The sequence below is a fragment of the Magnolia sinica genome, chromosome 12 (genome assembly GCF_029962835.1).
Source record: "Magnolia sinica isolate HGM2019 chromosome 12, MsV1, whole genome shotgun sequence".
NCBI classification, from domain to species: Eukaryota; Viridiplantae; Streptophyta; class Magnoliopsida; order Magnoliales; family Magnoliaceae; genus Magnolia; species Magnolia sinica.
The window spans coordinates 14,467,120-14,539,208 of record NC_080584.1 but is presented as its reverse complement, the minus strand read 5'-3'; the positions used below and the strand labels follow the sequence as shown (position 1 = coordinate 14,539,208).

At 38.9% G+C, this 72,089-nt stretch overlaps 2 protein-coding genes across 2 annotated transcripts; both read right to left on the bottom strand.

The window, feature by feature from the left end:
- Window positions 1-22,301: 22,301 nt before the first annotated feature.
- On the bottom strand, window positions 22,302-37,018 carry LOC131220968 (SWR1 complex subunit 6). Its single transcript, XM_058216001.1, has 4 exons — window positions 36,775-37,018; window positions 35,792-35,891; window positions 22,783-22,892; window positions 22,302-22,690 (listed from the first exon to the last, which is right to left on the bottom strand). The coding sequence occupies exons 1-4, from the start codon at window positions 36,877-36,879 to the stop codon at window positions 22,487-22,489; spliced, it is 519 nt and encodes a 172-aa protein (XP_058071984.1). The 5' UTR covers window positions 36,880-37,018; the 3' UTR covers window positions 22,302-22,486.
- An 18,740-nt stretch (window positions 37,019-55,758) lies between these two features.
- On the bottom strand, window positions 55,759-58,733 carry LOC131220379 (uncharacterized). The gene is made up of 2 exons (XM_058215317.1): window positions 58,643-58,733; window positions 55,759-56,422 (listed from the first exon to the last, which is right to left on the bottom strand). Exon 2 carries the CDS (start codon window positions 56,415-56,417, stop codon window positions 55,830-55,832), a length of 588 nt encoding a protein of 195 aa, XP_058071300.1. The 5' UTR covers window positions 56,418-56,422; window positions 58,643-58,733; the 3' UTR covers window positions 55,759-55,829.
- Window positions 58,734-72,089: the final 13,356 nt, after the last annotated feature.

Below are 72,089 nucleotides of genomic sequence, written 5' to 3'. Positions count from 1 at the left end.
GTCATTATCAACACCAGAAATAAGCATCAACATCATCAAATATCTGTTTTGTTTCTTCAATAGATGTTCATAATTCAATTAACTTGTGCATCCAAATGATGCCAGAATTTTTTTGTTTCTAAGATCAATCAAACCATCTGATTTGATAATCTTAACCATCTGATTTTACCTAACTGTTAGAATAAGGGATCAGCCACTATTTTTATAGTTTAGTCCTAAAATTCACAAAGATTGGAGCAGGTATAAATGAGCAAAGACTAGAAACATATGCATAAGTATATATAACCAACTACTTACTGGGCGAGCTGCGGCAGGGACAAGGGCACGCGGCAGGGCAGGGATGAGCTGCAGTAGGGATAGGGGCACTGGGCAGGGCAGGGACGCTAGACAGGGCGAGGTGGCCACTGGACAGGGCAATGTGAGCGCGAGAGAAAGAGAGAGACAGAAGAAGAAGGGTGAGGAAAATCGCGACCAGGCAGGGCAGGGACTGCCGGATGGTCGCTATGGCCACCAGAAAGGTCGCCGGACAGGTGAGGGAAGAAGAAGGATAGGGTAATCGAGTGGCTAAGACTTGAGAGAGAGAGAGAGAGAGAGAGAAGAAGGGTAATGGCCGATGGGAGATGGGGGAATGAGCACCTGAGGGCTGAGAGAGGGTTTTTTTTTTTTTTGAAGGGGACCAAACGAGCGCTGGATGGCTGATGGGAGTTAGGGTTTTGTTTTTTTAAGGGTATATATACCCTGCACCGAGTCGAGTCGAGTTGAGTTCAAGTATTATTCGAGTGGAGCCGAGTCGAGCTGGGGGAAGATCGAACTCAGCTCGAACTCATTTCGAGCTCTAAAAATCAGCTCGACTCGGTTAGAACTCAGCTTCGATCCGAGTCGAGTCGAGCAAGTTCGTGTACAGCTTTAGCTATGAATATGTTTACCGTACATATGGCACACTGATGATACTCCAAAACAATTCAATTATTGGCTTGTAAACACCCCCACCTAAATGGTAAAGACACCACTTTTAAATCAACTGACTATGTTTTGATAAAACTGCACTTAGAATTTTCAACGGTTGTTGAATAACCTAGAAATTTAGAGGTAGAACCATTGATTCAACCCACACAAGGCTACCAGACCTGATCCATAGATCTCCAGCTTCTGATCCCATAATAGGAGCCCTTAGGCAACCCTTGCCAAAATCTACTATTCTGGTAAACTTTGATAAAACATCACATATCTGCAAAAGGAACCCCTGAAAGCCAGCCAAAAAAAGGGACATTAGAGTCAAACCTACTCCCAAAGAAGATAAATGGCTTGGATCTCCTGATCCCTAGCCACTCAAAGTTAAAACGATCATAAAATAATAAAGAAAGGGGAAAGGAATACTACTACTAGTTCAAAATTGAGAAAATGAGATCATTGGCCCCTCGTGGTCGAATGGACACCTATCACTATTTCTTACTAACCCTTGATGTAGATACCCTCTAACAGATCTTACGTGGCAAAATTTCACCAAGTGTCTACAGTCGGCCCACCATGAGCTAACGGTCTAAATCTATAGATTCGACCCCCCAACACTCAGATTAAGGGGGTTAGAGAAGTGTTAAGAGAGGTCGAGAAGTAGTAGAACTAAAAACCTAAATTTAGAAAGTAAGTTAGTTTCTAAAAACATAGAAATAGAAAGTTTGTAAAGATTAGAAAATAAGACTAAATCCTAAAATTAGAAAGGAAGAAAAATTAGAAAGAAATTACCAATTTAGAAAGCCTGTATCAAGGTCCTACAAAACAGAAAAATTAGGTTAGTTTCTGGTGCTTCCTTTGGCTAACCCATCACTCTAACTTCTTTGTAAGTGGTTTGTTTTCATTTTTCTTCTAAATTTAAGTTCTTAGTCACATTTTATTTGTGTATAGGGTTGTGATGTAGTAATAATCTCGGTAAGACCGAGGTCGAATCCACAGGGACTAAACCTTGTACGTAATCTAAAAGTAACTTGAACTAGAACTAGGCGAAGATGTAATCTAAATCAGGGAGAATTAAGAGAACAATGTTGAATTAATTAACTAAAATGTGTAAATTCAGATGTGGGAAACTAAGGATTCCAAGGATCCACTTGTAGAGATCAGGGAGATCTATGCTTGATTCACGAACACAACTATAATCACAATTCTATCTTCATCTAGTTGAAAGATATTTCATTAAAAACCAATTTAAACTTCCTTTGATCTAGTTTTCAAGAGGTGAGAGGTATGAGAATTAGACTTGATTCCATTACAAGGCCATGCCCATGAGACAAACCAAACAACAAAATTTAACTAATCCACAACCAATCTGAGAGAGTTATGAATGTTAGGAAGGATTCCATCATCCAACCATGCCCATGAGACGATGGTGAACAACAGGGCTTCCTAACTTCATAAACACAATAATGAAAATAATATGCTTAAAGCTATTACAGATCCATTATAATTTAAGTCACAACAAACTATTAAAAACTAAAAGCATTCCTTATAATAAAACTAGAATCAAAATCAATTCAACTTAAACCTAAATCAAAAGGCATAAAGAAAAGTCTTCCATCATACTACAAGCTTCACCTCTTAGCCCTAGCTAAGAGGCTTAGCCTATCATAGACATGATGGACTAATTCTCAAAGGAAAACATAAAAGAAAGAAGAAAATAAAGAAAAAAGGGAAGAAGAAAACTCTCTCTCTCTCTCTCTCTCTCTCTCTCTCTCTCTCTCTCTCTCTTCTCTTCCACGTCCCAGGATCTGCCTCCACGACTGCCCACGTCCAAGATCACTTGCTCCACGTTCTCTCTCTCTTTTATAAGGGTCTGGAGGGAGTCGGTGTTGCTGGATTGCATGGTCGGTTGAGCTTACATAGCTATGTTTCTTGCGTAGCGAAATAGAGAGAGCATCGGTCACGGATGGATTGCGTAATCGGTGGGGTCCACAATCATCATCGCTTGGGAAAATCCACTCCCTGCATTAGCATGAAGTTGTGTTGGGACATGGGCCAAAAGTTGGAGTGAATCTATTGATCAGGTGGCCCATAAACAAAGTATGAAGGCGCAGTGAAACCTACTCAGTTTGGTCGCTGTGCGGAAAGTTTACATAAAGTTTGTGGACTTTAGTTTATTAGTTGGTTTAGGTGGGGTCCACTTGTGATGGTCTCTTTGGGAATCCATGCCCTTCACCACTTTCATAGGGTCATTTTAGGCCATGTCCCAAAAGATGGGGCAGATCTTAGTTATAGGTGGGCCACAATCCATGTGATAAGTAGACATTTCCCAACAACCGTTATACATTCCTGAAGCCACGTAACTTTACGTAATTAGCTGTGGTATCATGTGAGCCCATGTATATGTTTATTTTGAAGATCTATTCTGTCTATCCAGTTTTTCATGCCATTTTAGGAAACTCTGTCAAAAATGAAGTGGTTTAGTTAATCAGGTGGACCGCACGGTCCCACCAAGTAGCGAGAATACTCACCATTAAAACTTCCATTGAAATCGTCCAATAGTGCCATGCACTTGGCATCCCCCTTAATTACAATTCTATCCATTCTTTTGTCAAATCTTTTGTCGTCCATATCTCCTAACTGCACCGTGCAAATAAGACGAAATTTCACCAGTACTTATTATTTTTCACACTCTTTCTAATGCCTAAGTTTGAGCCTTGATCACTCATAGATGACTCAGATGTCTTTTTAACGAATAATACCACTCCGAAGTCTAAAAATAATGTTTTATACACCTGATAGGGAAGTTAGCCGGTAGTCTTAGAATATACCCAAGATCTTTGAAATGATCGATTTATTATGATATTTGGGTGGCCCATTTGGGGGATCCACATACGATGGAGGGTCAGATGACATGCTAAAAATAGGAAGACTTGATGGTTGGTATTCTAGTCATGTATTTAGGTGATTGTACTATCAGTTTTGTAAATGGACGAACACAATGTGGTTTTCGGTAATGATTAGGAGTATAATATGTATATCGTTAGATTCGAGTGACTTTTTCATATGTATAAGTTCCTCAGATTGTAATTCTAATGGTAGGTTAAGCATATTCATAAGGTGTGAACAAGATGGACCGGTCAAAATCTCGATCTGATAAGTGTATGAACGGATATAGAGGTAAAGTGACTAATTTACTACGATCTAAAAACTGAAATTCGACGTGTATGGTTAATTTATGATAATTAGGGTTGGTATAAAATTTCACATTAAACGGATAGTGGGAACCCTATGATCTTGCATTCTGGACGACTTTCAGGCCTCTTTATCATCGATCTCTTGATTTTCTCAAATCTCTAGCATGTAAATTCTTCGATCCTGGTCCCCTGGGGTCTGCCCCTTTCCTTGGTGATTTTAAAACATTAAATCTAAGCTTTTAATACCCTTTTCAATCCAAGCTCTTTAAATTCACCTTGCAACAAAAACACGATTAAAATAGGACGTTAAGCATTATCATGTACGTAAAATCAGGTAATAATTGGGGTCTAATATGCAATATTTAACCCTCTACACAATCAATCAAACAATTACAAACAATTTATTTTAATTCCAATGAATCATGAGACACATTGGATTACTCGCTTGAGTCTGATAATGTAAGTTTTTTTTAAAGCAATCTAGATCATAGAATTTCAAGATACATCAATGTTGGGCATTACCTTCTCTTAAACTCAAGCGCAGGGTATAGAAACCTAAATTTAGAAAGTAATAATCTCGATAGGGTCAACAAGAACATTGAGAAACCCAAATCAGTCCAAATGTCTATCAAAAGGGACACTCTGCTAAATAGGAAGCTTAAAAAATTGTCATACACATGCCTAGATTCTACTCAAACTAGCAATTAACAAAAAATCAATTTTTCAAACAAGTCAGCCAGTTCAAGAGTAGGGTCGGATTTAGGGACGTCCGGCCATCCTTTTAATTATAAAAGGGTGTCTAACTGCCCTTTCTCTTTCTCACATCTCTATTAAGCTTAGAACGCAATCCATTCCACACATCCCAGCATATCATATGCCATTTCATTTTTAATGATTTGGTTTTGCTTATTTGTTTATTTACTTTGCTTGTCTGCCCAGAGTTGCTTAACTGTGCATAGTAATGCTAGGAGATTTTATTTTATTTTATTTTGCTTGCCAGTCCCTTATGGGGCTATGCGAAGCATGGCTAGACATACATTATCATTATAGGTTTGAAATTTCATTCAAAGTTACATATCCCTTAAAGTAGAGACCGTATGAAGTACAGGCAAGAGAGAGTGTCTAACATCTTCCTCCCCTGTAACCAAGACCCTTACTTAGACCTCTACGACCGTAGGGCAATCACAAGTGTTTTTTCGAGTTAGCAGATTTTACAAAATCCCAACCCCAAAGTAATTTTGTGGACCCTAGTCGATCGAGAATGAGAACGAGCCTAATTGGCTAATGGTGACTGAATATTCAAACATATCATTTTCGATCATCTTTGAAAAGAATTGCACAACCAAGAAAATGAGGTAAAATAAATTCAATCATAACCATCATCTCGCTTTGTAACCAAAGAGTGGCGAGCGCACAACACTCATCACTCTCTCCTCGTGATGGGCAGCGTTAGGACGAACAAAAATAGGACGTCAAACCTAGTGGGTGGCATTCACACGGCTACATTATTGAAATCATACCAATAGAATTAACCAAACTGTCCAAAGGTTGGCCATCTGAATGGACAGTTACAAAATATTGGCAAGTTGCTTGTTTATGGCCCACTCAAGGCTCGAAATTTCCCCAATTTTGGATAAACTATATATTTCCATGGACTTATTACAATCATTCTGCTAAATATCACATGTTGCGGTGAATATATTGAAAAATTCTTTCTAATTTCACATATTTACTCCCATCCAAATAGAATATTTAGATTTCGAATGCATTTCATATGCTCCCATCCAAACACAACTGAGTAAGTCATTAACTCTCAATTCATTTACCTCCAATTCCATTTCCCATCTACCTCCATTACAAGCTCCCAAACAAGCCTTAAAGCCTGTTGCCAATTGAATAATATTTCAAATTTTGTTGTTGTTCATGGATTTTAACTCATCTTTCATTTGCATCAAATCATCTATCAAAATCCTTATCATTCGTGCCCTATGAAAATATTATTAGATTATTTGTGACTCTATATCAAATTATAATCCTTGAAGATAAAGATTTAATTATTTAAAATTACAAATCTCCTCTATACTTTTGGTTAAGGCCCTTCATTTATCAGTTCTTGAGCGATATTTCTTTATTGAGTGGTTCATTTTTTATGAGCTACTATTCCTTATGGTTATAAACGATGTCCTGTAAAATAAGGGTACTTTCATAAGGGTTGGGTAACAGGATTGATACCCATTTTTCTTCTAATACCACATTGCATGGTTCATCACTTTCACCTTCATCATTATTTTTCAAGAATCTAGTTGTTCAAGTTTCAATGATTATAATGTTGTGATTAGAACAATAAAACATATAGCACTTTGATCTTTTACAGTATATGATAAAAAAAAAAAAAAAATGTTTTTGAGATCAATTTTTTTCTTATGAATTATACAATTTAGCATCTCTAAAATAACCCCAACACACACAACACACACACCATAAGTGTCTTAAACTAAATTTCTTTTTTGTCCATAACACAAAAGGAGTCTTAAGGACTGCCTTGCGCTAGGAACTTGATTTGTGTAATGAGAAATTACCGATAATGCGATGCACTATATACATAAGGATCCAATTACACTTCTCAACAATACTATTTTGTTGAGTCGTTCTCAATCATATATTAGAAAGCCATTCCTTTTGATTTTAGAAAACCAACAAATGAATTTTTACTTTGACCCAAGTCAATATATTTGCAGTAGTGTTACTCTCATTTCAGTCAATCAAGGCAACTCATGTGACCGAGGGCCTATATCAGAAGTACATGTGTGTGTATGATTATGTGGGCATGCTAGAATCTGTTAGACTCAAGGATATTAACTGAATTAACTGGTACCCCTATGCCAAGATGGAAAGATTGGAGACTAGATCTGGACCTAGAGTCCTCTAGACCACTAACTAATTGATTTAATGTGTGTCGTACTTTCACGATTTGAGCAAGGGTAGGGATTAGCCCTTATAAATGAGTTCTTTTTACCTTGTACCAGTGACTACGGAATTAGCTAGTTTAAGGACTTCTATTTCACAAGTGCTTTAACACAATAATATTCCTCAATCAAAATAGAAGATTTGCACATAAAAGAATACATGCTAGCATAAATAGAATCGATCTTTATTAATATATCGGCCCTGTTACAACCATTATTTTTTATACTCTTATTAAAGTGAGAAGTAAGATAAATAGCTTGTGTGCCTATCGGAATAGACGATCAAGGCAGATGGTCAGTAGGATATGACCAGAGTATGAACAATTGAATCAAAACTCAAATGAATATGAGAATCTGGCAACTTAAGGTTACAAATATTTAATATATTCTTAAGATAAATGTACTATTGTGGAAGCCGCTGGGCAGTAGTGAACTAGGCTAAGAAAAGTAAAATAGGCATGAATGTAAAGTATACATATAGATAGATGAGTTTGGCATGGGGCCATAAACTCTTCTCTGGGTGTTCCTTTTATAGCTTTCTCGAAGTGGTGAGAGTCCCTTGTTGGACTTGTAAGTCCTTTGGAATTTTTCATGTGGGATTACCGAATACGTAATTTCTTCCTTAGCAAACCAGGACTTGCCTTAGAAAGAAATGACTCTAAGCTCATTGCTTTTTCAGGTCTTCTTCTCGTAGATGATCCTTTGTGGAGATCTTCATAGCCCACTAAAGATTTGGCCTAGTGCCCTTAGGGCTAACCTTGGATCGATCACAAGTAGTCAACATCTTTGTTAATGGCCCACCTTATTAACCTCGAGGTGTTGGTCGTTTTAGATTAAACCATCTTTTAATCTTAACCATTCCCGAGGTAATGGTTTAGAGTGAAATGGTATTTGATACCCGATACCAATTTGTTACTGAACCAAGTTGGATCTAGTTTTCTTATTCTCTTGATTCTAGACGGGTCATGCTTGCGAACCCGAACTAGATAATGTTTCTGTTCCTTTTGATCATGGCTCAATCCAAGGTTGGATTCGTTTGGAGATTGGTTTAATATGCGGCTCTTCAAAATCTTTTGTATCACTACTGGTTCTCCGAACGTCTCTGGAAAAAATTTTCATTTTGAAGTACTGTAAGAGATGGCCTTACGAATGAGATCATATCTAGTTGTGGGATAATATATGCTCGCCTGAAAGGCCTTTCATAGACATACAAAGCACGTCCCTCATTTAATGAGTATGTTAGCATGGCCGTTTGGTATGCGATGATTCATCCCCTTAAAGGGCTTAATAAGAGTTTATATCATCACAATAATGATAGAATACGTAATGTCAAAGGAAGTTCAAATGCAGATCTTCTTCAGGTGAGAGTACGATTATATTGGTCTACATTAGGGTGCCGAAAATGAGTGTAAATAAGTAATATACACTGCAATCTATTTAGTCTTATGACCTTTATATTTTTGTCTAGTTGATTTGTCTCTTTGACCCAAAAACCTGCAAAAGCATTTACAACATCTAACTTTCCATTTTATAAATAGACATAGCAATATCTTAAGTAGTCATAGATAAAAGTGATAAAGTAGTTTTCTCTAATAATACAAGGTGAAAATTGTTTATAAATAATAGTGTGTATCAATTTTAAGAGTTCTTTACTATGTATGCCACCATTCTTGTTAGTTGTAAGTTGCTTTTCTTTTATATAATTTACATAAATATCATAATCAGTGAAATCAAAAGTGGTTAGTAATGTTTCACTCACTAACCTTATAATTATGTTTTAAAATATGTGACTCAAATGTCGATGTCACAACATCAAGTAATTTTCTTTAGGCAAGATATGTTTCGATCTAATATTTACATGCAAAAGTAAGAAGAGATTACTCAAATATAAAATTCAAATTTAACTAAGACGGACCATCACTTTGATATCTAATACCAAGTAAAATATTATCTTTATATAAACTAAAATGATTATTTACAAAATAAAAGTTAAAGTATTTTTTGTCAAATCTAAATAAGAAAATTAAATTTCTATAGATTGAAGGTGTGAACAAACTATTGTTTGGGTTTAATTAGAAATTAGTTGTCAAAATGAATTTACATATGTCGATTGCTCGTACTTCAGACTCTAACTAATTTTCCATATAAAATTTTTTATCTCCATCACTTGAATTTTAGGCTTAAAAGGAATTCTTGTATTAAATTTGAAATGTGAACAGTTACACTAGAGTCAATACATCATCTGTTTAAAGGAACATCAATAAAATTAGTTTAAAAACATACAAAAATTATATTATTACTCCTTAATTTGAACTAACTCTTTCACTTTTAATAATCTTGTATTAAATTTGAAATGTGAACAGTTACACCCGAGTCAATACATCAACTATTTAAAGGAACATCAACAAAATTAATTTGAAAATATAAAAAAAATATATCATTACCCCTTAATTTGAACTAACCTTTCACTTTTAATAGTCTTTCTACAAGTGTATCTTCATTTCACGCGCACGCACACACACACATATAAAACTTTACCAGGGTCATTGTTATTCTTATTTACATCACATGCAGAGTCTTTCATCTTCTTTAATGGACTCCTCTTACCTTTTTTCAGACTTTTCTCTTTTTATTTTATTCTCCTGCTATATTAGATGAACAATATAAACAATGTGACATCTTTCCTATTTAAGTTGTGATTCATTTTATACACGTTGTTTTGCAGTTCGTTAAGATTTCATTTTTCTTTGTCGATATTTTAATGGATCTTAAATAGTCTGAACGGCTAAGGAAGCGAGTTTTACAATAAATTGTATAAGGAAAGCCAGTTTACCAATTTACTTCCATGTTTACAACACCAACTTGTTCTACCATGTATGCCTTTTTCATGAATGTGCTCTTGCACATCGTTTACTCCATTGTACTTTATAATTGTTAGTTTCACCATGAGAGTTCCTACCAACGATTTTTTCAGAGACAACGTTTCTGCACAAATGCAAGATATTCTTGTGCCTTTGTGAATATTGGTGTGGATATACAATGTATTTGGCAAACGACATCTTTATATATGAGATTTAATCGGTTCGATCATTATTACTTTTCATATAGAATTTTAGTTTATGAGAACTATCATTTGTGTGCTAAGTTGGCTTATTAATACGCAGAACCAAGTCCAAATTCATAAAGCCTAGTGTAAATAGAACTTGCTCATGCTAATCTAAATAATTAGGTCTAAATAACAAGGGAACATTATACGAAACTAGTGTTGGTATATGGCCTACCGAAAAATATTAACATATTTACTAATTACCAAAAATTAGTTTGAGATTCACATTAATTCATTAATTAAAAGTAATTCTAAAAGTTATTCATATATTTACTCTAGTAAGCAACCTATTGCATAGTTGCAATCTCTCCTTTATGTTGAGACCACAACTTGCTATTTGTCCACTTAATGGAGGAACAACATCATTCATAGGGCTAACTGATTGATCATACCGCAATTGAGAAGAGTTTACACCTTTGAATACTCCTACTCAACTCAATTACAATGTTATTTTTTTTATTACCCTACTCCAATATCTTGTAATTGTTTAAAAGACAATCTTACCTTTGATCCATTGATATTTGATTTTTTAATTAAAATATTAAAATATTGATAATAGTACTTTTCGAGTTCTATTATGATTCAAATGATTAATAATTTTATTTTGATATTTATAGATCATCATAATTTGGTCACTTTAATGACTACTGAATTGTTCTAATTTATGAATTTCTAATCAAAGTTAATACTCTCTACACAAATGGCCTAGGAAAATCATAAGTGATTGCTTTAGATTGATTATTATATCACTAGTAGCCCACTCAATTCATTTTGGTCAAAAAATTTGACGATTTGACCATACTACTATATTTTAGCTCATGGACCAAAACATATATGATAAGCTCAATAAGGTGATAATCATAATTCAAGCAAGACACTTTTGCATGCATAAGGTTAAACTAATCATTACATGTGTGAACATAACAATTATTTTGTATATGTATACTCATATCAAGAGTGCAGAATTATGTCATCTGATGTAAGCCCATTGATCCATATTTGATTGTTGAATCACCGTATATGAGCCCATCGAATACATCATATTATTTATTGATGATCCCAACAACATTATCTTTTCTATGGAAGAATTCCAGTAAACTACATAATTATATAGAACTTGAAACTATCATTAGAGTCCATGAGCGTATGGACTTAAATCCAACAATAAATTTGATATGTGTATAGAAGATCATATGTTGAGTTAACGATCAAATCATCACATGGAGGTATTGCATAAATAGTTTTTAAAATGCATTGTCAGAACCTATGCTCTAATACCATATGTTAACAATTATATAATTTTATGAAAAATATATATTGATAGGATCTTTACTTGATACATTTAACAAAACCAAATGCCGCACGAAGTAGGAGGGCTTACCTTGCACCATTGAATTAGACGATGAAGCTTGATGGTGATGAATCATTGCTTAAACACTTTCAATTGTCTAGATCTTTACTATGCAACACCTCTAGCCTGATCGATAACTGAGATCAACTAGGTTTAATCTTCTCTCTCCTTAACTCGCTATGATGCATAAATGGAGATGAGTACATTCCACTGCAATATTAAGCTGGAGAGAGGAACTAAGAGCAATGTATTTATAGATGATTTAATTCTAACCCATAAAAAGAATCAAGGGGGCATTTGACGTATGGGTTTAAAGGGAATTAGGTGGGAGTGAGTTTTAAGATCCCATGGGATAAGTGGGACTCACATCGGGCATGGGTTGTGAAGCCCCTTCTTGGAATCTGGGTCGGAGCAAGGGATTTCTATAATTCAGCTTTGGATTTCGTGTGCCTAGTGGTCAGTGCTATGTGGGGCCCACCATGATGTATGTGTTTTATCCATGTCGTCCATCCATTTTGAAATATAATTTTAGGGCTTGATCACAAAATTGAGGTAGATATAAATCTCAGGTGGACCACGCCATGGGAAAATAGTAGTGATTGAATTACACCATAAAAATCTCCTAAGGCCAACTGTAATGGTTATTTGACATCGAACCTGTTGATTAGGTCATAAAGACTTGGATGAAGGGAAAAAATAGTTATCAACTTGATCCAAAACTTTCGTGGCTCCCAAAACATTTTTAATGGTGGGTGTTCAATCAACACTGTGCGGTCAACTGGAGATTTGGATCAAATTCATTTTTGGGCTCATACCATAAAATGATCTGGAAGAATGGGTGGACGGCATGGATGAAACACATACATCATGGTGGGGCCCACAGAGCACCAATCGGTAGTGGCAAGGTGAGTAGCCAATCCATTTCCATTCCAGACGTCTTCTCTTCCAAACACGAAGTGGGATGGCCTCCAAGCCATGGTATTACACGATGTAATTATTACATTTTGCTAATCCCATCCAACTTAAACCCATCTAATCCCATGATCCAAACCCCCCCCCCCCCCCCCCCCCAATTGATTGTGTGACTCTTTGTCATCTCAAATTAATTATAAAATATTCAATTCGACAATGGAATTCCAAGAGTTTTTTTTATACAAAAATGAAATCTTTTAGAAATAAAAAGTGTTGAGAATGGAAAAAAGACATTCTTAGAATGCGAAGAGGCATTCTAAAAATATAAAGAGTCTTAGAATGTGTAAGGACATTCTTTGAAATATGAAGAGTTTCGAGTATGTGAAAAATAAAAATCTAAAAGAATGCCCATAGAAGATGAAACACGTGATCATATAGGCCACTCATATTATATATATATATGGGAAATGCTCACCTAAGCACCAGTTCGCACGGAACTGGTGCGAACTTTTTTGAGAACCCATCATACGTGATGTGGATCCAAAATCTGAACCGTTCATGTGAAGCAGCACCTCATGAAACCCCCCTGGCCCAAGTTTTACTTTGATCTAAAACTTTGATGGGCCATGAAAAATGAAAACAGTTTCCTCCCTTGATTTGCATTTCTCTTTGCTATGGCCCACCAGAAGTTTAGATAAGGGTGAAAATTTGTCACATGGGGTTTCATGGGATTCTGCATCACATGGACCGTTCAAATTAGACACCCATAACACATGTGCAAAGGTGCGCATATGCGTAGGTGCATAGGTGAGCATGACTCTCTCTCTCTCTCTCTCTCTCTCTCTCTCTCTCTCTCTTTATATATATATATATATATATATTCCAACAAGCCCAATTGGCCACACCTTGCTTACAATAGTAGATCCTATTGTCGATCATGTTTGTATGCATTTTTTTTCATATTTTGGTAACACATCATTTCTCTAAGTGTTTGAAATATATAAACATGAACAGTTTCAAAAGAGAGGATTATAAAATATTAACGCATGAGCACATGTATAGTGTGTTAATGCACCAGCTAATATAAGTGAGGCCCATAGCTTAGTGATGAAATGATAAAAACCATTGATCTGATGGAAGTGGGACCCATGTATAGGTGATCATGACCACTGACCTGATAGAACACTGAATATGATGGAAGCATGCAGCATGCTAGCTTTTTTGAATGGATAGACATATTCAGTAATTGGGTCGCAACTTTCCTTTTTTCTTTTTTTTCTTTCTTTTTTAAGAATTAAAGGAGTACTATATGTTATGTTGAATATGTAATAATAAAAGAAATTAACACAAATTAGATTATCCAACCAACCAAAATATATGGTTGAGTGCATTCAATGGGAAAAGATCCATTGAATGGTTAGATCATCAAATTAGGTGGAGATCCACGTTTTAAGTAATTCCAATCGTATGCCTTAGATATTATTCCAATAATGATCTATACAATATATAATAAGTAAAGCATTTGGCCAATGGCTTTTTACTTAAATACACCTAAGGCTTCATAAGAGTGCAGAAATAGCATCACTTTTCAAATCATTATTTTTCTACATGTCTTACAATCTTTTCAATTTTTATTGGATGAAACTACCATGCATTGAGCATTGTATCAATAAAGGCTCGTGTACCTTGTTTTCTACACTAAACCTTCTTTTACGACTACATTTTGGCAAATTCTTCTTTTACCCTTGCACTCCAGTGATCTTTTGTGCTTTTTACTATTCCCCGACAATCTTTCATGCTTTTTGAGCATTCTCTCTGACAGAACTACCACTCAGAAAATTAGACTCTAAGATTGTTTAGAAAGAAAATAACATGAAAAGAATATCGTAAAAATTTCACTTTAAAAGATGGATTTTTCTTCTTTCCTTAAAAAATGTTCACGAGCTTGGATTTAATCCCAATTTTAAAGGTCAAATAGTGTACCTTCGTTTATCACTACTCTTTGACTAACTCTTCTTTTATATTGTAATCTAGTGATCTTTCATGCTTTTTTACCATTCTCCAACAACTTTTGTACTTTTCGACTACTCTCTTGAGCAGAACTACCACCTCTGAAAAATGAGCTCTAAGCTTGTTTGGGAAGAAAATGAGAGGAGATGAAATGAGAAAAATATAGTAAAATTATCACTTTTAGAAGAAAAGTTCTCCTTTCTTTTTAAAAAAATGTTCATAAGCTTGACTTTGAGCCCAATTTTAAAAGGTGAAATGGTGTTTAAATGAGATAATTCATGTCCCATTTCAATACTTACTAAGTTACCTTTCCAATGAGCCAAAGATTACCCCTTATTCAACCAATAATAAGGGAATTATGATGTTTGGGTTCTAATCCTTGGAATTATGATGTTTGGGTTCCAATCCTTGCTCAAGTGGTAGAATCTGAGGAGTTTCAACACGAGGTCTTGGGTTTGAAACCCATTGGGGTGAAATCCCACTACGACGTGCGTGGCTGTGTGGCGGGTGCGTGTGTAGAAAAAGAAGAAGGAATTATGATGTTTTGTGGAATTGAGCAATGCGAAAACGAACTCAAGCACCATAATGAGCTTTGGGCCCATTTTTGAAACGTCAAACGGTATTTAAATAAGGTGATTTCAGTCCCATGTGAAAGCTCGTCAACTTATGCTTCTAACGAGCATAAGATCGCACCATTCTAATCTGTAATTAGGGAATTCTGACCTTTTTTTTTTGGGATCATGTGATCTGATAGCGAGAGTGAACATGAGTGAGTGTCATTATGGACTTTAGGCCCACTTTTGATAGAAAAATGACATCAAAATAAGATGCTTCCAAAGCTATTTGAAAGTTTATTGAATTACTTTCCAATAAGCATAATATCACCCTGATCCAACCTGTAACGAGGGAGTTATGACCATTTTCATAAGATCGCGCAATGTTAGAAATGAGAGCATACACAACCAAATGCAATCATGGACCCTGGGCCCACTTTTGAATGGTTAAATAATGTCCAATTGAGAAGATTTCAAAGTTATTTAAAAGATCATCAAAGTATCTTTTCAACGAGAACAAGATCACCTCGATCTGACTTGCAATGAGGGTATTATTACTATTTTCATGTGATCACACGATACTAAAAATGAGATTGAACGCAACCGAACACTAGTATGAACTTTCGGACAACTTTTGGATGGTCAAATGGTGTCCAAATAAAACGATTCCAAAGTGAGACCATTTGGACACCATTTAACTTTAGAATCATCTCATTTGGACACCATTTGACTTTTCAAAAGTGGGACCAAAGCCCATGATGACGTTTGGTCGTGTTTGCTCTCATTTTCAACATCATGCAGTCTTACAAAAACAATTATAATTCTCTCGTTACAGATCAGATCGTGGTGATTTCATGTCCGTTGGAAAGGTAATTCAATGAACTTTCAAATGGCTTTAGAATCATCTCATTTTGATAACATTTTATTATTCAAAAGTGGGCCAAAAAATCTATGATGACGTTTGGGTGCGGTCACTCTCGTTTTCAGCATCGCATGATCCCACGAAAATGGACATAATTCCCTTCTTACAAGTTAGATCAATGTGATATTATGCTCATTGAAAAGATAATTTAATAATCTTTCAAATAGTTTGGAATCATCTTATTTGGACACTGTTTGACCATTTAAAAGTGGGCCCAAACTTTATGTTGGTGTTTAGTCACATCCTCTTTCATTTCTTACATTGTGTGGTCCTATGAAAACGGTCTTGACTCCCTCATAACAGGTCAAATCAGGGTGATCTTATGCTAGTTGGAAAGATAATTGGATGAATTTTTAAATGGTTTAGAGTCATCTTATTTGGACACCATTCGATCGTTCAAAAGTAGGCTTAAAGTCCATTATAGTGTTCGGTTGTGTTCGCTCTCATTTTCAGCATCATGCAATCCCACGAAAACAATAATAACTCCCTTGTTACAGGTTAGAGTGGGGTGATCTTATGTTTATTGGAAATATAATTTGATAAAATTTTTAAAAAATTTAAAATCATCTCATTTGGAGATCATTTGATCATTCAAAAGTGGGCCCAAAGTCCATGATCACATTCGTTCATATTCACTCTCGTTTCAAGCATCACGTGTCTAATGAAAATGATCATAACTCACTCACTATATGTCAAATCGAGGCAATCCTATGCTCATTGGAAGGATAATTCGATGAAACATCAAATGACTTTATAATCATATCATTTGGAGAGCATTTGACCTTTCAAAAGTAGACTAAAAGTCCAGCTCCTGTTCTTTCTCTTTTCCAAAATGTGTGATCCTACAAAAATGGTCATTAACTACATTATAGGTCGATCAGGGTGATCTTATGCTTGTTGGAAAGATAATTCGATGAAATTTTAAATGACTTTATAATTATCTCATTGGAAGATTGTTTGATCTTTTAAAAGTGAACTCAAAGTTCAGCTCTTATTCGCTCTCATTTCTAGCCTCACATGATCACATAAAAATAGTCATAACTCTCTCGTTACAAGTAAAATTAGGTTGGTCTTATGCTTGTTAGAAAGATAACACGATAAACTTTCAAATGGCTTTATAATTATCTCGTTTGCAGACCATTTAATCCTCCAAAATTTGACCCAAATTTCAATTTATGTTTACTCTTGTTTCCAGCATCCCGCAATCCCACAAAAATGGTAATACCTCCCTCATTACAGGTTAGATTGGGACGATCTTGGGCTTTTTGAAAGGATAATTAAATAAACTTTGAAATGGATTTCGTATCATCTCATTTAGGCATCGTTTAACCTTTCAAAAGTGAGCCTTAAGTCCATCTATTGACAAAAGACCAATCTAAGCATAATTTTGTGAAGAAAGAATAAGAACTCATCTTCTAAAATTGAAGGTTTTAAAATTTCTTCTCTCCTTATATCAGTTTCTTTCTAAAAAGACATATCTGAGTAGAATCTTTACAAAAACATGAAAAACTCATCTTCTAAAAGTCAAGTTTTTTATATTTCTTCTCTCCTTATATCAGTTTCTTTCTAAGAAGACCCATCTGAGTAGAATCTTTACAAAAATATGAAAAACCCATCTTCTAAAAGTCAAGTTTTTATTATCTCTTTTCTTTCATTTCTTTGTTTCTTAGCAAAAGATCCATTAAGCATAATATTTTATAGAAAGAAAAAGAACCTATCTTTTAAAAGTAAAATATTTGTAATAATTTTTTATCTCATTTTCTATCATTTTCTTTCCAAACAAGTCAATTTCAATACAATAGGTAAGAAGAATAAAAGCTTATTTTTCTTAGGTGAAACTTTTACTGTGGCGAGTAGTCAAAACGCCTAAAAGATTGTTGAAGAGTAGTCAGAAAGCACAAAAGATCGTCAGAATACAGTGGTAAAAGAAGAGTTAGGCGTAGAGTTATAATAAATGAAGGTACATGATAGAGAATTGAAAAGGGTATTTACAAGCATTTTCAACCCGAAAATTCGAAAAATGTGTTTTAGGTATAATAATAATAATAATAATAATAATAATGATTTGAAAAATGGTGTTATTTTTGCGTTCCCATGAAACCTTGTGTGTATTGATATAAAAAGCCATTTGACCGATTTACACCCACATTCAGTTTTCTTAAGGCCAAGAATTTTGAATATTCAAAAGACATGGGACAATATTTTAAATGAAAGTAGGGTATATTAGGAAGTAGAAATTCAACTAATGTCCAACATATAGTTCAGAGTTCACCTAAGTTATTAAACAGTTTAGATTTTAGCTGAGAGAAGCGTTTGGTCAATTTTTACATATACTTTTCTCCGTGGTCATTTTTGTCATTTTAATTTCTTCCTGTGAATATTCAACACCCACTTGCCTCTTTTTGCATGTAGCTAGCATGAAACAAGCCCATATGAAAAGGTTTTGTACCTACCGTGATAACTGTGTGACATTCACTTTATACATTTGTTGTATCGGCTTAAAAATGAGGCACGCTAAGACTTGAGTGGGCTACAATACAAGAAAGAGTAAAGATGGATCATTCACTGCTAAAACCATTCTATGCTTCTCTCTCTCTCTCTCTCTCTCTCTCTCTATGTGTGTGTGTGTGTGTGTGCGGGCGCGCATCTGTGCATGTAGCATGCATGTATGTATAGCCCACACCTTTCCCTCCTCTCTCCACATACATATACCCTAGAGGCAACAATAGCAACAGTAACAACAACTATAGAGAAAATCCTTGACTAAGATCAAATGCCAAATAATTTTTCTTGCTTGATAGCCAAGTTTTGTGTGTGCATGCAATGTCAAGGTAATCATGCATTGTGTATAGCTTCAGGGCCACAAACACTACTTAAGATGGGTCTTTAGCCACCATTAGTTGTTAAGCATCATGCAAATCTCTCTAGCTTTCTATCTTAGCCTCAAAGTGCATCTTTTATATGTTGGATGTCAAGATATCTTTATAGCTTTAAGGCATCACATGACAGGGAGCAAAAGATGTCCTCTAATAAAGACAATCAATCCATGCTTTAAAAGTCATATATCTTAGACTACTTATCCACAAGTGCCTAAGTTCCGTGCACAAAATGATTGACAAACTATAACAAGTACTTTTATCGCAACAACTTACCAACGAGACAACTAAAAAAAGGTATTGTTTGTCACCCGTTTAGCTGGGATTCTGCAATCCATAATAATATGTGTCACCTAGGACGTTACATTAGATCCTACAAGTGTAGACTAAGATTATAAGAATAAAGGTCCTTCAAGCAAACATTCCACTGGAAAAGGCAAGGTGAGAGGCTTTTAGACTAGGAATTGATGACTCATCCAAGTAGAATATGACTTACCCAAGTTAACTCGAACTTGGTCAAGTCCAAACTGAGTCAGGTTGAGGATTAGGGAGTTAACTCAGTTCAACTAGGCCAAGTTGCCTTGACTCGCTGAGTTGCGACTCGAACTTGGGACTAAACAAGTCAGTCCGAGTCACCGAGTCTGGAAAACTTATTCAGACCCATGTAGAGATTTTATTTATTTATTATTTTATTTTATTTTTATGTTATTGCCCTCATTAGTCGCAGATGAGACCAAACAAGTCAGTCCAAATCACTGAGTCTGGAAAACTTATTCAAACCCATGTAGAGATTTTGTTTTTTTTTTTTTTTTAATTTTTAATTTTTAATTTTTTTGGCCACTGTTAGTTACAAAAGAGCTTGGGGGACTCTGTACAAAGGTTGCCTTGTAAAACTGGTAGGTCCCAGCATGTTGGAGGGATGTGCAGTCGATAAGCTGCCGTGTTGGTTACGATCCTGGCGTGTTGGAGGTGTAATTGACTATCTATTTCAAGGAGAAATAAATCCCAAGAGGGGTCGTTGGGCTCCATGGAATCTTTAAAGGGTCATGAAACAGATTCCCAACGAAAGAGATTTTGTATATTGTGTTTGGACAGTTAGAAATCCAGCTTTTGTGTTTAGATGATGGGATGTGAGGTGATTGAGAGGAGAGGAGATGTCTTTTTCCCTTCTCAAAAATATGACTGTTAGGTGGGAATTCATTGATTGTAACCCAACTTAAAGATGGACGCGGATTACCTGCCGACGTTGCCAGCAGTGAAGTGGCTATTAGACAGTGCTCCGTGGGCCCCACCATAATATATGTATTTTATCCACGCCGTCCATCTATTTTTCCAGATCATTTTAGGACATGAGGACAAGAATGAGACAGATCTAAGTCTCAAGTGGACCACACCACAAGAAAATAGTAGTAATTGAATGCCCACCATTAAAAACTTCCTAGGCCCCACCGTAATGTTTATTTTCCATCCAACCTGTTGATTAGGTCACACAAACCTTGATGAAGGCAAAACAAAAATATCAGCTTCATCCAAAACTTTTGTGGCCCCCAAGAAGCTTTTAATGGTGGGCGTTCAATCACCACTGTTTCCTATGGTGTGGTCCACAAGAGATTTGGATCTGATCTGAAAAAATGGATAGACAACATGGATAAAACAAGTACATCATGGTGGGGGCCACAGAGCACCGTCCAGTAGCTACTGGGCAATCCGCATCCGGGCAAATTTTGGGAAGACCCAATGCTGAAAGCAACGAACCGATTGGCCAGTGGGCCCATAACCCTCCCTTGGGAGAGGAAATAACCGATTCGATGACTTTTGGGGATGGGCCATCCCCCAAAATACATTAGTTCGGATGATCCTAACCACTGATTAGATGAGTTTTGAGGATTGCATCTGGTAATTAGAAGATAGTCCAACCAAAGATCACCTAGGATAATCTGAGTGGTTACTGATGTACACCCCGACCCCATAAGAGCCCAATAGATAAACATGGAATGATCACATGCGTTTGAACATATGGTAATTACCACACGTTTGTGGAGCCCACTATGATCTGTACCGTAGAATACAAACTGTGAAAATAGTGAGACTGGTGGACACAAGACATGCCGAGAATCATCCCTATCAAAGATTTGAGGTAGGACACATCACAGAGAGCAATGTACAATCATGCCCGGCCTATAGACTCACTTGTTGCAGCCCACCTAAATGTTGGGACGTCTGGATTTTTGGTCCCTCTGATGGTGGGGCACACCTGATGACTGGCTTGGATGCCATCAATATAAACAACAGTGGACCCCACATTCCATCTGGAAGTTTCTTCGGTAAGTCGTCTCCCTCCCAACTTCTTCCCATCTTTCCCCTTAGGCTGGATTTTGGGATCTAGGCCTAACATTGGGGGCACATCTTATAGGCCAATTGGATCGGCAGACTCCACACTATGGCTGAAAGTCAGGCGCATGACTGACCCGACATTGGGTTGGGCTCATGCAGGATGAATCGGGTTCGGCCTCGGGCTGGGGCTATACAAACACCAACCCGATAAAACTTAGTTGAGGTCTCAGGTTGCCTGACCCAACTTGAACCTGATCGATAAATAAATTACTTATAAATTATTACCGAGTGTAGATCATCTGTGTTGAAGGCACAGGAAGTTCCAGTGACATTGGGTCTCATTGGTCCCATCGGTCCACATCATTTCTGATGACCCAAGCTAACAAGATGTGCCGGATTTCCTCTAGTTGTCCTATATTTTAGCTTGTTTGTTTAGAAAAAATGAATTTCTTTATGTTAAATGACTACATATATAATTAACAAAATCGTAGATACAAAAAATAGGCCGTGTATTGAAATATAATAGACTAATGTAATAATGAAAATATTAGCATGTATCCACCCGCCTAACCTGACCAACCAGACCGAGCCCGCTTGCCGTTGGGCTTGGGTTGAGAATTCCCAACCTGAGGTTGGGTTTGGTTGGATTAGGGTGGAGGCATAGGAACCTTGGGTTGGGCTAGGGTTGGGCACCAATCCGACCCAACCCCGCCCAACTGTCAGCCCTACCCCACACAGCTTGAAGTTTGGTAGTTACCGTGCACTAGCATGCATGTGATCATTCCCTACATAAACAGTGCAGATCCTTTCACAATACCTATTTGGAGAGATGCAAATGCAAATAATTACCAGATGAAGGACCTTGAAGTCAGTCCTTGGGAGCATAGATTGGCCATCAAAACATTACAGACCGTTGAAACAAATACAGGGAAGGGAATCTTGATTGAAATTAGCATAACTGGGCTGGATCTCCCAATCAGTACAAATGTGGGCCATGGCTCGGTGATCCAAAAACATCGATCTGATGGACCCAACTGTCACTGGCCCATGCACAAAGAATCTCCCTGAGGTAAATCCTCACCATTCAATTGGGGCCAACAAATAAACAGAAGAGAACCCAAGGAAAGGCCAAACATTCAGTTCTGGAATCTTCCAATCTGGGGTCAGGGAATCGACAGTGGGCCCATGATATCGGTGGTTTGGAGCACTGGATGATGCTGCAACTGTACAAACCGGAAAACCCAAGCGAACAGTAGATACTCAGGGTTGAGCATTGTTATACTACAAACCATGACGGAAGCACCAGGTCATGCGACAAATTTCAAACATCGAGTGTCTGTGTGTATGACCTGGCAACGGCACGAGCAGAACCGCATCCCACACCTCACACATGTGTAGTTGGCAGTGAACCCGCAGACAGTGCAGAAATGGCGACGTGATGTTGAGCTTGGGGGGCCCACAGCAGCCCTCAGATAGGATGGCACGTGTGGAGGCAAGGCTTCGAGATTTGCCTGTTTGCAGAGATTTAGGGGATTGGAACATGTATTAGCAAAGCCAAGCTCTAACAGGGGGATTCAAAACCAAAGCAAATGACTTCTCTTACTTCTTGTAACAGCTCCATGAACGTTCTTGGGGCCTTCCTTGCGTTCTCAAGTGCTTTTGCCTGCCTGGTTTTCCGCTTTGTATTCTTGGACTGTTTTTTCTGCATGTACCCTACATTAGAAAGTAAAAAAGGGTCAGCAGAAGCAGGCATCCAGTCAAAAAGACAACACATCTAATATCTATGAGAAATGCGCACCCACGGTCACATGTGCTGATGTGGCCAGTGTTCAAGATCCAAGCTGCTCACAAGCAGGTCCCTCCCTATACATTCCTGGGCAAAACAATCAGATAAGCTTGGCCAAGTCAACTCAACTCAGCAAGAGTTCAAGCGGAGTAACCAGGAAACTCAGTCCTGGGTCCAACTCAATCCCAATTCAACGAGACTCAAACTTGTCATCTTTTTATTTTTTTTGAAAGATGACGATTTATTGAAAGGAGCCAAAAGCCAAAGAATTACACCACAACCCAGGATATACAAGAAAGATCACACTCACCTAGGCTGGACTGAGATCGAATCCCATTCCATTACATCCACCTTGAACCTCCTAAAAAACTCCCAGAACATTTGAGCAAAGATTGCAAAAGCATCAGTTGTTCATTTTCCCCCGTAAAGCCCACAAACCAGCCGGGAGGGATGTCCTCCACAACCTCTTTCCTCTCTTACCAACCCCGCCCCTGTGCTATGACCAAAGGGGATCCTCAAAAGACTCAGGTAGCACCCAGGCCACCCCAATACTCCTTCCCACACCTCCCTCACAAAAGCGCAATGACTGAATAGATGGTCTACCGATTCCTCATCCTGCCAACAAAGTGAAAAAATGTTAATCATAGCCATTCCCCTCTTCCTTGGGCTATCGACCATTAGCACCTTATTCCAGAGATGAATTATGTGAACCATCCCCACTTGCCCCAGGCCCAATGAGCATCCTGTAAAAGGGTCGGACAGAAAATTTCCCAAATTTATCTTTAAGCCACACTAATGAATCCAACTCCACCAATAGCAAAATACCAGCAAGCCTCCTGGATAAAGTGATGAACTCTTCCTCTTCCTCCAGCGAATTTCTCCAACATGGAGGGGTCCAAGACACCTCGGTTCTGCCAACTGAATAGCACTAATCAATGGGCACGTCCAAGTTCGAGGTCAAGTTCGCCAACCTCGTCACGGCCCCAATGAACATGTTGTAAAAGGATCGGATGGAAATTTTCCCAAATTTATCTTTAAGCCACACCAACGATTCTAACTCCACCAATAGCAAAATAACGCAAACCTCCTGGATAAAGTGATGAACTCTTCCTCTTCCTCAGCAAATTCCTCCAGCACAATGGCCGAATAGCACTAGTCAATGGAGACGTTCAAGTCCCAGGCCAAGTTTGCCAACATCAGGAACTCATTGCATAGCCTCCTCTTTCTCAGCCAAACATCCTACCAGAACCTCACCCTTCTCCCCTCCATGAGAGTTCAAGTCCCAGGCCAAGTTTGCCAACATCAGGAACTCATTGCATAGCCTCCTCTTTCTCAGCCAAACATCGTATCAGAACCTCACCCTTCTCCCCTCCATGAGAGTACCGCACCCCCTTATAGTATGAACATTAATAAAATGAAATGAGGGAGGGAATCGAACCCACAACCTCTGCCAGAGTGAAAGATGGTCTTAATCAACCACCATTGAGTGGTTTGATGACAGCATTTCTATTGCATATTACTTATACTATCTTATCTAATTCCTATCCCTAATTTTTATACTTCCAATTATAAAATATTGAGTCAAGTCGGGTCAAGTCTTTGAGTCAACCTGATCTGACTGAACATTAAGTCGAGTTTTCAGGTTTTTGGACTATCATGTGTGGTCCACCTGCCAAGCAGATTGACCTGATATTTGAGCCAGGGCATTTGCATGATGAGGCACACCTGATGGGGAGCTTGAATCTTGAACAGAACGACATATTGGCAAATTGGCATGTGTGGATATGGGTCAGAAATACAATTCTCATTATGAATGGGTCATGTCTAATCCAATCCAGCTCTGAGCCAACTCTTTAAATGGGACAGATTTGGAACACAAAAGTGGACCTGACCTAGACTCTGCCCAAGCCCGATTTGGAATCAACTTGTAGAATTTCTTCGATTAAGGTAATAAGTAAAACCCAACTTCCTGAAGAAAATATGAAGCATGATTGTTAACAGGAAATCCATCTTAAGTAGGGAATTACAATCAGACCAAAACAAGTTAGACCCATCCCATAGGAAAGTGTTTTGGGATTGGATCCTCTTAGTCTTGACTCGAGCCAGACCTGACGCAACCCTTGCTTACTTCGAGCTAGGCCCAACCCATGTACTGATGGATTGGGTCTGGGGCTGAAATCCAGACCTAGTTATTAAACAGGTCGGATGTGGAATTCCCCTCAAACCCGACCTGAACCAGCACATTTGCACCCCTACACCAAGCAACTCCATCACAATAACTTAACCAGCTCTATTTTCTAAATAAAGAACTCTAGATACGATCAAACTCTTGTTTCTCAGACCTTAACTTCTTTACAGGTGAAATTTGCCACAACTGATCCTAGTGGGGCCTAATAAGGGCCACCCCCAAAATAGCATACATTCAAGAAAAAAAAAAGGCCTCCTATGCATACTAATGTGGAAATAAATGTAATTTTGTTTGTGTGTGTATGTATGCCGTGTACTCCTGTGGAGCATTGTATCTTTCTTTCAAAGTTTGTGTGTGTGTGTGTGAGTTAGTCATCTTTGACTAACAACATATACAACACAAGTTGTTGCCTTAGTCTCTCTCCCCTTTCTCTCTTACACTCCTACAGATTTCTTCTATAGCAGACTTCTACCACTAATGCCCAATTTAATGGTTGATAGTAAAAAAGAATGTTTCGATGCTAAGGATTTAATAGCCTAACTTTACACGTTCCATCAGTCTTAGGGCTTTTGGCGCATTGGTTAGGTTCTTAACAATTGGTATCAAAGCTAACACCACATCCTGTGTTCGAGTCATAGAAAGAGCGACCTATGGAAAGGGCTACCTGGACTTAGAGTGAAAGCCGCCACGATGTGGAGAGGGCTACCTGGAAAAGAGGCCAGAGTAAGAGCTGCCACAGCATGAGCCGCTGCGGACGTCGGCTGCGGAGCGTAGTGGAATGTTACGATCCCAACAGTTTAATAGCCTAACTTTACTTGTTCCATCAGTCTTGGAGCTTTTGGCGCATTGGTTAGGTTCTTAACAGTAGGAGAGGAAGGTTGTTCGACAGTAGGAAGTTTGTTGCTATTTTATAAGGGGGGAAGTTGTTTAACGTTGTAATGCATCTTATAAATTAGTAGCAGTCCTTAAATAAAGGAGTGCCTAAGAAGTTTATTCATGATAATACTCTTGGAGGTCGATTTTCCTCGAAGTAAACCAATCCTATCTTCCATCTCTACAACTATCATATCCTTTCTTTTATCCTATTATTACTTCTCTCACAACCAGCCAAGATAAGCAGACGTGGGAGGAGAGGTGGGACTAGAGGCCAAGGTGAACGAGCAACCCTAGCCGAACATAACACCTATAGAATAGCAACAAACTCCTTACTTTGACTACAAAACTTCAAAGCCAAATAACAAACCATACCCATGTACAACTGACACCTTAAACCTCTCAAACGTTCACCTAACCTCTTTATTAACAATGATGTGGCCTTGTCGTGGCATACGCACGTAGAAATCCAAGTGATTAATCATGAGCACATAACAACTCTCCCCACGTACAACTGACACCTTAAACCTCTCAAATATTCACCTAACCTCTTTATTAACGATGATGTGGCCTTGTCGTGGGATACATTTGTGGAAACCTCTGCTTAATCTCTTCCAAATCCTCCCAAGTTGCATCAGCTGGTGATAAGCCTTGCCAATGAATTACTATTTCTCGTCATCGATTCGATTCCTCATTCAACGATCTAGAATCACTTGTGGTGTTGGGAGTTGGGACGATGGAGTCATCTTCATCTTGGATCACTGGAAGGGAGAGTTGTACCGACACATTTGCTCCAATTTGCTTCTTGAGGGAAACATGAAATATTGGGTGAATGCAGGACCCAGCAGGTAAGTCAAGCTTGTAGGCAACCAGCCCAACCCTTTGAAGGACCTTGAATAGTCCATAAAATTGGGGTGAGAGTTTAAGATTCTTATGAAGAGTGAGGGAGGTTTGCCGGTAGGGTTGTAGTCTTAAGTAAACCCAATCGCCAACCTTAAACTCCATATCCATGTGATGCTAATCGAAGAGCCTTTTCACGCAAGATTGAGATGCCTGGAGATGATCGCACCACTCCACCAAATCTGGTCTCTCTCCAACCTCTTTATCCACTGTTTCAACCTTGGTGGTGCCTAGAACATATGACAATAATGTTGGTGGGGTCTGTCCATAAACAATTTCAAATGGGGTCTTCTTTGTTGAAGAGTGGATGCCGAAGTTGTAGCAAAACTCAGCCCATGGAATCCATTTCACCTACTCCTGGGGTTTGGAACTTGTAAAGCAACGAAGGTACATCTCTATCGTCCGATTGACCACCTCCGATTGTCCATCAGTTTGGGGGTGGTACGAAGAACAAAAATTAAAATCAGTACCATTCAATTTAAATAACTCCTTCCAAAAAACGCTTGTAAACGTCTGATCCCGATCACACACAAGAGGCAACTTAAAGACTTCATTAAAAAATACTTGGGCAACACTTGCAGCCGTGTAAGGATGGGAAATAGGTATAAAACGGGCATATTTGGACAACCTATGTACCACAACATAGACGGTTGACTTGGCCTTAAACTTGAGTAGGTATAGGTAACGGCTACAATAGTCCAGCTGATGATAGATTCTCAGCTTCGTGGCGCTGACAAGTATCACATTGCTTGATAAATTCCTTGATTTTTTGCCTCTTCCACTTCCAATAGAAGATTGAACGAATCCAATGTAGTGTCTTACGGTAGCCCTCGTGGGTATTGAAATAGATCTCCTTGATGATTATGGCATTGAGTGGAAGCATATATGATTCTTAAAGAAAAGAATCCCATCACGATACTCCCAAGGCCCAACGGCTTCACCATTTAGGCTCAATTGAACTAGCCGTTGCAATTGAAGTCTTACGGCTTCACACCGGGCTCGAATGGGGTCGCCTGTGGGATGCAGGGGCACACTCGGGGTGGGCGGCGCCCGCAGGGGAGGTCTCGTGTTCGAGACTCCTCACCGGATGTGATTAATGCGCATTTCACACCGGGCTCGAGTGGGGTAGCCTATGGGATGCGGAGACACACTCGGGGTGGGCAGCCCATGTGATTTGGGGCCCACGAAGAGGGTTCGGCCGAGGTCCTAACCCATGCGATGTGGGGCGTGGCTTATGAGATAAAGGGATTAATTCGCCATAATCTAACAGTTCGAGCTTTTAGAGCAAGTGGTTAATTGTCCTGCATCAAATTGGTGTCAGAGCAGGTCTCGTGTTCGAGACTCCTCACTGGGGTTGATTAATGTGAGGCGGGTGGCTCGTATGAGGCGGGTCCCACTGATGTATGGCAGTTGGCTCGTGTGAGGTGGTACCCATGTGATTTAGGGCCCACGAGAGGGGTTCAACCGAGGTCCTAACCCATGAGATGTGGGGCCTGAGCTTTAAGATAAAGGGATTGATTCGCCATGCTCTAACAGTTCAAGCTTTTAGAGCAAGTGGTTGGTTGTCCTGCATCATCCACCTTAATGAGTTCCAACCACCTTAGCACCAGTTGTGAAATGGCTGCAACTTCCCCCTTCTCATCCCGCCTAGACAAAGCATCAGCTACCATGTTACTATAGTGATTCTCTACTCCTAGAGATATTTTAAGCTTCTCGGATAAGTTCTAACAATGAATTGACACCTCAAAAGATATGGACACCACTTCTGCACCGCTAGGACCAAAGCTAGCATCTCCTTTTCATAGGTTAACAAAGCCAAGTTTTTCCATGAAAAGCTTGACTAAAAATGCAATGGGCCATCGATCTTGGATCAATATTCCTCCAATACCCAAACTTGATGCATCACACTCTACAATGAAGGGCTTAGAGAAATTAAGAAGTGCAAGGACTGGTGATTGTGCCATTGCTTGCTTCAACTGTTCAAATGCCTCTTCTGCGTTGGGGCGTCAGGAGAGTCTTTCTTTAGCATGGATGTGAGTGGGTGTACTATCTTCCCATAATTTTGGATGAACTTTCGATAATACCCAATCACGCCTAGAAACCCACAAAGGGCTTTGAGAGTGGTGGGCTTGGGCCGACTCAACATTGTCGTCGCCTTGTCGAGGTCCACATCGACCCCTTCTTTGGAAATGGCATGGCCAGGGTACTTGATTTAGGTCTAGCCAAATTGGCATTTTCCATTTTCACAAACAACTTATGAGCTCTCAAAACTGATAGAGCAACCTCTACATGATGTAAATGTTCCTCCCAATTTTTACCATAAATTAAAATGTTATCAAAGAAAACCAAAATAAACTTATGTGGGTACTCTTTGAAGACTTTGTTCATGAGCGATTGAAATGCGGAGGGAGCATTGGTGAGGCCGAATGGCATCACAAGAAACTCATAATGTCCTTGACGAGCTTGAAATGCCATTTTTGGAACATCGCTCGGATGCATACATATCTGGAGATACTCGAACCGTAGATTAAGTTTAGAAAAAGAGCACGCCCCATGCAATTCATTGAGTAACTCATCAATCACCGGAATTGAAAATTTGTCCTTGATGGTGATTTGATGAGCCCTGTAATCGATGCATAACTGCCACGAACAATCATGCTTTTTGACAAGTATAACATGTGCAGAGTAAGGAATATTACTTGGTCGAACAACCCCTAATGCAAGCATGTCGAAGACTAGATGCTCGATCTCAGCCTTCTGGAAGTGGAAGTAGCGATATGGTCTTTACACAAAACGGGCTGCTCCCTTGCACCAATGGAATCTTGTGGTCAGTCCTAGGAGGTGGTAGCCCTTTTGGTTCAGTAAAAACATCTTCATATGATGCTGGGAGGAGTTGTAAATGTCAATATCCTTGAATAGTGGTCAGGTGGAGCTATGGGGCCCTCATAGAAAGGGAGTATAATTGCAACAAGACCCCTTGCTTCTTCTTTTTGAGTTTCTCGATTGATATCAACATCATCTACAATCTTATCCCCAGTTGTAGACGTCCCATGTAGCGCCATTTTTTTGCCTCCAATGTGAAACCTCATTTGCAACTTTGAAAAGTCCCACATGATTGGTCCAAGTGTCCTCAATCACTAGGTCCCAAGGATAGCATCGCATCCTTCAAGTGGTGGGAGATAGAAATCCACAATGATGGGAATCCCTTGTAAAGTCAGAACCACCCCCTTGTAACTTCCAGCACTTGCTAATTTTTATCCACTTGCAATCGCCACTTCAAATTGTCCCTCATCCTTAGGATGCAGCCCACCTTCTTTGCCATATGGTTGTTTTAGTGAGCAAGTAAGTCAAAATCAGTTATGTAACAGCCATAACTGTTACGCGTTACGGGGTCGAAACGGCCATTACAGAAAAGACAGCATGTAATGGTCCATAACAGACCCGTAACAATCCAAAAACATGTTTTTTCAAATTAAAAATTAAAAAATGCCGTAACGGTCATACGGCCCGTTGTAACGGTAATGGCAATGGCCGTTAGGACCACCATTACCATTATTGAACACCTTGGTTGTGAGTGCTACTTGAATCCATCAAAAAAGTAATAGCTTTACACCCCAGATTTCTCTTAAATCACATCGTCTGTGGGGAGTGGGCCCCAGTGATGGCGTGAAGTAAGCTCTCAGGCATTTCCACTTCCACCTCTTGTTGTGTTTCTGCTGCCACATCATCTCTGTCGTCATCACCTTCATCTTCCTCGGGACAACACCCTTCAATGAGGAAAAGTTTCTTACATCTATGACCCGGCCTGAACTTCTCATCACAATTGAAGCACAACCCCTTGTCACGCCTTTACTAGAGTTCTACAAGAGTAAGCCTATTGATGGCCGGAATGGTGGAGCATAAAGGAGTAGAAGTCTAAACTGGTGTCACTCTTCTCAGCTCGTGGTAGTGCTCATTGTTGGGACCAGTTCCTTGTTTCATAGAATTGTGCCAAGCCCACGGCAACAAAAAGAGTAGTGGCCTTAGTAGCCTGTATGTCAACCTTGATACTCTCCTTGAATCCACTAATGAAGCAGCCCACCTGTTGTGCTAACATCAACCTCCCTACTCTAGCGAGTAGCCTCTTGAACTGGCCTTGGCAATCATGAACAGAACCAATTTGCTTAAGCTTGGCACGGTCCCCAAAGATATCCTCATATTGAGTGGGCCCATCCCTAGCATGCAGTCCTTCCTTGAACACGTCCCAAGTAACGGACTGATCCTCTTTCAACAATTGGTACCAAAGTTGGGTGTCACCCTCTAAGTTGAAATAGGCTAGGGGAATTCGCTCCTCATGCGGAGTTTGATGAAATCCAAAGAACTAGTTTGCTTGGCATATCCAACTCATCGGCGCTTCACTTCCATTGAAGCGTGGAAAGTCGAGTTTAACAAGCTTAGGAAGATATGAACTAGTTGAGCCCACTTGCACCAATCCCGAGTTGTCATTGGCTCGCCCTCCTCCAACTCGATTTTGGCTATGAGAGCTCTCTCCTCACTCTCGGACGCGACAGATTGTCAACTAGTTGAACCGAGCATTCATAGTGGAGAACATCCCATGGATCTCCTTAAGCATTCTCTCTTGGCCGGATGCCAGGGAGCTAACCTCCTCCTCCAAGCGTTCAATACACTACTCCTCCATGCCTATGTCTGATACCAAACTGTTATGTTCGGCTAAGGCTACTCGCTCACCTCGGCCTTTACTCCCACCTCTCCTTCCACGTCTACCTATCTTGGCTTGTTGTGAGAGAAGTAATAATAGAATAAAAGAGAGGATTAGGTAGTTGTAGAGATGGTTAAGACATAGGATTGGTTTACTTCAAGGGAAATTGGCCTCCAAAAGTACTATAATGAATAAACTTCTTAGGTACTCATTTATTCAAATACTACTAATTTATAAGGCGCAACAAACTCCCAACTGTTGAAAAACCTTCTGCCCCTACAGAATAACAAAAACTCCCTACTTTGAATAGAAAACTTCAAAGTCAAATAACAAACCAACCATACCCACAAACAACTTACCCCTTAAACCTCTCTAACGCTCACCCATTCTCTTTCTTAATGATGATGGGGCCTTGCATGTGGCATACACAAGTGGAAATCCAAGTGATTAACTGTGAGCACATAATAGAGAAGCACCTAATACTTTGTGTGAACAACTTTTAGGGTTTTAGCCTCTTATGCATGCATGGGGTGTAATTAACAACCATCCACCCCCATAATTATTAGTTGAGACTCAATAAGCCAGCCTTAAACTCCTTTAAGGTGGATTTTAAGGCAGAAAAAAGCTACTACTCGATTCCCCCTACTCATGGGCCACTAAGACACCGACAAAACATCTCAAATGAGTGTGCTTGGACAAACCCTGGACTACATCAGGTGACAACAAGCATCTTCTGAACTCATTGTAGATCAAAGACGCAAAGTATTCAAAATAATTGCTAGTAATGGAAGTTGTGAGTACTTATTTTCTAAGGAAATGGACAAAAACTCCAGATAAGTGGTGAAGGGATCCGGAGCCATACAGGCTTGTGTTCTTCAAAAAATGCAATAAGGTATTTGTTTCTGATTGATTTCTTGTTAATTCTTCCATTGGAAAAAGGTATTACAATGACGTTTTGTAATTTCGTCTTCCAAGGAGACGTGAAAAATTCTACCAGAACGCCAATGCAAACTTGATCTAAAAGTCATGCGTGATGAGGAAAATAGAAGATGGAGTTATAGAAATGTTATTTCCATTGTCAAAGGTTGCCATAATTAAGATATTGAGTGTGGCCATAAAGAATATATTAAATAGTTACAAAAATAGACGGACACAGCTATAGCCACATCACGTTGTATCCCTTACTCATATTCATATTGTATCCATCATCTCATTAAGTGGTCATGGGATCAGATTGCATCAATTCTCCCATCTTCAAAGTGAACTTGCCCTCAAGTTTGGCTTTTGTGCTGGTCCAATCTTCGTCTTAGACAAGTTGGAACGAATTGAGGAACTTCCTATGGAGAGGTGCAGAGGACAAGAAGAAGCTTCATTTCTTGAAATGGGATGAGGTCTGCAAGCCAACACATGAAGGAGCTAGAATCAGAGTGCTCAGATCTAAGAATGTAGCCCTGTTGGGAAAATGGCTCTTGAGGTTTGGCTTGGAAGATGGGAGTTTGTGGAAGGACATTATTGCATGCAAATATGGTGCTAGGGATGGTGGATGGATGGCCAAGAAGTCATCCTTGTACAGAGCCTTGGCAATTTGGAAGGCCATTGCGAAGTTGGTAAGTAGGTTCATGTAAGGTGTTGCACTTTCCCTTGGTGGTGGCTCCCACATCCTCTTTTGGATCAATTTTTGGTGTGGGGACAGGCCTCTCCCTTAAGTTTTCTGTGGAATGGCCAGGCTTGCTCCCGATCTGGACATATCGGTAGCTCATTGTTGCTCTTCTATGGGTGGTCAGCTTGTGTGGTGCCCTCCCTGCCAAAGAAATCTCTCAGATAGGTAATTGGAGGATATGACACAGCTGCTCTCGGTACTCCATCCCCTAGGCTTTCGGAGGAGACAGATGGGTGGAAAGGGAAATTGGAAAGCTCGGGCAGTTTCTCAGTGTGTTCATTCTACGAGGCGATCCATGGTCATGGGCCTCATTCCGATAGTGCCCCAGCCAAGTTTGTGTGGTTACAAGGGGGATCACCAAAGTTGGTAGCCTTTGCTTGGTTTGCGGGAAGGAAAACAGTTCTTACAGTAGACAACCTCCAAAAATGCAAATGGTAAGTCCTAATATTGGTGCTGACGGGATGCAGAACCCATCAACCATTTGTTCCTTCATTTTGCCTTCACAAGAGCAATATGGGAGTATTCCTTTGGGTTGTTCATTAACTGTTGTGAGATGCCAGGGTCAATCAAGGTTTTCCTCTTAGTGTGGCACAAGGGAGGTGGTGACAAGATCCGAAGAAAGATGTGTTGAGTTTCTCTCCTAAGCAGGCTGTGGGCATTTTGGAGAGAAGAATAACAGGACCTTCAAGAACCACATCAGAGAGACTTCAGCAGTTTTCAATAGAGCTTAGTTGGATGTTTTAGAGTGGGTCTCCCTTTCAATGGGCCCTTGTTACAAAACTTGTATCCTTTGCTTCCCTCTATATTTTTCACACAGATTTCTCATCTATGCTTCTTAAACAAAATACAGTCTCCTTTCAGTAAAAAAAAAAAGTAGGAGAAAGGAAATATACATATAGACGCCTAAAAACAAGCATTAGTCATCAAGATCAAGGGCTGAAATCGACCCTAGCACATCCACATGACATATTACACTTGTCCAAAAGGAGCATTGATCATCAAGATCAATGGCTAAGATCAACCCTATCATATCCACATGGCCAGTGGATTAAGGTGCCCATTGGTTTTCTAGGGCATAACTTCAACCGTCCAACCCAAACCCAACCCATTGCCACCTCTACTAGTGTATTTAGGTAAGAGGGAAGAAGAGATGTGAAAGTCATTAAAAGAAAATTCACTATTATAAGATTAAAAAATATCCAATTTTGAGATTTTTTGTTTAAAACATTAACCAAGGACAAAATGTTTCCACTTTTCATTGCTTAACCAAACATGGTTAAAGAAAAAAGTTAACCAGTTATTTTTTCAACTTAACCAGTTATTAGTGTATCCAAATAGGCCCTGAGGGAGATTTTTATAAGACATATTCAACTGGCCATTCTACATGAAGTAGAGTGTTGGGCAGTTAGAAGGCAGCATTAGCATACATTGACTATTGCAGAGCTGAGGATATCGACATGGGTGTGTGACAGAACTAGGAAGAATAGAATTCCTTCGAACCAGCCTAAGAGTATTTCCAAAAGAAGACAAAATTATGGAGAGCAAATTTAGATAGTTCTGTCATATGCAATGAAGACCGAAGATGGCTCTGGCGCTCCAGTAAGGAACATTGGTAAGGTCTGAAGGCTGGAAAAGAGGAAGACCTAAAAGGACATGGATTGAAGTGATGAGGAGAGAGAGCAAAGCTTGTTCACTTATCAAACATAGGGGCTTAGATAGGAATGACTGATGACAAGATTCATAAAAACAACCCCGTATAGCTATGGTATTGCTACGATGGGCATAAGAAAACATACCAATTCTTAATTGGTTACATTAAAAGGCCAATGAGAAATTAATCAATTGCTCAAATGCAGGATCCCGTTGGTTCCACCACCACTTCAAATTTCAAAGAAAGTGAGCTTACTTTTCAATCATTCCACACTACACAGTGGTCGGGCCAATTGTGAAATTTCACCACATGTGAACATTATCGACATCAAATCAAGATCAGAAGGCACTAAGAAGTGAAACCCACATTATCCCATAACCTCACATGTGTGATCCACTTCTTATCACATGTAGTCATGAACCCTTCTTTTTTTTTTTTTTGAAGGGTAGTCTTGAACCAATATTGGTGGGACACTGGTAGTGAAATTTCAGTATTTATGTTACAACCATGAACCAACATCAGATGAAACCAATAATCAGAACCCACATTATCCCACCAACTCTTTAAGTGTCAAAGCAGGTGGGCCAACTTCATATCACAGTACAACCTCGACCAAACAGTGATAAGGTTCACAAATAGCAAAGTTCCACTATCGGGTATTGGCACCAGATCATTTTCACAATAAAACATAAAAGAAAGAACAGGTATTGGCAGGAATATATATATATATATATATATATATATATATATATATATATATATATATATACTCATCTCAAATCTAAAAGCTTACTGAGATTTCATTCACAGAAGCATAAATAAACAACTAAACAAAAAAGATTTAAAAAATGAGACCTTCATCATCATCAAGTGAAGCATCGCTGTCATCATTTATCTCTACCATTTCCGCTCCAGCATTGTCATTCTCCAAAGCCTCGAGACGAGCAATTGCTGCCTAAAATGAAACATTCCATAAAGAGAAACACCACAACTTAAACGTCTTCATGGACACTAAAAAAGTCCAACCAAGCATGGTGACCAGCACCATTGATCAGGTGGGCCGTCATGTGAATCGACCATCTCCCAAGATCACATTCATTTGACAACCTAACTCCCGAATTTTTTATTTTTTTTCTCATTAAGCATGAACATTTCCTCATTTTCCAAGAGAATTTGTTTCAGTCATCCATTTAACGGCCACTGACCAGATGCTACCGCTCCCCAACCACCTTGATTTTTCATCTACAGCTCATCCACACAATTGCCCACCAAACCAATGGCCCCGATCGCTGAAAACACAACACATGTGCAGTGTATGAATTCCCATTGCACTTCATGAAATTCTACAAAAGGCATGAATTATAGCAGAACTACTACTTATTCCATGAAAGAAGTCTCCAAAAACAGGAAAAACAACAATAAGCAAATAACCAAAAATGGTGCTCTTTGGTAGCCCAGAAACCGTACAGGCAACCCCCTTTCTTCGATCCAGACCGTTCAACTGGAGGGTCCCAGGTCAGTTGGTTCATTCTGATAGACTTCTTTTTCCACCAAACCATCCATTTGCAGTCCACCACTCGTACGGACAGTCAAGATCATCCATTGGAAGGCTTGCCCGGCCGAACGGCACAGATGAACGGTCAGGATGACAGAAGAAGCAGACCGTACCTGCAGAGATGCTGGACCCGAACAAAAGATGACATCTTTTTGTTCGGTCGAGTATCAATACAATATAATACCTCGAGAAAAATCAATAGAAAATACTGTAAATGGGACCCGAGTAAGATCGAGCGGCTGGGATGATCGAAGAGAGAGATAGAGAGGGGGGTAGGGGCCACCTGTGAGCGATTATCGCTGCTGGCGAGGGCAGCGACCATCTTCGAAGCGACCTTCCGATTCCGACTCGACGTTCGGCGGAAACTTCCGGTGATTTCATCATCCATGGCTCCGAAAAAAGTCGAGGAGATTAAAATTCGGATTAGAGTTTGATACGAGAGATTTTCAGGTTACTCTGCCGGAGAGCGAGAGAGAGGAAGAGGGAGAAGGAAAAGGAGTGAGAGAGAAGGATGCGAATTGACTGTACTACCCCACCAGGACCGGAAGCCGACTGGCTGGTGTACCTCAAACCAGCTATATAGCTGCTGTGTTGACGTCAGCAAGTTCTGTGGGTGTGATGACGAGGTATATGTTATATCCAAACCGTCCATATATGGGGAGCGGATTGGATACTGAACGCTTCAGTAGCCAAAACGCTACTGAAGTGATGTGGCAAAACGCCATTGGTTAGATAACAAGAGCGTGTTCCCTTGGTATAAATGCTACTCCGTTAGATTAGTTAACGGATCTTTCTACCTTTACGCCGTGCACCACTCGGCCATGAAATGGGATTGTTATACTGAGAAAATGCAGTTAGGCTCACTATGAATTTATGTGATTTATCCACACTTTTCGTTTGTTTTTCCATCTAATTTTAGGCGTTGAGCTCAAAATTAAAGCTTATAAAAATCTCAAGTGGACCATACCACAGGAAACAATGGAAATAATACCACAGGAAACAGTGAAAATAATGATTTCCACCGTTGAAACCTTTCCAGGCCTACAGTAATGTTTATTTTTCATCCAAACTGTTCAAAGGATCAAAAACATGGATGAAGGTAAAAAACAAATATAATCTTGATCCAAAACTTCTATGGGCCCCAAGAATTTTTCAACGGCATAAATTCAACTCACACTGTTTCCTTTGGTGTGGTTGATTTTAGCTATTTATATGCTTAGGTTTTGAGCTAAGGCCATAAAATTATCTTATAAAATGGATGGACAGGTAGGATAAAATATATAAATCATGGTGGACCCGACGGAGTTTACTTACGCAATCCGCTTCCCTTGGCCACGTACCGTTACGCATGCATTTTTTCTGTACGCGGATTTCTTCCCGCGCTGGGAACTCAGGCCCACTGTGATGTTTGTGAGAAATCCTCCCCTTCCATCTATTTTTTGAGTTCATTTCAGACATGATGCCAAAAATGAACCGTATCCAAAGCTCAAGTGGACCGTACTAAAGGAAAATGTGGTTAGGAAAATTCCTACTGTTAAAATCTATCTGGGTTCGACAGTGATGTTTACAAGCCATCCATACCGTTAATAACTTCATTCCTACTAGGATGAACTGAAATAAAAAAATATTAACATGACTCAAAACTTCTGTGGCCCACGAATATTTCTACTGTGGACGTTCAATTATCACATTTTTGGCCCACTTGAGCTCTAGAAACGGTTCATTTTTGGTTCCAAATCTGAATTGAACTCAAAAAACAGATGAACGGGTAGGATTTCTCACAAACATCACAATGAGCCCCACCTGGTTCACAGCGCAGGAACTTCCTGGAATGTCTTTTGGCAGAAAATCCACGTCCGGTTTTTTCTTAAGATAAACAATTACTTGCACGTGGCCGAGTGCATCCATGGCCTAAACGGAAAACATCTCAAACATCCGCTAACGGATCTCGGTTGGAAGAGTATTTATTGAAAGGAAACAGCAGCTGGCATCCACCAGTGGCATTTTGCCACATCACTTCAGTAGCATTTTGGCCACTGAAGCGTTCACGATCCAATCCGCTCCTCTGAGAAATGGGTTGTTCTCAGTTTCGAGAATCCAGCTGTTCTTTAATCAGATGCAAGAAGCCAAAAAAATCAGTGGGAGATTGAACGCTTACCATTGCAACCCTTTTTGGGGTCACAGAAGTTTTGGATCAATATGAAACTTGTTTTTCGACTTCGTTCAGGTCTTTGTGCCCTCATGAATAGATTGGATGTAAAAATAAACGTTATGATGGGCCCTATAAATTTTTTAACCGTGAAAATCAATATCTCTGCTTCTATTTATGGTGTGGTCCAAATGATCTTTGGATATGATTCATTCTTAAACAATTCTCTAAAATGAACTCTAAAAATAGATGAACGGTGTAGATATAATAAATACAGTGTGGGGCCATGTAACTTTTATCTCCGTTGAACCGTTTGTACAACTCGCAGCTCGTGGAGCGTCGGTGCTCGTTTTCGGACGACACGACGGACGGTCCTGGCGGGGTCTCTGTGGGGCCACCGTGATGTATTTATTTTATCCACACCGTCCATCCATTTTGAAAGATAATTTTAAGAAATTTTCCCAAAAATGAGTCAATCATAAATCTTGAGTGAACCACACCAATGAAACATTAGTGAAAATGACGTTCACCATTGAAACCTTGTTAGAGTCCGCCGTGATGTTTATTTGCCATCCAACCTGTTTATGAGGTCAGACAGACCTGGATGAAGGTTAAAAAATAAAATATCATCTTGATCCAAAACTTCTGTGGCCCCCATGAGATTTTCAACGGTATGTGTTCCATTCCTACTGCTTCCTGTGGTGTGGTCCACTCAATATTTCGATTGAACTCATTTTTAAGCTAATGCCGTAAGCTGATCTTTCAAAATGAATGGACGGCATGGATAAAATACATACATTACAGTAGGCCCGTAGAGACTCCGCAAGGACCGTCCGTCTCTAGTCAGGTCCAGAAGCTTGTGGAGGCCACCGCTACATCCGCGTGACACCGACTCCGCTCATCGGTCTTGCAAGATCATTTTAGGAAAGGAGTCCAAAAATGAAACGATTCAAAACTGAAGTGGGCCTGCCAAGGAGATGGTGGAGATGGAATTTCCATCATTGACTAGTAATAGCTTATTTAATCTTAAAAAATAAGCTCTTGATTTAAGAATAGATTATTTGATAAAACTTTAATTTTAGAGTTATTTTTAAAAAAAAAAATAGCACAAAAAAATTTTTAAAAATAAGCAACGGGGATGTCACTTTTTCTTTAAGAGTTTATTTGGCTTTACTGTTGCATATATTTTTATTACTTTTTAGATAAATTTATACTTAATCTTTTTTAGTAATTAGCATATTACCCTTTTCTCTTCTATTTACAACCCAAATAAGGTGGCCCACATGATGAACCCATATTGAAGGTGGGGCTCCCTATGATGAATGGTCTATATCAAGATGGGTCCAAATAATTCACAATCGCATTAAAGGTGGGCCTCATATGATGGATGACCCGCATCAAAGGTTGGATGGTGGACATTGAAGGTGGGACTACGTGATGGAAGGTTGACATCAAAGGTGGGCCCACATGATGAACAACCCATATTGAATGGTGGGCCCCACATGATGGATGGTTCACATCAAAGGTGGGATCCACATGATGAATGATGGAAATTGAAGGTGGACCACATGATAGAACGTTAGCATCAAAGGTGGGGCCCACATGATGAATGACCCATATTGAAGGGTAGGCCTGTAACGTTCTGAAAATCGACGCCCGAGTACCTAAACTCCGGTCCCGAGTTCCCAAGAGTTAACTTAATAAAATACACATGTGTCATCATTCATATTCAAATTAATTTCATATGTATAATCAGAGTTGCACAATTCAACTTAGCGGAACCAAAGCGAGGTAGATATAACAAAAATTCATAAATATATAGTTAAGAATCAAAAATACAATTTCAATAGTGATGATCATCCAAAATGAAAATTATATAAGCCACAACGAACATGCGATAAAATTTACACATAAAGCAAGCCCGATCGGGGACTCTAACATATTCATACACAAAACTAAAATAAAAGCAAGATCTTCCAGTTTCGTCTGACGCTCCCAAGGCATCACAGCGAAAGCATAAGCCGACCCAAGTATACCCTTCCGGAGGCTTCGATGGAACCTGCATCAACAACAATACCTGGTTGGTGTTTTATAAGTCTCCAAAGACTCACAAATATCATAGGTACACCTCGTAGCAACGTATTTGGTCGGATAAATCCTTAGGCTTTTAATTCTTATAGTTATTCCTTTAATTCATTCAGTTCTACTAGCATCATTCGATATAATGTCATAGCTAACAGAGAAGTTCCTAAGAAGAGGTTGATGTTAAAATCCACTTCTCGATGAGGTGGTAAATCAGGTATGCCTTGAAATTTTCAAGGAATTCCGATCCCTCGGTATCCAGATTTGGCCTATCAATAATTTGTATGTCTTTTCATCTTTTTTCACTGAGTTAGGTGCACCACTTGAGTTTTGAATATGCCTTTGTAACATCCTGAATTTTCGCGGCCCCAGTACATACTCATGCCCGAGAATTTCGGTGTTAATAATGTAAAAATTGGATGCTTTAAAATCGCACCTTTTTTTTAGATAAATCACATCCAGTTACATTCACGAATGTAACCATTCACGAGAATAAAATTGACTATATTTATTATTATATTAGAGTAAAAAATGGATAGATAATTCTTTAATGCCCTCTCAATGGGAGCTTATTACATCATCAAGTTTGCAGTGGAAAATAAATAAAACAATTCGTGGTGTTATCTTTCTTATTTTTTTTCGAAAGAATCTTCCATAGAATGATTATTAGTCATATCATCAACCTGTAATTCACCTGTAATATCTATATGGTTGGAGAGAGTCAATGCCCTACTTATAGTGATGATTATCCTTTAAGATTAACGATAATTTAAAAGATTCATAAGAATAATATGAGGGTTTTGATACGTCTCCTACTCCACCATGTGAATGCATGCTATCAAAGTGCGTGCAGTATATCATACGTAGTGATTATTACAATGTGGAATATAATTCATAGAAAACCCGGCTCGCCCCGCATTCTCACACTACGGAGATTCGTTGGTGTGTCCAATGCTACCGTAGATTTACGTAAACACCTCAAGGCGTCATAATACATGAATCAGATGAATTACGTGACATAATTTGTTCATGGAGTGACTATTTGCGACATCTAATCTCGAAAGTGATGTAACACACATTGCAGATTACTTACATTGATTTGTGCACCACTATCCAAAATCCATGGCATTACGCGTTAGCCAAGAGGGTCACTACCCAGAGCACATTACGTCCATGATAAAATATATGAATCACTAGATGTAAGACCTCCAACACATTACTTGCATCAAATGGGAAATAAATTGAAACATGAGAGTTTTAGAATTTCAAAACACATGCCTGAGTCATTAAAGAAGATGGCACAAGGCTAATCTAATAAAGGAAAAAAGTAGCATTAAGCTATCTTAATAAAAGAAAAGAATAACAAACAGGCTAACTCAACAAGAATAAGGAAAGATTAGCAAAAAGCCAACTCAATACAGAGTGGAAGCACACGTCGCTCTCAAAATTAGTAATGGACAAGGCTTGTATCCATCACCCCATATAAATTTATAAAAATTATACATAATTAAAATCATACCTTAATCATAATTCCTAAAAGGATAAATAATTTATAATGGTAAATCAATCAATTGAATTAAAAATCACAGTAATATGAAAATATGCAAAAACAAGATAAATCATATCAACTCAAATTAGTGTAAGCTTTAAAAGAATCCCTCATCCTAGTCTTAGATCTAAACTTTAGGTAGATATACATGTAGGAAAGCTTCTATATAAATCACGACATCGCTTGAGCAAAAGAGAGACACCACACATGTGAAGAAGGAAGATGATGATGGGCGTCTAGGTTTCTCTCTCTCTCTCTCTCTCTCTCTCTCTCTCTCTCTCTCCATTGGATGTGGGAGTATGGGCGCGTGGGTGGAGAAGAGGACATACATTCCTTTTATAAAATGAGTGGGCATGTGAGAGGGGGTGTGTTTCACATCACACTTGGATTGAGTTTCTCCAATTTAACATTCTCTAACTATATTTGTTTAAATTTAATTCATCCAGTATGTCGAAGTCGTCGAATAGAGTCGGGGTATATGATTTTCTTAGTGATTTGAAATTTAGATTGACCTATCTTGAAAATTCTCCTAACGGGTGTCAAAACAAACTTGATATCAATTAACGGTCCATACTTAATGATCAAGAGTCAATTTTAAGAGAAATGTATAGTTAGAATAGGTAAACGGTTGGACAAAAATTGGTGGTTGATCAATGGTGGAAAAGTCATAAATATGAAATTTCACCTTTTGCACCAAAAGGAATAAATTGACTTCAACATTTAATAGTGTAAGATCATATATTTGGGTCTAAATTTTGTATAATCTTATAGTCATATGAGACCAAAGTGTGGTTCAAATTTGAGTTGCGATAGATGGAAGGAAGTCGTTAAATTGAAAGATCTAGATTTATAAAGAATTGGTAAGCCTCAAAAGGATAACTTCGTGCCTAAGGAAAATCCTACCAAAATGGGTCTTCATATTTTATACTTAGTGCATATGATGGGAAATCCAAATCGTTCATACGAAGAAAAATATCCTACTACGACTACCCACGATGTTTCTTCACTCGACAGACACCAAAATCAACGGTTAAGGAACTGATTTGTCAATTGGATAACTTTTACAATGATCTAAGCGCTGAAATTTGACATGCATGGTTAATTTATGATACATAAGCATTGTATAAGATTTCACATCAAACGGATCGTAAGAACTATGTGATCTATAATTCAAGGGTCTAGGTTAATGACATTTTCATGATTATTGCTGATATGAGAGTTTTGAGAAATCTAATGATTCTACATAGTTATATGCACGTTTCTAAATAATTCTTACAAAAGAACTTATATCTAAATCATTATGAATAAAGAATTATTTACCAAATTAGTTAAAGGAATGTACATATATCAACCAACCTAACAGATGGTCAGATGACATGATAAAAATAGAAAACTTGATGGTTAGTACTCTGATCATGTATATAAGTGGGTGTATGGTCAATTTTGTAAACTGATAATCACAAGTGAATTTTTAGAGTGATAAAGAAGCATAACATGTATACTGTTAGATTCAAGTGACTTGTTCACATGTATGAGTTTCTCAGATTATAGTTTTGATGGTGGGTTAAGCATATTCATATGTGGTGAACAAGATGAACGGATCAGAATCTCAATTTGATATGTGTATAAGCGGATGCAGAAATCAAGTACCTAGTTTACAACGATCAGGTGGTTCAAACTCAGAGTCGACGGTTAAATATCTTAACTCAGCGGTAAATAGTTGACTGAACGGTTGCTTATGATGGAAAAGTAAGAATATTTAGGTATATGATGATCCTATCTCAAAATCAACGGTCAGATGACTTGATCTATGAATGAAGATTATTCCCAACGGTCAGATTCATGTTGGGGAATAGATATAAGGTTAGGATAATTAAATTGGTATCGTACACATATACATAATAAGTTAAATTTTATGGTAACACTTGAAAACTTTCAATACTCGGGTCTTGAAAAATTCAGGGTGTTACAGCCTTATCTCAAGAAAGAAATCCTAGCATGAAAGTGATAGATAGAAAAGATGTTACATATACATTGTGGTATGTCCCTCGAGCTTTTACTTCCCCATGGCAACAGGAGTCTTTTGACTTTTCCCTTGAATTATATATTATTTCGTTGGCTGTTTGTTCGTGTACCATTTAAATGGAAGTCTATTTTAAAATAGAAAATAAAAAAATAAAAATCAGCTTTTTCTCTGAGGTTATTGATTTTTACCATTATTTGACGGGTTGAGTACCAAGTCGGCTACTGAAGTGAAGTCACCAAGTTCTGTGGGCCTCACTATGATGGATGTGTTGTATCCACACCGTTTATCCATTTTGAGATGTCATTTTAGGGCATGAGCAAGAATGAGTCAGGTAAAAATCTGTAGTGGACCCACCACAGTAAACAGTGAGGAGAGTGATTCCCACCATTGAAACTATCCTAAGGCCCACCATAATGTTTATTTGAAATCTAACCTGTTCAAAAGTTTAAAAATATATGAAATAAGGTAAAACACAAGTTGATCTAAAACTTCCGTGGCATGTAGAAGTTTTTAATGGTGGGCCTCACTGGCTCCGCTGTTTTCTATGTTGTGGTCCACTGGAACTTTGGATTTAACTCATTCTTTGAATATTTCCCTAAAATAATCTCTCCAAATGGATGGAAGGTGTGGATACAAAACATACATCACTTCAGTAGCGAGACCTTCAGTAGCGTGTCTCGCTACTTAACCTGTCAGTAGCTAATCTGTGCCCCGGATGTTGTGCCATAAAGATTCCGTGCATGCTGAGTCCGTAAAAAATGAGGAAGCGGATTGGCTAGTGTACCTCACATCAGCTGTATAGTTGTTGTATTAATGTCAGCAAGTTCTGCGAGTCTGATTACGGGGTATCTGTTATATCCAAACCGTTCATTCATTTGGCGAGCTTAACTTAGGGCTTGAGACGAAAAATAAGACAGATATAACTATCAAGTGGACCACACTGAAAAAAGTAGTGGGGGATTGAACGTATACCATTGAAACCCTTTTTGGGGTCACAGAAGTTTTGGACCAATATTAAATTTGTTTTTCCTCTTCATTCTGTTATTTCTGACCTTATGAACAGATTGGATGGAAAATAAACGTTATGGTGGGCCCAACGAATTGTTCAACAGTGAAAATCATTATCTCCGCTGCTATTTTTGGTGTGGTCCAGATGATCTTTGGATTTGATTAATTTTTTGGATAATGCTCTAAAATGATCTCTAAAAATAAATGAACGGTATAGATATAATAAATACATCACTGTGGGGCCCATGTAACTTTGATCTCCTTTGAACCGTTCATACAACTCGGAGCTCGAGGAGCGTTAGTGCTCGTCTTCACACGACATGCCTACAGCAACTATATAGCTGGTGTATGGTACACCAGCAAGTCCGCTTTCAGGAACACTGATGGGGACAGGCGTGGATTGGATACTGACAAGGTCAGTATCCAAATCCCTACTGAAGTGACGTCACCAAGCTCTGTGGGCCCACCATGATGCATGTGTTATATCCATACCGTCCATCCATTTGGAAAGATCGTTTTATGGCATGATAAAAATAATGAGATAGATCTAAAGTTAAATTGGACCCCACCATAGAAAACAGTGGGGATAGTGACAACCACCGTTCAAAACTTCTTAGGGGCCACAGAAGTTTCCGATCAAGCTTATATTTTTGTTTTCACTTCATATATCTTTATGTTAATTTATGAATAGTTTGGATCTAAAAAATACATCATCGTGGGCCCTATAAATGTTTCAACGGTTGGTGTGACTGATCCCACGGTTTTTTGTGGTGGGTCCACTTGAACTTTAGATCTATATCATTATTTTTCTCATGTCATAAAACGATCTCTAAAAATGGATGGATGGTATGGGTACAACACACGCATCATGGTGGGGTCCACAGATCTTGGTGACGTCACTTCAGTAGCGATTTGGTTACTGACCTTGTCAGTATCTAATCCGCACCCGATGGGAAACACGGAGGGTAGAAATGAGGTAGAAATGAGTTGGGCTTGGGCTAGGCTAGGCCTGGCCCGTTTCGACACTTACGAACTATGGCCTGATCCCAACAGGACAAAGTCCGAGCTTGAAAAGGTTAGTTGGGCCTGAGCCCAACCAAACCTGACTAACCCAACCCAAAAAAATTGATAAAACCCCACTTGAATTATCCTAAAATAAGTGTACTATTTTAAACCTCAAGAAACTATATTGTGAAAAATAAAATTATTTATTTCAATAGCAATAACAAAAATATATAAAAGAAATAAAAGATGGAGAGATAAAGATGTAGAGGGATATTAACATATAAATATTTTTACAAATAACAGAATCTCATGATCTATTCTGATTATATATTCTAATATACTCAAACATTTTTCCTTAAACACTGACACCTCATGGATCAAGTGTCCATGTGGTGTGGATGGGAGTGTGGGTGTGTGACTGTTTTTTTTTTTTTTTTTTTAAACAAATCTTCTTAAACTAAAATGCCAATATACTGATGTTTTGGATCAGGCTAATGTTTGTGTTTTCAGTTCATCCCAATGAGAAAGTTTTATTCCAATCGTCTCCGATTGTATGATCAACTTATTTCCTGTTGTTTCCTATTGTATGGTTCACCTAGTAAATGGATAGGATTGATTTTTTAAGCATGCTATCATCATGGTGGGGCTTACTTAGTATTTGGTTGGATGGCACATGCAGTGCAGGGCTGAGGATCAAAGAGGCACTAGTGCATGAGCACGTGAATGACTCGTAGACTAAGGTTATAATTCTACGAGGACCCGCAGACGAACCACTATATAAGAGAGTAATCTATTGATATTAGGATACATCGGTTGGAATCGTCTGCAACTCTTCTACTGGGCGAGTAAACAACTGAGCTCTGTTGGGCCTACTTTTTTAATAGAATATGTAAATCCGCTCCATCCATCGGATGATAACCATTATTTGATCCGTACAAACGAAAGATCAGCCTGATAGAAAACTGAAGTGGGCTACACCAATTAGAACAATGTAAAATTTCTTCTAACCTCAACTTGAATTGACTCAGATCGAATCAAATCGGTGACTCAGTTACTTTGCTATCAATGTTGCTCGCCGAGTGTTTGATGAAATGACTCACCGAAGTGTTGGCAAGAAAAAAATGGATATGATGGGTGTTTGATTTTGATGTTGCTTGCTGCGTATTTGATTTTGACGCTACTTGCTGGGTATTTTACTTTGTTTGATTTTGATGCTGCTTGCTGGGTGTTTGATTTTGATGCTGCACGCCGTTTGATGAAATGCTGGATAGACCACATACATTTAAGATGGGTCCAACTGAGTTTAATCAGTACGATAAGATCACACCCAGTCCGATTTCGTTCTTGTCATCTCAGAACAGGTTAGTAGGCGCTAGGAAAGTTTCAACGGTCGGCGTTTTTGTTACTGCTGCTTCATGTGATATGGTCCACTTGAACCTTGCAACTGTCTCATTTTCTAGGTTCATAACTAAAATGATCTGCAAAAATGGATGGACGGAGGGGATAAAACTCATGCATTATGTTTGGCCGCGCGCAAAGAGCCCCTGCGTGGAGCAGACGCGGAATTCCTGTTAAAGCCTCCATTCGCTGGGAACTTAGGTGGGGCCCACCGTGATATTTTTGATTAATCCACCCCGTCCATCCGTTTTTTGAGATCATTTTTGGAGATCGGGAAAAAAATGAGAGGGATCCAATGCGAAAGTGCGCCGAAAACGTGAGGATTGGATATCAACATGTGAAATATTCGTGGGCCACAGAAGTTTTGATTCAGGCTAATATTTGTGTTTTCAATTAATCTCAGTAGGAATGACGTTATGAACGGTATGGATGTCATGCAAACATCACTTTCGACGCAGGGAGGTTTCATCGACATGAATTTCCTTTCCTTTGGTGCGGCACACTTGAGTCCTGGATATTCTCACTTTTGATTTAAAGTCCTAAAATACGCTAAAAAAACGAATGGACGGGGTGGATTTCTTATAAACATCACGGTGGGCCCACCTAGGTTTAGGTCATAGGAACTTCGTGCGAAAGGCTTTCCCAGGAAATCCGTATCCGCTGGGGAGGATGCTGGAAATTCCAGGAGATTAGGATCCTCATTTTCAATCTTCTCCATTACCCTTTCCTTCTCCCATCTCAGCAGTCAGTGGCCTTGGCCTTCTCTGCAATCTGCAACTGCGACGGACGACCATCATCATCAGCGGTGAGATATCACCTCCATCACCATCTTTTTCTTCATTAATTTTGTAGAGATTATCATCATCTTTTTCTTCATTGATTTTGTAGAGATTATCTTCAATATCATGGCACGTCCAGCTAAAATCTATCAACGTAAGTATATAAAGAATAAGAATTCTAGAAGAAAGGAAGTCTTATGGAATTCTATTTCCCTAGAAAAAGGGAAGTCTCTATCAGATTATCCTGAAGATACCATCTTCAATATTCTAGTTCGACTTCCAGCTGCATCTCTTAATGACCTAAGGCGTGTATGCAAGAACTGGTTAGACATAATCTCTAGCCATTGTTTCATCCAGTGCCACCTCGCTCGAGTCCAACCATACATTATCGAAAGAGAAACACTTCGGAATAATCAGATCATTGGTTACCTGGACTTAAAAGATTCCGAAATAAGGGTGCGGAATCTGGCTATAGGTTGTGATGGGGTGATCTTAGCTACCTGTAATGGATTGCTTTTGGTAAAAGACGATTTTAATTACAACATTCATATCTCCAATCCAGCTACCAAGCAATTGCTACGGCTTCCAACATATTCTAAATCTTCCTCTGCATCTTACCATTCCCAACTTCTACATGATTGGGAATATTATGTGGACATCAACCATACGAAACTCGACTTTTATAGGTTTGGATACGCTCCTTCCACTGGCGAATATAAGTGGTGCACTTCTTTCACGAAGGTTATGGTTTCCATCAGTCGTGTGAGATACTAACCCTAGGTTCGAATTCATGGAGAAGGATTGATATCTCGTATCTCGCTTTGCCATTCATATTCGAAGAGCAACTATTGCTGAATGGGGTTTTGCATTGGGTGGTTGGTTATAATTACATAATGTCAATGGATGTTGCCCAAGAGACATTTCATCAAACGCCGATTTCAAATTTCATCAGGCCAAATTATGATACAGTTTGGCCTTAGGGAGATTAGAGGCTCTCCATCTCTCATTAACAGAATATCTGAAGTTGAATTTGAGGTTTGGATCTTGAAGGACTTTCGGATGAATGAGTGAATAAAATTACGTAATATCGACGGCACTGCAAGAGGCTTGATTAATCTGCTTCCTCCTCTTTCTTGCCTGAGAAACAACGAGGTTATGTTCCAATCTCGTGAAAAGAGAACCGGGCACTTGATCTTGTCCACCTACAATTTAAAACTCCATAAGATGATTCAGGTCAAACTCTATCCAAAAGAGTTTTATGCTGAGATTAGTCACTTCGACACCCTTGTTTCTTTGAAGTTTTAAAAAATAATATTAAAATTCTGGTACTAATGTTAATAGTGGAAATTGAATATATATATATATATATATATATATATATATATATATATATATATATATATATATATAGTTTTTTAATAGTTAGGGTTTATTTATATGAAATAACTTATTGGTTGTAATGGTGATTTTTGTTCTTTATCAGTTTTGTTTTTTTTTGTTTTTTTTTGTTTTGGCAATGTAAGCATGGGTCTTTTAATGAGAACTGGAGGAGCCTATATATGATTATTGGGTTATGATGTTTGGATCATAAAGTAAGATTGTTGCATGAGCTTATCTTAAAATCCATAGTTCTAAAACTCGGTGACTCGACCCATGCAGCTGAGTCAACTCGATTCAATGAGAAATCAAGTTGATAAACGGAACGAAGCTTATGCCGTCCATCACAGGGTGGGTCCCATGGTATATATATGTCAATTATTAGGCAGATAATCAGGTGGGCCACACACGTACGAATAAAACAACTTCGTGGCTGCAGGTCCTGTTTACCAACCTGATTTTCACATTAGGAGGTGGGACCGGACCCACTGTCTAAACAAGTTGAATGTCGGTTATTCAAGTGAGCTTGGCACGTCCGAGCACTTGCTTTCTCATTCTCTGGCCCATTACATGCCACTCTACACGTCCTCATGTTGTACATGTGTCTGAAATCAAAGCCATCCAATAAGTGATTTCTATCGTTGAGATAACCTGCCTGATCAATAACTATGTTGGTCCTTTCATCGTATCAAAATGTTAGAAATTGTCATGATGACTGTGGCCACAGATGGCTGAACTGGCCTGATTTTACACCCTGGTCTCCTCAGCAGTGGAAACCATATGATGGATGGCTTGGATTAGTCTCTTAATGAGAGGCTGGGACTCGATTTGAAGCTCGCTCCTAACCCTTGGCCAGGTTTAGGGGCCCAGACCCTGGCCCAACAAGATAAGGCTGCCTTGGCCGAGCTTGAAAGAAGAGTCGGTGACTCTGATTGGCTCGTTCAAGTCAACACAGGGCTCAGTCAAGCTGAGGATGAATCGTCCTAATTCACCCGAGTATGGACTCATGGTATTGAACTGGACTGAGTCACAGTGAGTTCGAGTCAACTCGGGCGAGTCACGTCAGACCAGCCCGAGTCTAGAAACATGTTTCCGCGCGCCCTCTAGACACAGCATGCATGTAGGGAATTCCGATTGCGTACTGAGTAAACTCAGTTGGGCCCACCTTGAATGTATGTGGTCTATCCAGGCCGTGCATCCGTTTTTCCATATAATTTAAGGGGTTGAGTCCAAATTTAAAGCATATCTAAAGATCAAGTGGTTCATACCATTGGAAACAGTGGGGATAATGATTTCCACCCTTGAAACCTTTCAAGGCCCTACAGTGATGTTTAATATTTGTCATCCAAACTCTTCATGAGATAATAAAGACATGTACGGAGGGAAAACACAAATAGAAGATTGATCCAAAACTTCTGTGGCCCCCTAGACTTTTTCAAACGGTAGACGTTCAATTCAACTGTTTCCTGTGGTGTGGTCCATTTGAACGTTTGATATACCTCTTTTTTGGCCTAAGCACTAAAATTATATGGTAAAATGGATGGACGGAGCGGATGAAAATACATATATCATAACGGACCTCACATAATTTACTCAGTACCGTCTATCCATTTTGTAAGCTCCTCTTCGGTCTTGTAGTAAAAAATGAACAGGATCCAATACTCAAATGGGCTGAAAACTTGCGGATTGAACGTCCACAGTTAAAATATATGTGGGGCCATATAAGCTTTGAATCGGGATAATATTTGTGTTTTCAATTAAGTCCAGTAGGAATGACGTTATGAACTGTATGAATGGCATGTAATGTAAACATCAATGTGGACCCCAACGAGGTTTCCACGATAGAAATTTCCCAACTCACCTTTTCCTTTAGTGCAGCCCACTTGAGGCTGAATCATCATGACTCGGACGGGCTCATGTTATTGGACTGGACTGAGTCGTAGTGAGTTTGAGTCAACTCAGGCGAGTCGCATCAGACCAGCCCGAGTCTAGAAACCATGTTTCCGCCCCCAGACATAGCATGCATATACGTGGATTCAGGCCATGCTTTTGGTATAGGAACTGGAGCATCGTGTATTCGAGATGGGGACCTTAAGATACATGGTCCAGATCTCCATATAATCTGCTTCGATACATGGTCCAGATCTCCATATAATCTGCTCCATATGTATATAAAATTCTGCACATCAGCAAACCATTTCGTTCACACATCCAACCGCCCGTTTGGGCCGGTGCACAGCTTGTATGAGATCCATCCATTCATCACGTGGGCCACATCTTGTACATTTCCTGGCCCAAAAGATAAAGTCAGTTGAGACAATATTAGCTGGGCGTAATGTGGATGGTGAATGTAGATTTCCTTAACATAAGAAGTACCTTCTTAAATGCAGCCGAATGAAAGTCTGTATGACGAGAAGCCTGAAGAGCCAGCACCTGTTGTGACCTCCTCAACAAATGCGCCTTCGACAGTTGGCTCATCCTTTCCTTCTCGATTTGAATATGTAGATAATATCCGGCCCCTCTTCTGAGGCTAGTCCTATAGGTGCACAAGTAATTGATCATGTTTCGCCTTCAAAGTCTTCAAGCTTCTTTGCAGACTTTGAAATGGACAGTGGATATATATCAGGAGAGATCGATACCAAGACCTCAAGTGTTGAAACGTGGTATCTGATGGCCAGCAATGCTTTCCACAAGTTGTTTCTGATATTGCATATTTTTGTTGTTGGAGACGTGTGACACACACATACATGAGAAGGTCTCAAGTGACCCCAACTGGTTGGACCACAAGTTGTGGTCCAACTAGCTGATAACTTCCAACCTGTCCATCATGAGGATCACCATTTGGAAAACTCAGCAATACCCGCTTATTCAGTGAACAATACTTGTGTCTTGCTATTTATCAATGGCTGGGATTTTTTTATTTTATTTTTTGTGGCCTGCTTGATGAGTAGATAGGGCTGATTTTTTGCATTAGGTAATTCTCGTGGTGGACCCAGATAGATAGATAGATAGATAGATAGATAGAGAGAGAGAAGCATGCTCACCTGCGCATGTTTTCCCATGTGTTATGGCCCTAAAATCCGAATGTTCCATGTGATGCGACACCCCATGAAACCTCCAGGGACCAATTTTCGGCCTGGTGCAAAACTTTGGTGGGCTATAGCAAAGAAAGATGCAAATGAAGGGAGGAAACTGTTTTCTTTTGCCATGGGCTACCAAAGTTTTGAATCAGTGTAAAAGTTGAGCCTTGCGGGGTTTTATGGGGTGCTACATCACGTGGACCATTCAGATTTTGGGCTCACATCACGTGTGATGAGTTCCCAGAAAGTTCAAAAACTCGCGAGAACTGGTGCACAGGTGTGTGTGTGTGGAGAATGCAAGCCATTAATTACATCTTTCTGGATCAATCTACATGCGTCACAAGTGTATAGATTAAGTGCCACATTTATCCAATTTCATTCAATAGATTCACTCGTTATTTTGAAGAGGTTTTCTTTGTTTATACATATCTGAAACCCTGTCCATCCACACGCATCTGACGTCTGAGCTTTCCAGCTGATTAGTAACAACGATTAGATATCCAGCCTCAAAATTCAGGCCCTTTTCAGTCCTCAGGTGCTCACCAATGTACAAAATAAATTGACGGTTGAAATGAGTTTTTTGCTGCAATATTGTTTTGTATGCAGTGGCCCATCTGAACATTAAAATGCCCTGATTTTTAGCCAGAATGTTTAGTCAATGTTTCAATCAGATGGAAAGTTCGCACCTCACATGCATGACATTCACGTGGCCTTAGCAAACCTTTATTTTGAAAACATGATACAATTTCTATTTATTATTTTCACGCACTCTTTGTTTTTGTTTTTGTTTTTTCGAAGATGTCAGAAGAATTCCCATTCTTTATTCTCTCCAAGTCTTCTTTGTTTCATTAGTTTTTGCGAATTGCGCTTGCCTTTTTTTAGTTAAAGATTATATTAAATCGGATAACGCATCCAAATGCACACAAAGAAACGTACATATGCATCGTGGTGGAATCTTTTGTTGCTTTCACATATATAGATTGCATGACATGGGATAGTTCTTTTATGAAGCTCCATTTAACTATATGTTTGGTCCATAAGGTTCAGGCCAAATTGTGGTTATTTTAGTTATTGATGTAGAGCGGGTCGTAGACAGTTTCATGGCCAAGATGGATCAGAAAAGGCTCGGTCGATGATAGAAGTGATCCGGACCATCGGACCTTAGATCGGGCGTATCTCGCAATTCGGAATGAGTTATCTGACGTAAAATATATGATTTTGGGGTAGAACGAGCAACTTTAGCCAACCAACCCGGCTATGCCGGATTGCGCAGCCTGGAATTGTGAAAAACCCCTTGATCGATGGTCGTTTCCCTGTTTTAATTTCGTTTTTACTGTAAATGGTAAGTTTTAGTTTGATTATAACTCTTCATCCGTCGGGCTTTAGGAGTTGCGCCCAACATGAAAAGAGCTTAGAATATTTAGGGGAACGGTTTGGTGAAGCCAAATAGGACACTTACTATTTTTGGCCGAAAACCTTGCGCACTAGTAGACATCACGACCGTCTATAAATAGTAAGTTTACTATTTATAGTAAGTCGCGGATTCTAGGAGTTTGAGTTGTAGTTTGATTATGATTTCTTTCCCATTGCTTGATACCCTTATTTAAAGGGTTGTGAACTCATTTTTAAGAATTCATCAATCAATTTCGAATTTATTAGAATTTATTTCTATTTTCTGCTTTCTTTCCTCGTGGATTCGAGAAGTCTCTGTGAGGAGTCTAGAGAAGTTCCATGGATTCGGAATAGTTATCCTCTTGAGGAAGACGGTGCTCGACCTCACGTCCTCCCCTGCGTCAGTTATAGAGGATAAATTTATGTGGGCCGTTAGGCTTTAAGATTCTTTTTAAGGATTTTGGGATATTAGATCATCAGATGAGCTACACTTAAATTGGGATTATTTTAAATGGTGCATATTACTTTTTAAGGATTGGCCCATCTTACAATTGGATTCACCATAATTTTTATTCATCTAATAATAATGTTGGTGTGCATGTACTAGATGGGTTGGATGCAAGACACATACCACATGGTTTCATTTTTAACTTTATTGTAAAGCAAATGAGGACATTAATTTAATTTCTCCTCTTTAAAAGAACTATTAGGGAATATTAGTTATTGGAGGCATTATTTAGCAAAATTCAATTCCTTGACAAATTTTATAGTAAAAATGCTGATTTTTTTAATCTGACTTTTTCGTGGTTGATATGAAATTTTATTGGGATTTTTACCACAAAATTCTTTGAAATTTCGCATTTTACCAATCAATACCTGTATGAAACCAAATTTTGGGGAGATGCTTTTTCAAGGTGAAAGTACCAAAATGCCCTTGTTTAATCTTTTCCTTAAAAGTAAGGAAGTCAAGAACCGTGGAGCCTACATGGTATGTATATAACATCCAATCAGTCTAATATATGAAACCCACCATGATATTCAATCGCCAAAAAATTTGGCCTATCAAATAACAAGATGGACTACTTATGAATTTAGATGTTGAGTGGTGTATCACTTTTTATGGTTTATGGTTTAGCCCATCTAATCACTTTCATCTGCCAAAGTTTTGGTCCTTATAACATGCATCTGTTGGATGGGTTCGATGTCAAGCATGTACCTTATGCCCGGCAATTCTTGACTCACCACTTAAAAAAAGAAAAAGAAAAAAGAAGAAAGACATGTTTAGGTAATATTTTATCTCAATAAGCTTTGTTAGGTAATTTCAATTGGTGGAAGCATTATTTGATAAAATCTAATTTTCCAAAGAATATAATTAAAACAACTATAACTTACAAGAATATATACCACAACATGAAGTTCACAACTTCGCATGCCATATTCACCCAATATATGCTGTTTAACAAACATAGATGAATAGATAAATGTCAACCTTCTCATCCGTGATGTCCACTAAAAGTATCTTTCACTTGTTGCTTAAGATCAAACATTGTTGTGCCAAAACTTTCTCTACGAATGCCTGATGGACACTTCAATCTCTTTTGGAAACTATCCATTGCTCTTCTTTTCAGCTCTGATAGAACGTTCGACGTTGAATCATGATCACAATCCGCCGATGAACATTCGACAAATAATCCACCTGAAAATTGGCCCTTCTCCTGAAATTCATCCACCTCTTTGATCTTCTTCACCACAAGCTTTCCCAAATTGAAGCGCCATAGGTAGTTTGGGACATACCCTTTCAAGCATCTGATATCTTCTCCAAGTCCCATGGTAGATACTTCGTCTTTAATTCTATCTACATTTTTCACCCATACTTCTACCTCTTTCTTTGGATTCTTTTTATGTTGGGATTTTGCACTTTGTAATTGGGTTTTTATATCCTCTTCATGGGCACTCAACTCTTCCAGTTTTCGTTGTAAAATCATCACATTTTCTTGGATGTTTAGGAAATAGTAAAATTGTTTCCCAAGATGTGCCAAAATGCTTATCAAAATTTCAAATATAATCTCCAAAGTAGACATCGCGACTGCACATGCAATGAAAGAAAAATTAATAAAATTCAACTAGAAATGTTTGCATTTAGTTAAATGAATGGAAAAATCTAGTTTAGTATGGTTTGGACTTAAAATAATATGACGAAAATATATTTACATACATCCATGTATATTGGGAAAAGGTACTATGAGGTTGACCTCATAGGAAGCTCTGTGGGCCCCATTAGGTCGAGCTGTGTGGAGCCCCACTGTGATGTGTGGTGGACATCAGCCCCATCAATCAGATGCAACTTTCCATGGTGGGCCACACCATAGACAACAGTTGAGAGTAGAAGTTCACCTATTGAAAACTTCGTGATCGTTTATAAGCTCTACTTAGATGTGGTTTAGTAATCTAGCCCATCCAGTGTGTGTCACACCAGATTTAAGCCGTATCCAAAACACAGGTGTGCCCCAACAAGTGCTTTTAGATGTTTTAGGAATGGTTTAGATGCAGTATGGTGCAAGTTATGGTGGGGAGTTTGGATGAAGCCAGTGAATGCACCAAGCAACTGTAGCAACAAGTAAGAGGGGATGTGTTCGGAGCTGGAAGTGGCTGTCAGGAATGCAAGAAAGAGCGAAAATGGCCGGATTTGGACAAAAATTCAAAGATTTAGAAGGTGGAGCTCTAATACTATATAAGTGGAAAATTTCTCTGTATTTCATTGAAAGAAGGAAATTCCCAATATATAAACATGGCTAGTATATAAACAATACATGACTGAAAATGAAAATGGCCTAATAGCTACTTACTGGTCCTAAAAATCTGATCAATATCAATTTATAAAGATATATCAGATCCTAAAATCTAATTAATATCAATTTACATGGATTAATACAATGTAATAAGGGAAAACACAAATATCGGCTTGATCCAAAACTTCTGTGGCCCTCAAGAAATTTTTAATGCTGGGCATTTAATCACTACTGTTTCCTATGGTGTGGTCTACCTGAGATATAGATCTACCCCAATTTTTGGGTCCACGTGTCTTGAAATGAGCTGGAAAATGGATGTACGGCATGGATAAAAGACATACATAATGGTGGGGCCCACAGAGCTTTTCCGGCACTGATCAGCACCCACATGATACTGGAGGGGTCACTCCCGAATCCGAATCCAGGCACATGTATCCAACCCGTCCATCAGGCTGGCTCCGCCATGAAGATGGGACATCTCAAAAATGGCACGGACCATCCACTAAATGCACCACGCTACAAATTCACGTAGAAGGACCGACATTTCTATTGGATTGGGCTGATTTTGGACTCGGATTCGGTGTTTAACCGTCGGTACTGGTCAGTGTTGTGGGCCCATAATGATGTATGCGTTTTGTCCGTGCTGTTCATCCATTTTTTTCAGCTAATTTTAGCGCAGTATTTCAAAAATGATGCAGATCCAAATCTCAGGTGGACCACAACACAGTAAAAAGTGATGATTGAATGACCACCATTAAAACTTCTTGGGAGCTACAAAAGTTTTGGATCAAGCTAGTATTTATATTTTCCTTTCATCCAGGTCTGTCTGACGTAATCAACGGGTTGGATTGGAAAATCAACATTACAGTGGGTCTTAGGAACTTTTAAACGGCGGGCGTTCAATCACCGTTTTCGTGTGGTGTGGCCCACCTGATAATTGGATCTGTCTCATTTTTGGGATCATGCCCTAAAATAATGATCCAAAATGATGGACCGCGTGGATAAAACACATACATCATGGGGGGACCCACAGAGCTTTTCCAGCACGGACCATTACCGAGATCTGTGACTACCGAATCCGAATCCGCTGACCATGGGGGGATTTCCTATCATCACGGTGGGGCTAACCTGATGCACGGGTTGAAAGAAATACACATGCCATGGTGGGTCCCACGCTAATAAAAACATAGCGAAACCTCCCTAATTCAAACGGCGGGTGTACCTGATGGTCGGATTGGGCTGATTTTTGTTGTGTCCCATCATCATCTCAATAAGTCCCACACCAAATCGGGGTCCTCCATGTTCCCCATGATGTGGGCCACTTAATGATCGAATCACTTTGAATTTTTGAAGTTCCTCATAAAATGATATGGTCCACCTTTTGGACGGGTTGGATGTCATCCACACACCAAGGTGGCCCCAATATACATATATAATCATTACCCAAAATCCTCGAAAAACCAAAGAAAATATGCGTAGTTACGCGATTCAAGATTTTGAGTCTTGGCAGTTCATACCTTAATTTCCAGTCGCAGCAGATCGAGATACGGATTCTCAGTTGATGCCAAACGCTTCTTCTCTCTATCTCTATTTCTATCTCTATCTCTCTCCATTGGAAAAAATAGGGGGAGAGGATTAGGTGAGACCCCGGCCTCACCCGGGCGCGGTTTGGCTAGTGACGTTGCCACTAACTAGGTGGCTAGTGGTCGGTGTTCTGTGGGCTCTGCCATGATGTATGTATTTTATCCACGCCGTCCATAAATTTTTGCAGATCATTTTAGACGCTGATCCCAAAAATGAGGCAGATCTAAAACTCATGTGGACCACACCACGGGAAAACAGTAGTGATTAAATGTCCATTATTAAAAACATCCTAGGGCTAATGTAATGTTTATTTGACATCCAACCTGTGGATTAGGTCGTAGAGACCTGGATTAAGGGGGAAAAAACAACATCAGCTTATTCCAAAACTTTTGTGGCCCGCGGGAAGATTTTAATGGTGGGCGTTCAATAATCAATGTGTGGTCCACTTGAGATTTTGGTCTCATTTCATAAAATGATCTGAAAAAAATGGACGGATGGAATGGATGAAACATAAACATCATGGTGGGGCCCACATATCACCGACTACTAGCCATTGGGTAGTGGCAGGGTCACTAGCCAATCCGTTTCCAGCCTCACCCTAAGCAGGCCCATCAGGTATTTAGCTTGGAGGGCCACGGAGGGGCCCATGTATGAATATTATCCACACCGCTCATCCATTTTTCCATAACATTTTAGAGTGCTGGAACAAAAATAAGGCAGATCTAAGTATTAAGTGGACCACACCACAGGAAGCTGCAATGCCAAGATGCGCACCATTGAAACCATTTTAGGGTCCACCGTGCTGTTTATTTTCCATCCAACCTATTGATATGGTCACATACACCTTGATGAAGTGAAAAAAAGAAATATCATCTTGATCCAAAACTTCCGTAGCCTCCATGAATTTTTTTAACGGTACGATTTTAATCCCCATTTTATGATCCATTTCATCCTTTTTTTATTGTCTATTTTTGGATTCATAATCTAAAATAATATTTAAAAATGGATGGACGGTGTGTATAAATTTAATACATCACGTTCGCCCATAAGTTGCCATCGGAGCCTCCGCCTGTCCCAACAGACGGGGGTGGTACCGCGCCCTCACCCAAGACGGTGCTATCCTTGCCGTGGGGCCCACCTTATATAAGTATCATGTATCCACTCAGTCCATCCGTTTTTACAGATGATTTTAGGGTACCGTCTAATCAATAAATCAGATCAAATAATCATGTGGACCATACCATAGGAAACAGTGGTGATTGAATGGTCTACCATTAAAAACTTCTTAGGAGACAACTTAATCTTTAAGTAGTGTTTATTTTCCATCCAATCTGTTGATAATTTCACATAAGCCTGGATGAAGGGAAAAAAAATAATATAATCGAGGTCCAAAACTTTCATATCCCATTAATGGTCAATCACCCCTGTTTCCTGTGTTATGTTCCAACTGATTATTGGATCGATTTTGTTTTTGGAATATGCCATAAAATGCTCAGGAAAAACAGATGGACGGCGTGGATGCTAAATAAATGCATAAAGGTGGGCCCCACAGTAAGGGCCGCACCATCTTTGGGTGAGTCCGGCGTCTCACCGAATCCGTTCCCTAGTGATTAAACGCCCAGCTAATCTGCCAACCGTAACCAGTGATGTAGATGATCTCTGTGTATGAATTGTATATCCACACCCTTCATCTGTTTTGAAAGTTTATTTTAACCGTCGGATCCAAAACCGAACCAGATTCAATTTCAAATGGACCACATCACTGGAAATAATATCATGGACCTTTAAAAAAATCATGGTCTAAATAAATTTAAATTAAGCTGATATTTATTTTTTTTACTTTCATCCATGCCTGTTTGACCTTATCAACCGGTTGGATGTTTAATAAATACTATAGTGAATGCTAAAAAATTTTAATTGTACGCATTCATTGACCGTTCCGTGTAATTCACCTGGAATTTATATCTACTTCATTTTTTTAGATTAATATTAAAGTGAGTTGAGTTGAATTGAATATACAATGAACACATGGAAGTGGGCCCTACCGTCGAGTCTCACCCACATCGTTGGATCGAGGGTTGCCGCCAAGTCTCCGGGCATGGATTTGCGTCATGACATCTTCCCCTCTGATTTTTCTATGCTCATTCCAGGTCTTCGGGCAGGGATTTAGGTTAGGGAGAAGGATTGCATGCTAAGTAAACTATGTAGGGCCCACTATCATTTATGTATTTTATCAGCTCTCTTCATCCATTTTAAAGATAATTTTAAGACTTGATCCAAAAAATAAAGCATATACAAAGCTTAAGTGTACAACGTTATAGGAAATAGTGTGAATTGAATGTCTATCAATTGAAAAATTCTTAGGGCCATAGAAGTTTTGTATAAGCTGATATTTGTGTTTTTTATTCATACGTGTGTGTGATCTTATGACTAAGTTGGAAGACAAATAAACATCACTGTGGGCCCTAAGGCGGTGTTTGGCGTGAGGAATTAGATGGGATTGCACAAGACGAAATTGATTTTATGCAATGATGACATGATATTAGAGTTTGTTTACATATCTCATGGTTTAGTAGATATTATATATTGTGTTTTGATTGTAAATATTGAAAAGTTAAATTCTAGAGTTTACATGAAATTATGTTTGAATTGATATGTGGAATCAACAAAACCCATCATCCATGAAAGACATTGTTTAGAAATATAGCAGACTTTACATGCGCTAATGACTTCAACAAGTTATGTGGACGGCACTGTGATGTATGTGTTATATCCACACTATCCATCCATTTCGCGTGATTGTTTTATGGCATGGGAAAAAAATTTGAAGATCCAAAGCTTACATGAACCACACTAGAAAGCAATAGAGAAAATGACGTCGATATTTGAACCCTTCCTAGGGTCCATCATGATGCATTTTTACCCATCAAACCAGTTGATAAAATCAGATAGACTTGGATAAATGGAAAACACAAATATTAGCTTGATTTAAAACTTCCGTGGCCCCTAAGAAATTTTCAACGGTAGGCATTCAATCACCATTGCTTTATGTGGTGTGGATCATGTGAGCTTTCAATCTGCCTAATTTTTGGGTTCACACCCTAAAATGATCCTGAAAATTAGATGGATGGTCTAGATATAGTCCACATATCATGGTGGGACCCACAAAAGTTGCTGACATCAATGTACCCATCAGTTGGATCCCACTGTGCACGGGGGAGATGGTCTGCTGCATTTCAAATTTTAAATAGATTTGAAAAGCCTCCTCACAAATCCCATGTTTTAAATGGATTCTTCGTAATCATTCTCGATGCAGTCTCATTTTCCAAAGCATATACACCAAGTAATTATTGAAGAAAATAAACATGGTATGGGATTTAAATGGTGATATTTTCCGTTTCATCCAACTTAATCTAATATAATTTCATGTACTACGCATATTTCAATAGTGGAAATCATTATTCATCATGTTTCCTTTGGTGTGGTTTACTTGAGCTTTGGATGTGATTCAATTTTGGGCTCAACTCCTAAAATGAGATGAAAAAATGAATGGACGGCATAGATAAACCAAGTACATTCAAGGTGGGCCTAACAAAGCATAATCCGATTTCGAGCTAGGGTTGACTTTTGATAGCTCGGGTTGGGCTTGGGTAGGGCTCACGTAAGGTGACAGGTTTTCCCAGCCATGCAGTTAAGGGGAGCGGATTAGGTGAGACTCGGCCTCACCTAGGACGGTGCGACCCTTACCATGTGCCCAACCTTCGTATGTGTATTCTATATCCACCCCGTCCATCCATTTTTCCAGATCATTTTAGGTACTATCCAAAAAATGAAGCAGATCCAATTATCAGGTGGACCATACAAAGTTTTTAATGGTAGGATGTTCAATCACCACTGTTTCCTAGAGTGTGGTGCACCTTAGATTCGAATCTTCTTCATTTTTTGGATAATGAGCTAAAATAATCTGGAAAAACGGATGGACTGATGGATACAGAATACACACATCAAGGTGGACCCATTGTAAGGGCCGCACCATCTTGGGTAACGCCGGGTATCACCAAATCCACTCCGGCAGTTAAGTTGGGTGGGACTTGGGTGACAGGTTGACCAGATCTGCTGTTAACAGTAAAGAATGATTGAAGTCTATTGACTGGAGGAATTATAGATCGTACAGTTCTTTGATCTAAACCGTTTATCGGATGGGCCCTCCCTTTGATTGGTTAGTCCTAGAATATCTTCCATATTGGAAAATAATGACCCTTCAATACGTGGATTTTAATAGACGGTTAGGGAGAAACACAGCAAATGTCCCCATCCAATGTAAAATAACGTAATAACCGAAGGTTGGGATTTCTAGCATCTCTATCCATGGTGGGGCCCATCAGGTTATTAGTTTGAATTTTTGCATGCTGGTGTAATTGTGGACGCAGATTGCCTGTGACCCTAGGTGCAGCAAGTTCCTGTGCCCAGAAGCTGTCTGGGGCCCACAGATATGTATTTGACAAATCCACTCCGTCCATAAGTTTTAAAATACCACAATATGACAGGAGGATAGAAATATGAAGATCCAAAATTCATGTGGGCCATAACTTATGAAACAGTGGAGATTGAACGACCAACATTGTAAACCTTTGGGGGGCTACAGAAATTTTGTATCAGGATGATATTTGTGTATACTTTTTATCTGAGTGGTAATGGCCTTATGAACGGTTTGGATGCTATATAAACATCATGATCTTCTCCAGGAAGGTTTCAATGGTGGATGTTTTTGTTCTCACTTTTTCGTGTGGTATGGCCCACATAAGTTTTGGGTCTACCTGAAGTTTATGATCCTGTCCGTTTGTGATCTTTTGAAACTGATGGACGGAGTGGATTTGTCACGGGCATCTCTGTTGGGCCCACACAGCTTCCCGGCACAGGCAATCGGAGTTCATCTTTCCAGCCTACACGAGTTTCAATTCTTGCTAGTGGGTCCCTTGATTTGTCAGTCTAGAACATTTCTCTTGTGTGTCCCACGGTATACGGGCATGAATCAGCACTCTCCTTGACAGGAAAATCTTGACCTTTAGATCTGCCAGCACGCACACAGATATGCAATTTAAAAAAAAAAAAACATTTGCCCAGATTAAACTGAAAAGGTCTTCCAATCTAGGAGATTTTTGGGGCATTCTCCTCTAGGGTTGGACCCAGCAGGTCAATGGTCAGGACCACCCATTCATGAGCTCCACTTGTCCAATTGAAAACGCAGGGCCACATGTCATAAATAACGATTTTCCTATAGTTATAAAAAAAAATAATAATAATAATAATAATTATTATTATTATCTATGTGAAACTCAAGCATAATAGTCACCTCCCATAAATTTTTTCCTGTTCTGTGGCCCATTTGAGTTTTTAATCAATCTGATTTTCGGGATATGGGAGATTATTGAGGTGAAATATTTGATGCACAGATTGGATGTGATATATACACATCAAGTGGGCCCCACGTCTGCCCCTTACCATCATAAGCTTGCAGTGGTACCAGTACCAATGGAGCGCACCTCTCCTTGAATTATCCATTGCCGCAGACGGCAGTGATAACTGATAACGACTTGACCGTTTAAAATATGGAAGCGGTTCCAAGTAAACTCTGTGGGGCCCACCATGGATGCATGCGCTTTATCCCATCCATACATCTGTTTTTACATATCATTTTATTAGGTGAACCCAAACTTGAATCATATCCGAAGATAAAGTGCACCATACCACAAGAAACAGTGGGAATAATGTTGTCCACCGTTGAAACCTTTCTAAGGCCCGCGGTGAAGTTTGTTTTTCGTATGTTCGTCGGGTCACAAAGACATGGATGAAGGGAAAACACAAATATCAGTTTGATCCAAAACATCCGTGTACCGCAGGAAGTTTTCAAAGGTAGGCATTCAATTCACAATGCTTCCTGTGGTAGAGTCCACTTGATCTTTGTATATGCTTCAATTTTGGAGTCTATGTACTAAAATAATCTGGAAAAACAGATGTGGAGGTGTGGATAAAATACATAAATCACGGTGGGCTCCATAGAGTTGACTCATCAAGCGTACTGAGTTATAATCAATCATGGTGGGCCCCTCATGCACGGTTTCGATGTCCAGCGTGCATTACTCGTTGCATGTGAAATGGATGTCTGGGAACGCGAGCGGTGGAGCCGGTTGCGTCCTACCCCTGCAGGGATGGACTTGGTCCTGAGGGGGGCTCTGTGGGGCCCACTGTGATGTATGTGTTTTATCCATGCCATTCATCCATTTTAACGGATCATTTAAAGGCATTAGCCCAAAATGGAGGCAGATCCAAGGCTCAAGTGAGCCACACCACAAGTAGTACGGACAGTAATACACCCTTAACAACCTGTTGATAAGGTCACATAGACCTGAATGAAGTAAAACCCAAATATTAGCTTGATCGAGAACTTATGTGGCTTCAGGAAGTCTTCAATAGTAGACGTCCAAACTCTATTGTTTCTTATAATGTGGTCTACTTAAGCTTTGGATGTGCCTAGTTTTTGTGCTTATACCCTAAAATGATCTGCAAAATGGATAAACAATGTGGATAAACAAATATATTATGGTGGGCTAGGGTCAAGCCCGTCCTCACAGGAAATGGGATCCACCATGAAGTATATGTTTTATCCATATTATTCATCCATTTTGCAAGCTCATTTTAGGGCATTGACCATGTTGGCTTCCATTCAGGCATATATGTGATGTGTGCACGTGTTAGGCATGCTAGAGCTTAATGATGCTCGAATCAAACTACACGGGGAAAGATAGAGAGTTAATGGGATCCGACCATCAGTGTACAGTTATCAACTAGTTTGCTCCAGCTTCAGCCAAGTCCGGAAAGAACCTAATAAGTGAGCTTTTTAGGTTGGAAAAGCCTGCCATTTGGGCTGCGGTACATAAACAATTAGATTTTCAACATGGTCATGGGTAGAGCCACAAGAGTTTCAATACGCAGTCATGGGTTCAAGCACCCATTGTGGTGAAAAACCACTATGGTATGAGTGCCTATGTAGAAAAAAGAAAAAGAAAAAAAAGCACAAGTAGATATTATATGTCACATAATTCTCTAATTTATGGATTTTAGTTCTTTTAAACTTTGAGGTTTCTTAATTTATTATCTTTCTTGGATTTTGGTATATTGATAGATAGTGTTTTGGAATATGAAGTTCTCTAATTTAGAGTTTTGGTTCTTTTTGGACTTTGATGGACAACAATGATAAACTAGATTTGGTTGGTATTTCTCCCATCTACTGTGTATTAGAAAATTAATGAATAAATTTTCTTTTCTTGTTGAAACAACAAGTTGTTTGGACTTATATCTATCTTTAACTTGGAATGTTATGTCCTCTCAATAGATATTGATGTTAGCTATTCAACGTGATTCAATCATTCAGTTCAAACTTCAATTCAAGCTAAAATTCATGCATCTTTAGGTTTATTAGAGTATATGATATTTACTATAGATAGTTATGGATAGATTCATGTGTATTGGTTAAGATCTCTACAGATCTCTCACCTCTTCTATATATCTATTTTATTGTTGATGAAATAAATAAATTACACTGTCCACAATATAATATCTTGTTATTTATAAAATTCGATCCCTTGGAGATGTGTTTATTGACAATCTACAGTAACACCCATGAAGTCACATGCAATCAAACAAACATGAATAACAATGGAACAATGCATTAGGTATGTGGAAGAGTATAAACCAGTCATTTGTCCTCTTAGGCATCTTTCATGCTTCCTTTTTGCGGGTACTCTTGTTACTACCATTAGAGGTGGGCATCGAGCCAATCCGATTTTTTCAAGAACCTGACCCGAACTCGATCCGATCTGAATCCTTGCTAGCTTGACCCAAATCGAGTTCGACTCAGTTAGGGAAACCAAACCGAGTCGGATCGAGTTGAGTTTGTCCGGTCGATTCAGACTCGGCTGAATTAAGCCAATCCAGATACTTCGTGTCAGAGAAATCTGGAGAGAGAGAGAGAGAAAGAAGGACAGGTGGAAAATCGGGAGAGAATAAAGGAGAGAGAGAGAGAGAGAGGAGGAGGAGGAGGAGGAGGAGGAGAGCTAAGGCGGGACGTTACAGCCGAGCCAGCACCTCGTGTGGTCCACCAGTGAGCCAAGGTGGGCCACCACTCGAAAATACACAAAATAAATAAATAAATAAAATTAAAATGAAACTTACCTGATCAATGGAGGAAGATGAATGGTGAAGATGGGTGTCGGGATGCTGAGTGGAGGGATCGAGATGGGTGGGTACGGTGCCACTCGTTTGGATAGAGAAAGAGAAGGGATTAGGGTTTCCTTCAGGTGAGGGTAGTAAAAAAGTAAAAATATCTTATATAGGTACTCGACTAAATCAGATATGATCGGATCGGATCGGTCTAGATTGGTCACTGATCCGAACTCGACTTGATGTACGGTCGAATATGAGTGGGCCTACTCGATCTGACCCGATCCTAGCCTTTAGTTCGGATCGGGTCGGATTTTGCCCAGCTCTAACTACGATACAAATATTTGTGATATCAATTTTTAAATATTTTGAAATATAAAGTTCTACAGTTTGGTCATTTTCTTATATCACTCTTTTTGAGACATTTTATGATGACTATATAGTATTTTGTGATTTGTGGTTGTCCAATTGAGGGATTTTAACATTTTGATGATGAAGGGTTATACAGTGTTTTGGGATTTAAGATTAGCAAATTTAAGGATTTTAACATTTTGATGGATACAAGGTTTTTCAATTTAAGGGATTTCCTTACATATATAATATATTTTAATTTAATTTGTAAATATTATTAGCTAAAAAAGATTACATTATGAAAATCATAATTTATTTATTTCACTGAGAATAACAAGAATATATATATAAAAAAAGATATGTGAGATATCTTAAGAGATAATATGAAACTATCTAAATAACTATCTATCATGTGCAACTACACATGCACAATTATACATAAGTATCATATATTCTAAAAATAAATAAATAAATAAATATATATATATATATATATATATATATATATATATATATATATATATTCTTTTAGTCTTCCGCTTGCATATTTTACCGGTCCATGGTTTTCTAGCTACGTTTGGTATAACAAAAAAATAAAAGGTGTCTAGATTTCTGAGTTGTTTTCCTAACCATCCATCCGTAGAGACCCAATAAGATGTTTGGATTTCCAATGTAAAAATTTTTAGGGAAACATCATCCATAATGTTCCTTGTTATATTAATGGTCTGGATGGTTAGTGATTAAGACCATTAATATGTTGGAAAGGGAGAATCTTTCGGGCTAAATGATCGTGCTCAACCAGGAGTCACTCCACTAGAAGCTACAATCAATGGATTCGAGCAAAAATCGGCTCACCAAAGTTTTGGTCCTTCTGGTGATCATAATATAATGAATTTGTTGGATAGTGACATGGGAAAGGACGTGAGGTCGAGCACCATCTTCCTCAAGGGGATAACTGTTCCAAATCCCTGGAACTTCTGTGGACTCCTTGAGAGACTTCTTGAATCTGAGAAAATAGAAAATAAATTCTATAAAATTTGAAATTGATTGATGAACGAAATAAACGAGTTCACAACCCTTTAAATAAAGATACTAAGCAATGGAAGAAATTTCAAAATCAAATTACAACTAAAATTCTTACAATACACAACTTACTCTTAAAATAGGGAAACAACTATCGATCTAATGGTATTTCGCAAATCCAGCTTGCGGAACCTAGCATGGCAGGGTTGGTGGCTAAAGTAGCTCGTCCTACCCCAAAATCATATATTTTTCGTTCAGTAACTCATTCTAGTTTACAAGATACATCTGTTTTAAGTTCTGACGGTCTAGATCATCTCCATCTCTGATCGGGCCTTTTTTGGTCCATCTTGGCCAAGAAATTATCCACGACCACTCTACATTGGATAGGCTTGATATCAAACAAGTACCTGATGGGCCCACAATCCTCGTTTCACCACTTTTTCAAGGGAAAAAAAAAACTCGATGTCAAACAAGTACCTCATGGGCCCACAATCCTAGGTTCACCACTTTTTCAAGGGGGGAAAAAAACTAAAATGTGTTGATCAGGTAATTGCTCTCCTCAATCAGCATTGCCCAATAATTAGGTTGGTGGAGGCATTATCTGGTAAAATTCAACTTTCTAAGAAATGTAAGTTAAAACAGCTATAATTTATAAAAATACCATAACATGAAATTCACAACTTCACGTGTCATCATACATATATAAATTACTACATAAATGTCAGCCCTCCAATTGGCGGTATCAGCCAAATGACTACGTAAACGCCAACCGATTAAATGCTTTAATTTCTTTTGGAAACTATCTCTATCTCTTCTTTTCAACTTTAATATTATGAGAACATCCTTTCACCATTGGACACTGAATCATCAGAATCCAACAAACAATTGAAGTGGATGGGTAGTTTGGGAAACACCATTTCAAGCATATCCTTTCTTCTCCAAGTCATGTTCCTGTGATAGATACCTTATCCTTAATTCTTTATACATTTTTCAGCTATATTTCTACCTCTCCCTTTGGATTCTTTTTATATTGGGATTTTGCACTTTGTAATTCGGTTTTCATATCTTCTTGGCAGGTGCTCGACTATTCCATTTTTAATTGTGAAATTGTCACATTTTCTTGGATGCTCAAGAAATAGTAAAATTATTCCACAAGAAGTGCCAAATTGCAAATTAAAATTTCAGGTATCACCACTAAAAAGGCATTGCAACTATGCTGCAATAAAAATAAAAAAGATAACAAAATAAATATTCAATCCTTGAGTGGAAATGACACCAAGGACAAACGTCCTGTTTGGTTCCAATTTCGAATGAAATGCAAATTAAATGAGTTATCATTATTATTTCCAAGTGTTTGTTTCAACTGGAATTTTGGCTCCTAAATCGTGAGTCAAAAGTAGGTAAAGTAAATTGTAATAATTACATTCTACATTATAAAATTATCATTTTTATCATTATTCCTACATGAAATAAATAATATAATAAAATCATCATTGCAGTCAAACATAAGTATTGTCACCACATAATTACAAAGTAAATAATCATTACTCATTTACAGTCATTTACCCTTGTAAATGGAAAACAAACAAGCCCAAGTTTACATAGTAGGGTTGTCAACAAGCTAGTCTTAGCGCAAGCCAAGGTTAGCTATGCACTGCCCATTTAATTTTCTAACTTGGAATTTAAGCCCAGCGTTGGCCCATTAACTTGAAAACCAAGCTTAGAACTGGCCCTTGGAATTCGCCTAGATTGGGGCTTAAGCAAAATAGCATGTGACCAAAAAACTGTTTGGAAGTGTTCTTATTTTGTTCAATCTCAATAGTTAAAAATGAATAGAATGAAAAAAGTAGCAATATATTTGCATACATGCATCTATATATCATATATAAACAAGGTTAACTTAATTAAAATAATTATTATTTTTACAAGTATGAAGAATTATGTATATAGATAGTCAGATGGTGTTCTTTACCATTTAAGCAATCCACATATAAATCAATTCAGCCTTCATTTAAGCAATCCACATATTAATCAATTCTGCACCAAAATATTTTCATCTTCTACTTATTTTTGTCAGAGTGGCAAGCACCAATCTCCATATAATTGCCCCTCTTTTTAATCTAACTTGTTTTATTGAAAAATATATATGTTTAATTCAATTTGCTAAAAAATGGGGGTTTTTTTTTTTGGCTATCTTTCGAAATACACATATTTCAAACTTCTAATCAATTATAAGACTATTTCTTTTTTCAAAAATATCGATTTAAAATGGAGTTTGGCTAAGAGAGGGCTTGAACAGGGCCTTGAATGAAAATGTCATAAAATTCAATCCTAAGGGACCATTAATAGGCCCAAGCCCAGACCATGGGCTTATAAAGTAAACCTAAATCCTCCCAAGTGCCAGATGGGTCGAACCAGACCATTAACAGCTCGAGGCAATTCATGTCACACATGTGCAGTACCTAAGTCACAGATCTGATGGGAGATGCACTATCAAGAGATCAAGAAGGTGGGGGGCATACATTACGTGTACCTTGAATATAGGAGTGTTGGTCAGGGATTTTCCAATTGCCCTGCTTTTTCATAACATGTGGGACCCACTTGATGGGTGAACCAGCCTTGTTCACCACGCCCGCTTGATGAATGGCTAGAATATTGCACACTTATGGACAAATGTGCCATGAATCATGTTATGACCAAAATATGGATGAACAGGTGTCGATTGGAGTTCACCAATGTACCTACGAAGACCAGATGAAAATGACCACAGTATGCTGATTACGGTTGTAGACCCTCTTATGCCTAAGTCAGATTGATTTCCATGTGGTAGACCAGTTCGATTCTTCACATAACAAATCACCCCCTTCTCCTGGTGCCAATGTCCACAAAAAGGTGTAATTGGCTGGGTGGCCTGGGCCCTAAAGCGTGGCCTGGGCCCTAAAGTATGGCCTGAGGGTCGAGCCAGGCCGAGCCCCTAAACTTGGCCCAAGGACCATGCCAGGCTTGAAATCTAAGCTACATGCCCGGCCTAGGCCTGGCCAATGATAAATGTCCTGCCTTGGCCTGGCTCAGGCACGGAGACATGCACCATGTTACAAATAACATGCGAGTTCTAGTCCATGTTGCACAGAATATATAGTGAGATCTTGTCCGTTCATCTTGAGGATCCCATCATGTAGATGACTTTTTGGTCCAAAACTAAGGACATCAAAGCTGGGTCATGGTGTTAGAAACAAATCAATGGCTAAGAAAATCTTTGTAATTTTTTTCTTGGACCATCCATCTTTTTTCTTTTTTTCTTTTTTTTTTTAAATATATTTGGCTCACCTAATGAATTAGCATGATTTTCATACAGACCATCTGTAGAATGGCACCTGCAATTGCACCAATATGGGTCCCACCTTCCTATTCTCTCTTTTCCTTAACAAGGATGGCCAGGGCTAGGGCCATTTATGAGAAGACCACGGCAGAGCTAGGGCCAACCCCAGCCAGCCTTACCCTGGCCCATTCCTGTTTGTGGGGCAGTTGAATGACCCAAATAGTAGATCTGGCCTCCATTAGGTACAACACATATTTCATGACCTACAATGCAAAATTCACACTAATGGAAAGATTCCAACCATCTGATCAATCACACCTATAAAGGTGGACAGTCTATTCACACTAATGGAAAGATTCCAACCATCTGATTAATCACACCTATAAAGGTGGACAGTCTAGGCTCTAGCCATGACTAAGGCCTGCAGAGCTAGGGCCAGGGCCAGCACCCAAAGAGGCGCGGCTTGG

Excerpts from the sequence above, each read along its gene's own strand:
- LOC131220968 (XM_058216001.1), bottom strand. The coding sequence starts at position 36,879 with ATGGATGATGAAATCACCGGAAGTTTCCGCCGAACGTCGAGTCGGAAT. Across the intron at positions 35,892-36,774 it reads GCAGCGATAATCGCTCACAG|GCAGCAATTGCTCGTCTCGA; the intron begins GTGGCCCCTACC and ends GTTTCATTTTAG. Across the intron at positions 22,893-35,791 it reads TTCACTTGATGATGATGAAG|GGTACATGCAGAAAAAACAG; the intron begins GTCTCATTTTTT and ends TTTCTAATGTAG.
- LOC131220379 (XM_058215317.1), bottom strand. The coding sequence starts at position 56,417 with ATGTCTACTTTGGAGATTATATTTGAAATTTTGATAAGCATTTTGGCA.